At 37.5% G+C, this 65,258-nt stretch overlaps 1 pseudogene and 2 gene segments (V, D, J or C); all 3 read left to right on the top strand.

The window, feature by feature from the left end:
• Positions 1 to 14,498: 14,498 nt before the first annotated feature.
• Positions 14,499 to 19,749, top strand: LOC141542957 (T cell receptor beta constant 2-like). The segment is given in 5 exon segments: positions 14,499 to 15,375; positions 17,463 to 17,849; positions 18,630 to 18,647; positions 19,005 to 19,111; positions 19,489 to 19,749. Coding segments are annotated over 5 exon segments (729 nt in total).
• A 6,740-nt stretch (positions 19,750 to 26,489) lies between these two features.
• LOC141542960 (T cell receptor beta constant 2-like) lies at positions 26,490 to 33,169 on the top strand. The segment is given in 5 exon segments: positions 26,490 to 26,628; positions 31,044 to 31,430; positions 32,071 to 32,088; positions 32,420 to 32,526; positions 32,912 to 33,169. Coding segments are annotated over 5 exon segments (636 nt in total).
• Positions 33,170 to 40,524: 7,355 nt separating this feature from the next.
• LOC141543881 (T cell receptor beta constant 2-like) lies at positions 40,525 to 48,564 on the top strand (annotated as a pseudogene).
• The last annotated feature ends 16,694 nt before the right edge of the window (positions 48,565 to 65,258 follow it).

The raw sequence follows: 65,258 nt of genomic DNA, 5'->3' as shown, positions 1-65,258 counted from the left end.
AAAACAAAAAAACCCAGTCTTTTAGCCCAAGAAATTTGAAGGATTCCATCTCACTCAGGAAAAAGGAGAGCACAGCTCAAGAGAAAAAGCTTCCCAGAAAACAAAGAGCAATGTTTTCAAAGCCAGACAAAGCAAGAATCTATGGATCTATTTTCATCTATTTGCCAACTTATATTGTTTGTAGTTCTTTCCTCTCCATGAATTTTTGTCATGTTGAGGACTGCTGAGACTGCATGCTTTGGGGAAGAGGGAAGGGAGCAAGCGAGAGAGCATAAAGAAATGGCTGCATGCCTGGAATTAGTGACATGGTAGGGACTCTCAAGTCTTTTGCTAATGAGAGTTGAAATAGATTGCTCATTAGTAGCTTTTTCCCTATTTCTTGTACTCTCTTCTTACCTGCCCACAGTATCTATTGATTTCCATCCTTCTCTATGTGATTCTCAACAAAGCATTCATATTTTTGATGCTATAGGAAGCATAGTCAGAAACAATCCTGAATTAAATTTCATAACTTCACAGTAGGGTTCCTATGATGAACCCTGTCATCCACATACACAAGAAGAAATAAAACAGAAGAACACAGTTCTTTGAACTAGAATGACTTTTAGAAGGATGAAATGGGTCTCTATCTAAGACCCTCCAGTTAGATAATTTGAGTGCTATGTTCTTTAAGCCTAAGGGAATGTATGTCATGTTACTCTTTTAATTATGTAGCAAGGGAGTTTAATTAACAGTAAAATTGAATTACCCAGCAAATGACATTTTACTTGAACAACTTGCCCAGATTTTTGTCAATTCTCTAGTTTTAACAATGAAGATTTCCCACTATCTACAGGGAAAACAGAAAATCTGAATGGCTAATTCCCTGGAGCCACAAGGGCACAAAAATGTCTTTGACTTATCTCTCCCTGACAAAGTCCTAATTTAAACCAAGAGACAACATGGAAGCTTGTTCAAAATATTAAAATATGAAAAATGCTATTAGTTATATAGTTATATATAGTTAGCCATAAATCTAGGCCCTATAATGGATTATATTTTTTCATATCATTTTTCCAATGCATTCATAGATTCAGAGATTTTGCATAGTTTATTCATTGAATAAAATAAAAGGGAAGTCCAGTGTGACTGAAGTTGATTTTAATCATCTTCTTCCCTTGCCCTTTGCACATTTCTTTCCTAGATATTTTGGGTGAGGTTGGAGGAAAATCCATACCACACATGCCCACTATTTGTGTAAAAGAATGGATGGAATGATATGAATGACATATTTTAAAATCATGAACCAAAAAGGAGAAAGTTGTTTTTCTGTTCTTATCCATAGAACGGAATTCATAATACCCAGCATTCTCTGTTTCAAGATTAGAATATCTCTCAGTTGTGCTGGTTTCCCCATTTCTACCTTTTATCTCATTCCTGGTACTGCCTTTAAATACATGATAATAATGGTAACTGCCAAAATTTTTCTCTAGCTCTGGTAGCAGGTTCCATGCCTCTTTGTATTATCCACATTCACCCTATCCAACCCTAGATGTCCAAAAGCAAAAGGCATAAAAAGTACAAATTCATTCTTTTTGTTCTATTGACTAGGTTCCTCCCCAACATATAAAACTACTTCTGCTATCTTCTCTCCATCCTAGATACAATTGTGGTAGACTCCTTGCTAGTGATGTGTCTGATAAATGCCATTTCCTCTATTTTGTTATTTTGGGGAGTTTTGTGAAAGATGTCTGTGGCCTTAGTACCTTCACAGATTTTTAAAAGGTAGATCAAAATCACTAGGCTACAGAAGGAAGGCTTTTAAATAATCATCTATCTTTATATTTGTAGATAAAAATATACATTTTAGATACTTTTAGCCATTCAATCGATCGAATCCAATGCTTTGTGACTCTGTATGGAGCTTTCTTGGCAAAGATCCTGGAGTGGTTTCCCATTTTTTTCTCCAGTGAATTAAAGCAAACAAAGGGAAAGTGACTTGCAGGAAGTGGAATTTGAACTCAGGTCTTCCTAGTCCAGACCCACAGCAGTATCCACTGAGCCAACTATCTAACTCCTTTGTATACATAATATATACTTTGTATACATAATATAAACTGAGCCAACTATCTAACTCCTTTGTATACATAATATATACTTTGTATACATAATATAAACTTTTAATACTTAAACTAATTGATAACTATTCATTTGTGACGAATGGTACTTAGGATATAATTCATCTGTGTATATTTCTGAAATAATTCAGCTTAATTATAATTATGGGAATCTATGAAAATAGAACATTGGATTTGGAATCAAGAAGACTCATTTTTGTAGGTCAGACATTTAGTAGATCTATGATCCTGGGTAAGTTATTTAACCCTGTTTGCCTCATTTGTAAATGAATAGAAGGAAATGGAAAATTGCACTAGTATCTTTGTCAAACAATAACAACAACAAAATAAATGGTGTTCACAAAAGTTGGATACAATTGACATTTACAGTATTAGCAAGTTTAGAATCATTTTCCTATTATTTTCTTAAAACTCTACTGTCTAGTTTCAACACTTTATGGAACCAAAAGAGCACTGTTTATCATTCACGCCTTAGAAAGGGCAGGTGCTACTTTAGCAGGTACTATGGTAAATGGAATTTTTGGCATTGAATATCATGCTTTTCCTGGTGGAGTACATGCTATCAACAGGTTCATGGTGTTCTGAATCATTTCTATGGCTTGCTCTGATATTATCTTCAGTAACAATTCTTTCAAATGCCATCTGCAGGTATTCCCATAGCTCATTACTGCCCATTTCCCATGTCCTCCCCTAACCTTCACTGCACCCTTGATTTACGATCTTAAAAGTCTTGAGTTAACAATCCTACATTTGCTGCATCCTTTTTTAAAAAGAAGTCAAAGTCTTATTAAACATTAGTCTTCTGTTTTATAAAAAAAGTTATAATAACATTTGTCCTACTTGTCATATGGGATTTTTAAAGGTTCAAATGAAATAGCATTTGTAAAAAATGATTTGAAAAACTAAAACATTAAAGAAAAACATAGTTATATTCTTATCAATTTCACTAGTATTTTATGAGGATGATCCCTAAAATCAGACATAGAATCACACAATTATAAAATTTGAGATTTGGAAAGAATTCACTTTTATTTCTTATTCAGCATAAAGCTCATTCTTCTTTATGGAGAAAATATAAACAAAATATGGACTGAGAGGCTTTTTTTCCTTTGATCACTGTGATTATCTCATCTATCTCTTCTTTAATCTTTGCATTTAATTCAACATAAGATTAATAAACACAAAAATGCTTATGCATATGCATACATGCACATGTACACACATTCACACACACAGACACAACCTTTGCCTCAGTTCATTCTGGGCTTTAGTTCTCCTAGTTTATCTCTCTCACATTCACATTCAATTCTTCTCTCTTTATTTTCAGCAACTTATCTTTTCCTTCTCCTATGATTTATGCTCTTTTAAAATGTCAATTGGATAATGAATTCATATTATATCTGTTACTCCCCTTTGTCAGCTTCCTCTTTTCTTATTCATCAGAACTATGTTTTTATGTTTTCATAATTTTATTTTTGAGAGCTTTATATTTCTTTCTATGTTGCCTTTGTCAGTAGTCAGAACCATGAGACACATGGCTGTCTATAACTCAGCACCACTATTACTTTTACATCTTAAACTCTTTTGTCTAGGTCATGTCACTTAAAGCTCAGTCCCTACCTATTGGCCTCTGTCAAAATATAATTCTGATGATTTATAAAAGGCAAGGCTGCCTACAGAGACTAAGAGCTATAAAAGGAATTCACTATGCTACTTATATTTTTAAAATGACATATGCAAAAGAAGAAAGCATGGAAAGATCGTGAAGATAAAGAGAAAAGACTCACATATTCCTATATGTGTTGTCAGGAAAATTAAAGCCAAAAATAAACTGAAGCCAAGATAGGTGTAGACGTGTGCGTGTGCATGTATGTGTGTGTGTGCATGTGCATGTACAAATGGAGTTTAATCTGTGTTGCATTAAAAAGAAAAATCAAAGATGGAATAGATGGGATGATCATAGTGATCAAAGGAAAGAAGACAGAACTACCCAGTTCCTATTTTGTTTATATTTTCTCCACAAAGGAGAATAATCTTTTTTACCTTGAAAGAAAGTCAAGGTACGAAGGAAGTTAGCAAATGAACATGAAACAGTTCAAATGAATTTAAGTGACAAGACCTGGATACCAATTAGGTGTAGTTGAATACAAATGTGATACTGAATCACTGATAATGATTTTTAAAATACATGCAAAAATAGTGAAGAATAGGAAAGGTATCCCAGGGCTAGATATGGGCAAAAGCTACCTAATTTTTTAAAGGGTAGAAAATAGATTTCTCAATAATTTCAATTCCATTCTTGGCAAAATTCTAGAACACACAATTAAAAAATTTGTTTGCCTTAGTAACAAAAACAATGATGACTATAAATTGGGAAGAATCCATAAAGGTATGCTAGACAAACCTCATTTTCTTTTTTGAAATGGCTTATTAAATAGACAGCATACTTAAATTTCATTAATACATTGGAAAACAACTCCCATGATTTGTTAGTGGATAAGATGATGTTATGTGGCCTGGTGGTCAATATAGCTAGATATATTTAGAAAGTTTTTGATAAGCCACATTCACAAAGTAGTAAATAATGAATTGATGTCAAGATTCTTGGGAGCAGGGACTGTTTATTTTTCATGTTATTTTTATAGTGCTTTATATATCATACGCGCTTAATAAATTTTCATTGAATATAATGTGGGAAGGAAATTTTTAGTCAATGTTAGTCTCTCTCCTTCATGTATTGTTTATCATTTTCATTAATATTTTGAATAAAAGTATCAAATTGTGGAGATTTTAAAATTATGAGAGAATGGTAATGATTAAGAAGAATCAGGAGGTACAAACATATCTCAAGATGGAAAAACAATGGTCAAAAAACCAAATTTATAATATACACAAAGTCGTATCCTTGAATTAAGTAAACCAACTTTGCAACTGCAAGTTGGATTAAGCTTGTGTAAGAAAATTTTTTTGTGTGTTTGAAAAAGATTTGGGGTCAGGGGGTAGATGGTAAGTGAAATGCTAGTGAATATTGTGACATGACAACTACAAAACTTCTCAGAGTCAATTGACAGAATAAAAAACAACAGAAGGAAATAAAATGTTTATAATAGCATTACATTCTTCTTTGATCAAAGTAAACCTGGACTAGTGTGTATTGTATACTTTATATTACATATCATATTGCATATATTATTTGTATATTTAAGTTATGGTTTATATGCTATGTCATATTATATATAGATAGATATAAATACATACATACATGTATATGTAATTTCAATTCCCATGCTGAACTGTATAAGGATTTGCCTAACTTCTCAGTACCAATTTCATCCTTCCCCAAATGGAGATATTAGCATTTATACTATTTATCCCAGAATGTGATTGTAGGGAAACTAATGTATAAACTTCAAAATATTAGATATGTCTCAAAAGCTCCAAAGGGATGTCTTCAAAGTTTTAATGAAATTTTACTCTTAAATACTTAAAATTTGACTTTGAAATATATAAGAGTGACAAGAACAATGAAGATGATGCCTTATCAGTTGAAGGAAGTGAAAATGATCAGCATAAAGAAGACACTCACAAAGAACATTATAGCTATCTTGAAGTATTTCAACAATTATTGTGGAGAGATGGGATTAGACTTTTTTCTTCTTAGACTCAAAGGTAAGAATCAGGAACAATAGGTAGATGTTTCAAAGAGGAAAATTTAAGATATATATATCTCACCTAAAAGGTCTTCAGTAATATTATCTAGAGATTATCATATCTCTCATTACTCATCCCTTTAATTTTGCTTCTAACAATATTTATAGTCTCAGATTTGTGTGTTTGTATGGTCAGATCATGGCTCAGCCCCCATTAAATTCCAGGAAAATTTCTCCTCTTTTCCACCCCACAAAGGTACAATTATATATATTTTTAAAATAAGATTAGAAATGAACTATACATATACATATATATATATATATGTATATATGTATATATATATGTATATATGTACATATATATATATATATATGTTCTTCCCAGCTTATGCAATTCCCTAATTTCTTGATGGCTGTTACTCTTAACAAACAAGCCCCAAATTTAGAAGCTCAGTTCCATATCACTTATGGATTGTACTCCCATTGAGAGCTAGCAAAATGCCCAAAGGAAAATCAAGTCATTTTGTACTAATAGAAAAACCTCTTAGAAGCATCAACATTCAGTTTTAAATGTAAATTCATAACCTAGGATGCTTCTAAAGTTCTGCTTCTTGAGGAATTAGAGATGAGTGTATTCTGGAGCTCTAATCTCCACTCTTCAGTCCTCAGCCCCTTTCACTTGTACTCATTTGATAAAATATTTAAATTTAAATGTAATGTGGTCTCTTTATCCCTTCTTGTGTTCCTCTGTCTTCTGCAAATTACAAGCCTGAGCTTGTAAGTTAAACTTTAGAGTACGCTAGATCTTTTCCTCAAGCATAACAGACTGCTTGCCTGCCTCAAGTCTACCAGTGACATCAGAAGGAGAATGGTACCATCCTTCTCCAAGATACCACCGTACTACTCTCTCTCTTCATGTTTGAAAAATCTCTATGTTCAAGGGAGACTTCCTATACCACCTCTCCTGAATCCCCAGATCCCAATTCACTATTCTATCAGTTAGGAAAAGAAAGGGAAGACCATAGTCCCACACTCACTATTTATCTAACATTTACCATAAATTGTCCTGAGATCTCTGAGATCTCAGTTATATTATTTCATTTTTTGTTGCCTTAATGTATTTTGCATATGTGGCAGCTTAGTTTAGCATGCTGTTTTCTTCTGTTGAATATACCTTTAAAACATCTCTTTGATTATAAATACTTTTTTTATAAATCTTGTGGGGCCTGAATTAATGACTTAACCATGATAAAAACCTAATAAAATTTGTTGGTTGTTATTAAAGAGGATCTGAAAATGAGACTTATAGGTTCTTACTGTGCTGCCTGTTGCAAAAAGGAGACCTACACTATCTATATATTCATGGATTCCCCACTCCCTGTGTTTATCCTTGCCTTCTTTCTTGGGCAATGCTAAATTTCTATTTGAAATGATTCAAGAAATGGCAAGATCTTTCCTGTCTTCATCTGTTCAACCTTTGAGATCTACAATTTTACTTTTGCTTGACCATGGTCTAAAGTTCCCATATTGCCTCTAGATTCTGGTCACAGACTTCACTTCCTCATAGAATCATAAAAGCTGAGAGAAAGAATCTCGGAGATCACTTAGTTCATCCCTCATCTGAAGTATGAATCTCCTCTATAACTTTCCAAGAAGTAGTGATCCAACTTCTAGATCCAACCTCTCACTAGTAATAACCCTAGTAGGTCTTGTTTTTCTCATATTTTTTATTCACTCATAAGTCCACAAAGGAAGAGCACACTCCCACAGACATAAATGGGGAAATGTTTCCCCCTGCTGCATACATATGTGAATAAGGCCAGTTCTCAAGCTCTCTAAACATTTCCACCATCACCATCGCTATTCTTGTACAATCCTAGTATGAAGTCCATCACTTTGAGATAATCATAAAATTTAAGAATTGAGCAGGCTATCAGACCTCATCTTATCCATCCCTTCCCAGAATCATAAATACTGCCTCAACAGCTGGAAATTTTGGAATAAATTTCATCCTGAATTAAAAGAGGCAACACAACCAAATAATACCGTGCTTTGCAAAACCAAAGTCTTATAGGACATTTGGGCTAAAAGTCTATTTTTCTTGAAGTGAAAAAAAACCCACAAATTTATGACAACTTTTGTTTTATGAGCAAATTGTTGGTTTAATTGCAAATAATGCAAATCAATAACGATTGCAATTCAGTAATTTAGAATCATAGGACAAAGGGCTCTAATTCTGGCTTTGTCATTTATTATCTGTATATTTGGACTGGCCATTTAACTTCATTGGGTCTCAAGAGTCTTTCTCTGTAAAATATGGAAAGTATACTAAATGACTTAGAAAGTCCCTTCTAAATAAAAATCTCCAGTCTTATTAAAATCCATCCAACTGTGGATCATTCACTTAGTGAATAAACAAACAAACAAAATAGACAGCAATATATCATTAAATTAGATTATATGGGATTGACATTTGCAATTTTGATGAAAAAATGAAATTGTATCTGTTACTGTATGAGTTAATTTAGCAATGACAAGAGCTCTTTTTTTATTTCTTTGAAATAGTGTCATGTGCCTGCCATTTGCTTGAGTTGTCACTAGATGGCACTCCTCTTGCATATGTGGCAGCTTAGTTTAGCATGCTGTTTTCTTCTGTTGAATATACCTTTAAAACATCTCTTTGATTATAAACCATTGACTAAATAAAATGTGATAACTTATGCAATGAATTAAGTAGATAATAGAATTCTAAAAAACGTGGAATTCTATGTTTGGAACAAATACTTGATTTGGAGGAGGAGGGGAACAAGAAGGAAGAAGAGGAGAGGAGAAAGAAGAGAGGAGGAGGAGGAAGAAGAGTAAAAGGAGGAGGAAAAAGAGGAAGAGGAGGAAGAGGGGGAGGAGAAGAAGGAACAGAGGTGAGGAGAGGAAGGAAGAGAAAGATAAGGAAGAAGAGGGGGAAGAAGGGGAGGAGGAAAAGGAGAGAGGGGAGGAGGAAGGGAAGAGTAGGGGAAGAGGATGGAGGAGGAGGAAGGGGAGGAGTGTTTTGGACTAAAGTTTTAAAGTCGTTTCCAACTCTAACTCGTATTAATATTTTTCCTTAGATCAAATCAAGTACTAATAATAGCCAATAATATCAAGGATAGTCTTGAAGTAAAAATCTCACAAAAAATGAAATCTGAGGGATCATATGTAGAAATGACATTAGTCTATCCAACTTTTTTTTTGTCCTTAGTGATAATGATATGATTTGTGGGCTGATTGTAGATATGATTCTTCAATTTTATTTTTGTGTTACATTTATACTATCCTTACCTATAGAACTCCCAAAAGCTGTCCCATGTTCTAGGTATTTTGTGGGTCAAAATTCCCTCTAAAACATAGCTAACGATCCCCTACTTGTGCTTCTATCTTTATTAGTGAGTTGTAGGACACAATATAGCCCAAAACAAAGACACTTCATAAAACAGCATACTAAAACAATTAAATGTAACATTTCCCACATAAAACTTGAAGTGATACTCTCACAAACATGCATACATTCTGTAGGAAAAGGAGACAGATAGGAATGGGAATCACATGTAGTGGATACACATATCAGAGCATTATATAATTATAGTACAGATAGAAAGGGACAACCTATCCTTTAGCCTGGCAAAGCAGTCTATATTTTCTGATGATGTGTGTAATTCTGTTTCTTAGTCCTAGGTTACCCTGCATAAATAATTTCTGCCTTCCCCTATGGAGCATCACATATTTGCTCTCAATGATCTTCAGATATTTGCAAGATTGCTTGATGCTCTTATCACCCACTGAGGATGCTGTAATTAATAAGCCTCTCTCTTGGAAGGGAGGGCTACAACTTTTTCCAGTAATTTCTTTCCACTTCCTTCTGTACCTTCTTTATTGCTTTCAATTGAGAGGAAGATTTTAGAGCCACTTGCTATTCATTCTTCTCTCCATTGGGGGTTCTTTGGTTAGAAAGCCTCTTCTTTGCAAAGAAGGGCTATTGTTCTATTCCATCAGCTTTCTCAGTCAACTCTTTTAGCTAAGGACTAGGAAGGTGTTCTCTCTAGGCAAGGTTATCCATAATACTCAGGCTAAAAATCATATTTGCTCTTTCAGATTCCAAATTTGCTGTTTTATCTGTGGTACCTCTTATCTGAGAAGATGCCCAGGGAATATATCCACTTAGAAGCCCATGGTTTCTTCTGTACACATTATACTCTTAGTAATAGTTTATGCCTTTTATTTATAGATTCATATATCATCTCTGGTACCTAAATGTATGACTTATTTGTGTCATCAATGGAACACCTAGAATTCAATTATCTTGAATAAATATAATAACATATACTTTGGCTTGCTTGACTTCTTTTATTTTGGAATATGGGAGCTATGGACAAACCATACAGTAATGTTATGGCTCTATTATTTTTATTTATTCCACTATGTTCCACTAATTATATCTGGACACAGGAATATCATGATTCATCTTGCTATTTTTCCCCAGACAGAATAAAATTTGTTTCTGATTTTATCCATCAACTTAATGCTATTCACATGTTCCTATATCTCCTCTCAAAAACTCATCTTCAACACTCCATGGATAAATATGAAATCCTCTGTTTAATATTCAAAACCCTTCATTACCTGCCCTTCATCTCCATTTTCTATTCTTAAACCTTACACACACACACACACACACACACACACACACACACACATTCATACACACACACTCATACACAACTACCTTGTAATCTGCAAGAGAACTTGACTTCTTACCTGGAATGCTCCTTCCTCATTTCTACCTCCTGACTTTCCAGGTTTCATTCAAGCCCCAATTAAAATCTCACCTTCTACAATCATTCCTCTTAATTCTAGTGCCTTCTCTCTGTTGATTATCTCCAAATATATTCTGTATAAAGTTTTCTGTGGACATGGTTGTTTGCTTGTTTGGTTATGAATAGGAATAGTATTTTATCTTTCTTTGTATCCCCAATGCTCAACACAGTGTATTATATACTGGCTGCTTAATATATATTTATTGATTGACTCCACCAGCTCTACATACCTATGGCATATCCTATGCCTACCTCCCCCTTGTGGTAACTCTCGCCTCTTATCCTGTGACTGTATCCCCAATGCTCCACACAGTGTGTTACATACTAGTTGCTTAATATATATTTATTGATTGACTCCACCAGTTCTCCACATCTGTGGCATATGCTGCGTCTAGCTCCCCTTTGTGGTAATTCTCACCTCTTATCCTGTGACAGTAACCTGGAAAGTAAGACTACTGGAATACAAAGAGAAACTGGAAAGTTAGCATCTAAATACCCGGGTATCAACTTCTAGTACTTTATTGGCCTCCCATTCAAACCTCCTTGAGACACAATCAATATCATAGCTGATTAGATTCTTAGGCAGCCAAGACCATGCTTGAACTGGGACTGAGAAAACTAATGTCCTGTGAAATAGCTTAAAAGCAGTTGTCCAAGGACCTCCCCATTATTCTTCCTTGGGGCTCAAATATGAGGCATCGCTGTTTCCTGGAGAAAAAAAAGTCTAGGGATCAGAGAATATAGCCATAATGTTGTAATTTAACTCCCTTGTCTGGTAGAAATGAGGTGACCCGCCTAAAACAACTCATGTTAAGTAGTAGAGCTGACTTCTCTGACTCTGAATCCAATGGCTTTCCCACCTTGTACAGTCTATGTGTTTGAACATCTCTATCCTAAGTAAAATATACAAATTTTTTACATTTTTGTGTGTGAGAGAAAAAAGATAGAGCTGCCCCCAAAGCTCAGGGATCCAGGGAATCTGGAGGTGGAACAGGGATGGAGGAAGATATAAGGAGGAGCAAAACACTTAGAGAAAAGCCAATGCCCTCTGTAGGGAGTCCAACTGGGTGCTCAAAACTACTGAGAATATACCATGAATGACAGTAAGAGTGAGGAAGGAACTCCTTGGCCCAGCCCACATACCCCCATATATTTACATTCACTTGTAATACCACCCACCTCTCTACACACATAAGCCCAGAAGCAGCTGTTCCTGTGGTTTCTTTCTAGCTCAAAGGTGTGAGTCTGAGAAAGGAACTGTTTATGTATGAGACTGTAACATTGTGGGGACAGGGGGCCACGGTGATTCAACCCTATGGTGTGCCTTTACAAAATCCTCCCTAGGGAGAATAAATAAGTATTCGACTCAGCTATCACTATTCCTGACCTATGGCAGAAGTTTCCAACTTGAAAAGTATGTGGACCCAAGAGGTAGAGCAAGGGCCTTCTACCTGGGCATGTACAATTGGCAATGCTGAATCCAAAAAAAAACTTAACAGTGTCACAGAAGAATTTCCCAGGTCACAGGTGGAATTCCTTAGATAAGGCCTTCCTCAGAAGAGAGAATGGGAGCCTTAAGAAGATCTCACTCTATTATGTTACAAATGAAGAAGAGAAAATGACTATAGTTCATCCCAAATGAGATCTGGAGACTCTTATCAACTGAATTATTTGCCTTATATAACCAATCTTTCCTTAAACTCAAAGAGGAGGAAACGAATGATATCTTTGCTCTGGAAGGATCTAATTCCATTGCCTATGACACCTGCCTCCTGATTGTGTCCTTTTCATTAGAGAAGGAATATTTATACATAGCACAATAGGAAAGGACAAAAAGACTTTCTTCCCTGGAGATGGTCTCAAGAATGGATTCTCATGAAACATGATAAAAATTCTTAATATTATCATAGCCACTGATAGACCAAAGGAGGAAGAGAATTGGTGGGTTTGGGAGTCACCCTTGTGGAGTACAGCACAGAAAGAGATCTCCATCCTCACCATCTCTCGATAAGGAGGTTCCATCCTTCTGCCCAAGGATAAACAGCTCCAGAATCCTGGATTAACTTTCATCCTCACCCTATATCACTGTGACAAACACAGATCTTCAGTTCGGAAAAGGCACCAGACTCATTGTTTTGGGTAAGATAACCTTGTGATTTGTCTTCGGGGCATTCTGTGGTGGGGCCGATCCCAGATCCCCTTTTTGGAATTGTTGTGTCCTGGTGTGCCAACTATGAACTTTATTTTGGACCAGGCACCAAACTGATTGTCACAGGTAAGATTTTGAGGGTCCTTGGGTGAGCCTGGAGGGAGATGGAAAAGAGATCAGTAGGTGGACTTTGAAAACAGGACCCCCTATGATCTAATTCATTTAAGTCCTATAGACAGTGTCCTATGAAATGTCAAATGAAAACTTAATATCCTCAGAAATCTTCTTGTTTTACCTGAGACTTGAATAGTTTTATTAGGATGGGGAAAAGAAATGAGCTGATGTTGACCCTCTAAGGAATCAGAGGAACCTGAGGAAAGGAAAACTTCCTGACAATGAAAACTATCCTTAAGTGGAACAAGCTGTCTCAGGAAGTGATTGTTGTTCGGGTTTTCTCTCCTTACAAATCTTCCTGCAAAGGCTGGATGACCACTTGTTTTTTCTGGCATTAGTTAGATTAGAGAACATCTAAGATATCTTGCTACTCTGAATCCAGACAATTCTTTAAAGTATTTAAGACTAGGGCAATGTGAAGAGAAGGTCTTGAAATTTCTTCATTCATACTCACTATATATGATTTTCTATAGGGGAACTTTATGTATCTTTCCTAATTGAATTTTACAAAAGACAGATATGAGTATCCTGACCTAATCTTGGAAGTGAGTTGGGAGTGGGGGGAAAGGGTGTGTGTGTGTGTGTGTGTGTGTACATTCCAGGTAGGGAGACCAGAGATCCGTGGACATTAACTGCTAAGTCTTCTTTCTGAATCCCAGGTATGATTCAGTGCACATTGGAGATATCTGGGTAGGATATAGACAAGGGGAGATTTGAAATGAAGGTCAGAGACTGTGTACTGGAGATACGCAGTACTTTGGCATGGGAACCAAGCTTTTTGTTGTTGGTAAGTGTAAACCTGCATTAGGGAGGTTATAAAACTGGAAAAGGGAATGGACAGATGGGGGAACTTAGGCTAAACAGTTAGAGTGAGGTGTTGTTTATTTTTTCTGAGACAGATACAAATGCCTATTTATTCTGATTAAAGACCAAAGGAGTCCCTGTGGCTATAGGGATTTTAACCAATGACTGAATGCGGTGCTCCTTGTCTTAAAACAAACTCTTAGAATAGCAGAGGTCATCTTATTAATCTTCCTGTCATTACAATGGATTTCCCCTATTTTCTATTAGAAATGAGAATTCAAACAGAAGCAGTATGGTATGATGGAAGAGAGCTAGAACTGGAACAGAGGCACTGGCTTAAAATCCTATTATTTACTAACCTTTGGTAAATTACAAGAAGAGTCTGGAATAGATGGTTTCTGGAATCTTAAGTCTATGACTCTGAATTTGTTCTTATGAATGCTAAGGGGGAAAATATTTCATGGGCTCCCTTCTCAACAGTCTCAGGATCTCTATGACTAATAGGGCCAAAGTCTTAAGAGATAGAGAAGAGGATCATATTTTCATGGCCATATAGCCACCAACAGTGGAGAGTATTTTTACCTCCAAATTAAAAATACCTTTCAGGAATAGTAACAGTCCCTAAGAGGAGGCTTGAGTTAAGGAGGGAAGAGCAGGCAGGAGTAGTTTTTCTTCCAGTGTCTTTTGGTGTGTGAGCAATGAAAGACAGTACTTTGGAAGTGGCACCAGGCTGTTTGTTGTAGGTAAGCAAAGCAGTTTTTCCCATGCTATAAATCTGGTGGTCAGGATTCCCTCGGGGTGAGGTCCCAAGAGGGACAGGGATAGGACAAAAACTAAGGAACATCATCAAAGAAAAGGGGAAAAGGAAAATGCCTACTTGAGGGATGAATTGGGAGGTAGCCCCCTCTTCCTTATCTAGACAATCAAGATGGGACATAGTTTGACAGGAATTCCCTGCTCAAGATATGTTTGTTTTGCTATAATCTTGTTTTGATATATTAACATTTGGGAGGAGTACTTTGGAGAGGGGACTTAGCTAACAGTCTTGGGTAAGAAGTGGGGTCTAGGGTGGTAGGGAGTGGTACAGTACCTTAAGCCTTCTTATCCTCCCTTCCATGGACTCCACTATGGACTTTAACTCTTTCATTCTCCAGATCTTTTGTCACTGCTTCTGTAAAACTTTGGATGACACTCAACCAATGTAATTTTTCTTCCCTAGTCCAGGAGCTGCTGTTCACTTTCCCATGGACCTCTGAGTTTGTTCCTTTTTTTTTTTTTGCACTCCTCTTTCTGTTTCTCTTGAATGTCTGTCTAGTCCATTCCAGTCAGCAAATATTTGTTCAGGATCCCTCTTTATGTATAAGGCTCCCATGATATCTTTCCTCTCTCTTCCACTGATTTCTCCCTGTTGTACTTCAAAAACTTTTCTTCTTTCACCATGGTCTTCTTTTGGCCAGATGCCTTTGTTCACAATGAGCCCAGTAATTCACTTCCATTCCCATCAGAGCTCACCTGGGATGTCATTTCAGAGAGGGAAGAAAATGAAAGAGAGCACTGGTTTTATAGTAGCAGTTTAGGGCTGTGGAACAACTCACCCCTCACTTTTGGAGATGGAACCAAGCTTGTAGTGACAGGTATGGGAATCCCATATTAAATTGGGGGGCACATAACTTTGTTTCACATTGTCAATTCTTTGAATTAATGCTAAGAGAGAAAATGGGATCCGAACCAACTCTGAGCTTCTGGATCTGAAGTGATCCTCTCTGTCTTCTCGAGAGGCAACCCTGGCTCATTTTCCATGATCCTTGATCTGTCTTTCTCCATAAGGCTGAGCTCTTGAATCCACATACATATCTTAAACTTTAGATTGTTTTGTAGCTTCTTTTCCTCTCATCCTTGGTCCCAAATTAGCTTTGTTTTTATTTGTCTTTATCCATCTGTTTTTCTCATCTTTTTTTCATCTTTCCCATTCACTCCCTTAATTCTGCATTCATCCCTCCTTCTTTTTTCCATTTCCATCTTTATCTCATCTGCACTCCAAGTGAATTGTCTATTTCTTCATCTCCTGTCTCATCTCTCACAAGCTCTCTAAGTCTCCTTGAGCTAATTTTAAGAATTCAAAAATAATGTCTATTGAAATCAGCAAGGTCAAAGCAAGGATAGGGAGTGGCAGTTACAACTCAGAGAAAAGGGGAAATTTGCAGTTGCAATTGCCTGTGCTTGTGAACTTCAAATGACTAAAGACAGAATTTCATGTGGCTTCAGTGGGTACCAGGTTCCATCTTAGAAAATCAAGCCTACATGAGCATTTTAGCTTAGAAATGCTAACTACCTGAATAGAAAGCCCTAGGAAGGAGGAAAATGATCCTGCCTCTCCAAATCTGAACTAGGCTGTGATGAGACAAGATATCTGTTGGGTGTAAGTACAGAGAAATTCCCTAAAAAAGAATGGAGCAAATCGTTAAGCAATGTACTCAGAGAGAATGTAGAAAATCTGGTGGGGTTGGGATGAGGGAGAGGAGATGCAGAGCCAATTTTGAATATAGGTATTATGTTCCTTGGAAAAGTCTGGCCATAGAATCAAAGACCTAGGACTGAACGAACCTTAGAGGTTTTCCAACAAGATCATATTTTACATAAAAAGAAACTGGGGTTAGAGAGACTTGTCAGATCATAAAATTAAATTGTGCAAAATCCCAAGGATATTAAAAAAAATAATTAAAACATGGTGCCTACCTCCAGCAGTTCATACTCTTGTTGGGAAGATAACATTCAAACTATTATGTACATAGAAGAGATAGATAGAGTAATGAGAAAGTAATACTAGAGAGAAGGTGGGGGAAAGTTATTAAGTAAAGCTCTCTTGCAGGAGGATCTTTTCAAGCTAAGTCTGGAAGAAAGTCAAGGAAGCTAAAAGGCAGATGTGAAGAGAGAGAACTTTCCAAATAAAGATGACAGCCAGTAAAAACAAAGTAAAAAAAAAAAAAAAAAAAAAAAAGGACAGAGGAGAAATTGAGTATTGTGTCTGAGGCACAGCAAGATGATTGATGTCATTTAATTATAGTGTTGGTAGAGGGAAATCAAATTAAAAAGATTGGGAAAGTAGAAAGGTGCCAGGATTGAAGGGCTTTAAAAGCCAAATGTAATATTTTATATTTGATCCTGGAGATAATAAGGAGTCAATGGAGTGTGTTGAGAAGCAGAGTGGTATTGGGGCCAAGACCAGACCTTTGCCTTGGCAAGATGGCTTTGGCATCTGAATTAGGATGGTTTGGACTGGGGAGAGACTTGAGGCAAGAAAATCAAGACTAGTGAAATACTCCTTGTGTGAAGAACTAAGGAACTGCATCTATGTGAATGCAGAGAAGAGGAAGTATAAGAGATATTGCAAAGATAGAAATAAGATTTGCAAAATATATATTTGTAATGAGTGAGAATGAAAATACAGAATGACATTGAGGTTGAAAGCCTGAGCAATATGAAGTATGGTGGTGACTAAGAAAGTTTGGAAAAAGGGAAAGATGGGGAATGGGGCAGAATAGAAAAATAGATTTTGTTTTTTATTTGGAGAGGTCTAAGGGAAATCCAGTTTGACATGTGTAAGTTAGCAGATGATGCTAGACTGCATAAATGTTGTTAGACTGATACTCTTTCTCCTTTCACTGACTAAAAAGACATCTCTGTGACCAGTCCTGGATCCCAATCCCTTTTCATTTTTTAGATGACTTGACCAAGGTGACTCCCCCAAAGGTGACTGTGTTTCAGCCATCTGAAGAAGAAATTGAGAAGAAGGGAAAAGCCACTCTGGTCTGTCTGGCCACAGGCTTCTACCCTGACCTGGTGGAGCTGAGCTGGTGGGTGAATGGGCAGGAGACCCAGGTTGGGGTCAGCACAGACCCTCAGCCTTCCAAGGAGCAGCCCTATAAGAACGACTCGAGCTATTCACTGAGCAGCCGGCTCCGGGTTTCTGCTCCCTTCTGGCGCAATCCCAAGAACAGCTTCCGTTGCCAAGTACTGTTCCATGGGATCTCAGAGGATGAGGACTGGAAGGGTAATGGGAGCAAACCTGTCACCCAGAATGTCAGTGACCAGACCTGGGGAAAGGCAGGTGAGAACAACATAAGCTGGTCCAAGATAGAAATAGTGTGGGAAAAAATAGATTCAGAGAAGGAAACCAATGAGGTAGTATCCAGAGAGAGACAGAGACAGAGAGTCAGAGACAGAGGTTGGAGGATCATGGGGAGAAAGGGAAAGAGGGAGAGGAGAAAGAGGAAGAATATGAGGAGAAAGAGGAGGAGGAGGGGAAGAATGGAGGAAGAGGAGAAGAATGGAGAAGCAGAAAGAGGAGGAGGAGGAGGAGGAGGAGGAGGAGGAGGAGGAGGAGGAGGAGGAGGAGGAAGAGAGGGAAGACAGATAATCAAATAGAGAACCAAAATAAACTATCTCCAAGGATCTCCCTAGACCTTTCATTCAAAAAGGAGAAAATTCATTTCCCTGAAAGTAACCAAGGACATTTCTTTGGTGAAGATGATATCAATCCTAACACACTTTTCTTGCTCAGTCACAATTAGAATCTTATAGAGTACACCCCTAGCCTACCAACTTGTGTAGTTCAGGAATTCACATAGTGTTCTGTTGTTGCATCCTTCCATTTGTCCAAGATCACAGGGTTTCTTTTTTAATGATTGTGTTAAGGAGAGAAATATAGGACTGGGGTTACGTCTGAATAAATCCGAATTCATATTTTATTTGAATTATGAATATTTGCTTTGCAATTTATTTATGGTTTTAGCCTATAAGCTTATGTTAATCCCTGTATGCTGTCTAAAAGAGAACATCTTGGGGAAATTCTGGGCTTCTCACATATGTCCCCAATTTTCTCTTTCAGATTGTGGTGTTACTTCTGGTAAGTGAAACCTCTTCTTTTTCTGTATTAGTAGCGGCAACCTAGGTCAATTAGCCGTTAGTCAATAAATATTTATTAAGTAACTACTATATGCAGAGAGCTAATAGGTACTTGGGATACCAAAAAGAAAAAGAAAAAAAAAAAAAAAAAAAAAGGAAAAGTCAATCCATGCCCTTGAGGAATTTACAATCTAATGGGAGAGGTAATATGATAATAAACAAAGAGTTATGTACATATATAACAAATCTTGTACATTATATAGAAATATGCCCCTTCTCTGCTCTATCAAGTGGTAGGAATATGGGGTTGGGGAGGGTAAAAATGCTTTCTTATAGGTAAGAGTTTCTATCCCCACAGAGTCCTATCTACGAAGTATCCAGTCTGCCACCTTCTTCTATGAGATTCTCCTGGGAAAAGCTATGCTGTATGGTCTGCTGGTCAGTGTCCTGTTGTGGAGAACTGTGGTAAGGGCATGAAAAAAGGAGGAAGGCAAATAGGACATTGTCTATTATCTAAAATCAGCCCTTGGGAATTTTCTTGAAGGAAAAGGAGAGAGAAGGGGGAAAATCCCAAGAAGTCCAGAAAATAAACCCAAAATAATTTGAATGTTTTAAATTTACAAGTAGAATTGGGGAAAGTGGGAAATTCATATTGAAACCTATATACAGGGTGGGCTAGAGTCAAGGGACTCCAACAGGAGTCAGTTATTTATTGAGACAACACTTAAGTATTTGTAACTTTTGAGCTTCTCCTTCTGCAACATATCTCTTCCTTCAAATCCATTCCTCATTGCTATGTTACCTGGAAAACCTAGATAATGGTAATTTTATCTCTTCCTCAGGCCAAGAAAAAATATTCCTGATGCCAAGAGTGGAGATAACAATAGGGAGGAAAGACCAGAAGAATTCAGCATCCTATTTTGGCTAGTGCTTTTTTTTTTTTTGTTCCTAGCCTGTGTTCCAGAAGAACTATTACTTTCTCGGTTCCTATCTTCAACTGTCACAGGTCTCCTCAGAAAGAACTCTGAAGCTCACAGGGGACAAAGATAGTGACTTAATCCTGAAGAAATAAAAAAGGTCTTGCCTTGCTTAGCTGTTAGCAACTGTGTCTCTATCTTTTCTCTCCCCACCCTCCCTCGTCCATATCATCAACTTAAATCTGGGAATATTCTTCCAAATCACAAGACTTGGAAGAATGAGAGAAGTTCATTAAAAATATCTCAGCAAAGTTTCCTCACTATTAGAAGATAAACCCACTGTGACATTAACATCCCTCTTCTGGAGTGTCATAAAATATAGTTGATAATCTCACCTGTCCTTATACAGGCACTTCCGAGGTACATCCAGGCCAGTAGATGCTAATGAATACAGATATATTGGGAAAAATGCTGTACACAAGGTATTCACAATATTCAAACCAGTAAGGCAGTATCTGAAGAACGAAAATAAATAGAATTCTTATATGAAGAAAAGTTGAATGGCATTGTATTAAAGGGCTTGAGATAATACAGAAAATGAGTTAAATAGTGGAAAGTGAGGAAAAATAAAAGGGAGGGAAGGATAGTGAATTGATTAAGGTGGAAACAAGAAATTTGGACTACAAGGCAATCTGGACCTGTTATGAAAAAAATATAAGCTTTCACAAGGGACAATTCAGGGAGAGAAATATTTTACATATTCATAGCTATAGGTGATAATAAATTTTTATCTAGAGTTAATAATTGGGGATTGAAGCTAATGAGAGAGATTGGGACTGATATAGAGAGTCCAAAGTAATCTGCATAGAAGTTAATAAAAATCTGAAGAAAGTAAAAATGTAAACTAAGAAAAGAAATCATAGCAGAATCCAATCATTAACAATAAAAGAAATATAAATCAAATTTTATGTTTCAATTCACATCAATAACTTTGATTTTAAAAATGACAGATGGTAATACTCAATTTTAGAGAGACTATAGAAAGACAAAACATACTAATATACTATTGGTGGAGCTAGGAAGTTGGTTCAACTATTCTGGGGTACAATTATCATGATGATTTTTTTTTTAAATTAAGTGACTAAAATGTCCATATCCCTTACTTCAGAGATATCACTGCTAGACATATGCTTCATGTAAATTAAAGACAGAAAAATAAGTCTCATAAAATAATCACAACATCACTCTTTATAGCAGCAAAGAACTGAAAATCAAATAGATTCCTTTAGACAAATCAGGTTACATAAATGCAATGGAATATTATCGTAGCATAAGAAACTATGAATATGAAGAATTCTCAGAAGCATGAGAAGACATATGACCTGATATAGAATAAAATAAAAACAATGAGAAAAAAACCATGTCCAATGAATACAGAAGTGCAAATGGAAAGAATATAGAACCCCAAACTGTAAATATAATGACTAAGCTAAGTATATATAAAAATATAATAGAAAAATACACCTACCTCATTCTTTCTAAGTGGGAAATTCAAAGGATAGAAAGAACATTTTATAAACCATCATATCAACTTAATGCATTCTCTACTCTTGCTCTATTCCATTGTTTATTCTCTTTTGTTGTTGTGGTTCTTTACAAGTCATGACTTACTAGAGTTAAGGAAGAATGAAGTATATATTAAGAAATGAAGGTAAGATAATATTTTTAAATAAATTAATCATTTGTAACTGAGGAGAAAATGGTTTCAATTCAATGATTGTTGTTGTTTGTCCTTCATTCTAGAAGAGGATCAAGAAGGTGATGTCATGACATGCAAGTGAGTTAGATTTGAGTAAGGGCTGTGCATGGTCAACAGCCTCACCTTCTCCTCCAGAACCACCTGGGTTTGGTAGTAAGATATAGATCAAAACAATTAGAGAATTAGAGATGACTCAAGATGAATGGAAGGCCTTGGTCTTTTTAACCTACGGTCTTTAACAAGTCTCAATTTAGCTGAGGCAATGCCCACTCATTGTTTAAGTATATGTAAGAAAAGAGGCAAAAAATGGTTTCTTTTGCTGAGAGAGAGAGAGAGAGAGAGAGAGAGAGAGAGAGAGAGAGAGAGAGAGAGAGAGAGAGAGAGAAGGAAAGAAAGAAAGAAAGAAAGAAAGAAAGAAAGAAAGAAAGAAAGAAAGAAAGAAAGAAAGAAAGAAAGAAAGAAAGAAAGAAAGAAAGAAAGAAAGAAAGAAAGAAAGAAAGAAAGAAAGAAAGAGAGAGAGAGAGAGAGAGAGAGAGAGGGAGGGAGGGAGGGAGGGAGGGAGGGAGGGAGGGAGGGAGGGAGGGAGGGAGGGAGGAAGGAAGGAAGGAAGGAGGGAAGGAAGGAAAAGAGAGAAAAAGAGAGACAGAGACAGAGAAGGGGGGATCAAACTGAGAGGGGAAGACTCAAGGTTTCTCTTCCAAAAGGATCCAAAAAAATAAAAAAAAAACATTTATTAAACATCTACTGTGTGCCAGGCACAGGATTAAGGATTTTATAAATATTATTTCATTCGATTTTCACAACAACTCTAAGAGTTAGTTTTATTATTATCCTCACTTTATAGTTGAGGATACAGAGACAGAAGTTTAAGTGACTTGCTGAGAACTCAGGTTTTACTTGCTCCAAGCCCAGTGCTCTATCCATTGCACCATCTAGATGCCTCAAAAAGCAAGTTACAGAGGGAGTGGAAACATTTGTGTTAAAGGTACCCCACTCATGCAATCACTGAGTCAAATGGCTACTTTTTAAGCAAAAGGTTTTCAGCACACCTACATGACCCAAGAACTGGTTCTGTCTTCAAGTTCTATAAAATTGATTTCTGTTTTACTTAATTTATCACTTGACTAGAACAATCCTGTCTTTCTTTATATACTAATAGCTAGAAGGTAGAAGATAGAATCCTATCTTCTTTCCTCCTACCCCTACAAAGTGAAATCTCTTTGAAGTCTGGGACCAGGTCTATGTTTGTATGTCTTGAGCTTTCCTGCCTCTCTCTGTAGAAAGATCCTCTACATTATCTGGTAAATGGATCCCATTTGGCTTGCCCATCCTATTTCTGCTCAACATGTAACTTTTATCCTTGCTCACTCCATCCAGGGAATTTTGATTTACTAAATGCCATCAAATGTTCTTGCCACCAAGTATGTCTCCTGAGAGAACCAAAGAATGCAGGATGAGAGAAACTAAGGATTATTTCAGAAATTGGAATCCTGACACAACCCATGATTCATACCAGTCCGAGTAATTAGTTACATTATAAGATCATTAGACCCTTCTTGTTCTTCAGTTTTTGAAAGAAGTATTCTCCTGTAGATCAGACTGGGAATAGATGGGATAAAGAGACTAAGAGGAAATCAAAAAACTATTACCCAGATATAATAGACTGGGGGATTGCTCCAGGCCCAGGATTTTGAGGGGCTCTGCTTTCTGAGTCAGTGACTTAAAGTGGCCAAAAGAGTGAGAATTTAAAAAGAAAAGATACTCTAAAGTTCATATTCATACCATTAGGGCATTAACATTCACTAATGCCACATAAAAATCTAGGACTATATCTCTCTAGGACCATATCCCTTCACACAGAACCCTTACATAGATTCCTCTTATTTGACGTTTTTTCCTCTTTTTGGAATGCCTTGAAATTCATGTAAACCTTTTTTTTTTTTTTTTTTTAAATCAGAACATGGAATTGTTTTGGCAGAGAGAGCTCTCTTTGCTAAGAAATTTCCCCAAGACAAATCAGCAACTATTCTGCTATATATTGCCATAAAGATGTCCAGGAGCCCTTAGATGTTGTGATTTGCCCAGTGTCATACAACTAATGTCAGAGACAGGATCCAAATTATGTTTTTCTGACAGTCTCATAATCTCTATCATTTATCCATGCTGCCTCTCAAACTGACTCTATCTGGGTTTTTTCTTGATTTATTTTGATCTTTGGGGGGGAATAAATTCAGTGTGGTTGACTCTGGGGAAATATCTTATAGGGAAGACCTTATTGTCTTTGTATCCCCAAAGCTGAGTCCTTAGTAAGCTCTTTATAAATGCTATATGATTAACTTCAATTTTCTTTTCACTATAATCCTATCTCTAGATTAGAAACCTTAATCTTTTGTGTGTATTTTTAAATAAATAAATAAATTGTTCTTAAATAAAATAAAACATTTTGAAAACATTTAAAATGATTTTTAAATAAATAATTCAAAAAGACATAGGACTGTGAAGAAATTCATTCTATTGAAATACAATTATTGAAATATCTATGAAAAAAAGTCCTCAGGCCTAGATTGAGTCTCAACTCTATTATATTAATTTGTTTTCAGTGATAAGTGGGCTATTGTTTCCACAAGTGGCAAAAGTAGAAAAGTATTTCACCAATAACAGCCATTTGGATCCTAATCACATAGCCTTATAGCTACTCTGTGCCATATGGTTATCAAATCAGCCTTGAATACTGCAATGACAAGGAGCCATTGAGGAATTTCACTATTCTTTTTAGGAAGAGTTTAAAGTGTTAGAAAGTATTTCTATAACTCTTTTCTCTAAGGAAAAGCTTTCCTTTCACATAATTAATATATGACAAAATTGCAAGTACCCTCACAATTCTAGTTGTGGATTTGATTCAAATTGTTAAAGTCTTCCTGAAAAGTAGTACCTACAACTGAATACAATAGAACAAGTAGAGTATGAATAGGCCAAATTATGTAAAATTATTTCTTCTTTCATTTTACTTTCCCTGGAAGGGATACTATGAGATCTTGAGAAAGCAAACTCCATCTCTAAGGGGAAAAAAAAGTGAAACCCAAGAAGTAAAAGAGGGACACAAAAAAGTTTGGAGCACAAGGAACTTAGCTGCTTTGTAAGTGTTTTTGTTCCTTGATAAGTCAGTAGCCTACTTGTTATTGAAAGTTATTTCAGAGCCTAGAACACAGTTCTTAACTTAGAGACAAACTTAAAAATTGTTTTAAAATAACTTTAAGTCAATAAGATTGTATTTTGTACTTAACATCTTGTTTTATGCATTTAAAAAGATTTTTATGAGGATCACAAACTGTTAAAGGGGTGAACTGAGATATATATATATATACACACATATACATATACATATAAAAATTAGGAACTCCTTCTTCAATAAGAGTGTGGTAATAAATAGCATGCTGGATTTGGAATCAATCAACTTGTCTTTATTATGAACTTATCATGTGCCCAACTCTGGGGAAAGAAAGACAAAACGTATAACATCTCTAATACTTTGTATTCTAACAGAGTCAGAAGACCTAGGTTTGGATTGGATCAGCAACTCTGAAAAAACCCCTTTTATTCCATCCTACTATTTTTTTCATTAGAGGTTGAGATTCTCTGGAAGTTTTCTCCCTTTGCTAATTGAGATGTAGCTAACTATCTCAAGTGTCAATCCCTTAACTAAAGTGAAAAACCATCCTTGAACCTTAGCCCTGCCCACTCTGTTTCTCTATAAATAAGAGACTAAGCAGAAGGCGCACAGGTAGTAGTAGAGCCTGATACTCCTATACAGGTGGCATCTAGGGAGGGGTACATCTTACTCCCTGTCTGAGAGCCCTGAGTTTGTTTCTTTAGTTCCCTCACCACTTCCCACTTTACTCCTCCTGTTCCACCACAAGCACGTCCCCAAACTTCCTCTGGGTTGAGGGAAGGGGATTAGGAGGAGGGGTTATTCTTGTAGCAAGCTGTATCATTGTGGGACTGGGGGGGGTAGGCACAATGATTCAAATTTATGAAATGCCTTTACAAAAATCCCTTAATCTGGGCATGTCCATTGCTCTCCCTCTCTTCCTTTTTTGGAGTAACTAAAAGGACAGTTTTGTGGAGGGAGAAGGTGATCTGCAGAGGCAATAGCTGAGAGACTCTTTTCTTGATTCCTATCTAAGCTATAGATCCTTTTCTCCCTTCAACTGACAACCCGATTTCTATCTCTAATTCATGGCTTTAGGTCAAGATCTCCAGGTTTACATGATAGGCAATCTTTTGATTTGTATGAGCCAGGAGGCTGATTCAGAAGGGGTAGAGTTCTGTGGCATTATAGTCACAAAAGATCCCTCCTGGTGAGGAGGAATCAATGTTCAATAAGGTTAAATAAGGAGCAGTCTTCCACAATATTGAGAACCCGAAGAGTAATCGCCCATATTATCTTCATGTTGATTTGAATTTAAATGTGCCCCACTATATGCACTTAATTCAGTCTTGCTGAGGACCCTGGAGAGTGTCAGAAGAAGAGGGAATTAAAAGGCAAGGGAGGCCTCTAGGGGATGGGGAAGAATTCTTGGCCATGCCCTTCCTACTGTGTTACGACGAGCTTCACTTTGGACCTGGGACCAGGCTCAATGTTGTAGGTGAGATTGGGATCGGGGGTTTAAGGGGGGAGAGTTGGGGAAATGGCGGCTGCACTTTGACCTTTGTGGTATCCATACGAACATAATTTACCTTAGCCCCCTTACCCTTTGTTCTGGAACGGCCGGACTGGAGGGGGCGGGAGGGACGCAGAGGTTTCCGGGATCCCTTGATGGGAGCTGGAAGCCCTTCGGGAGCGATCTCCCGAGTTTGAGCTGTGGCCCTGGCTGCTGTGCTAACGCCGGCTCACAATTATACTTTGGAGACGGAACCAGGCTGACAGTTCTGGGTAAGACCATCCTCCGCTCCCATTTAATCCCCCTCAGTGATCAGGGAATAGGGCAGAGTCGGCAGCTGCTCCCAGCCTAGGAGACAGCCGGGGACTGCCACACGGACTCTCTGCACCTTCTCCCGGTCCATCCGTGTGCGGGACTGTGTGCTTGTGAGCCTCAGACGTCTTCTATTTTGGGACGGGCTCCAGGCTCTTCGTGCTCGGTAAGCCCGTAGAAAGGCCTGATGGAGGCAGCGAGAGTCCCCGATGTCACTAGCGTAGAGTGCAATGCACAGGGTGGTTGGGAGGCTGGTTTTTGTGAGGGCTTTGGGGGCTGTGACTGGTAATGCTGCCCAGACTTTTGGACCTGGAAGCCGGCTGGTCGTCATAGGTGAGTGTCCTTGGGCAGCTTATGCAGGGCATTGAAGGTCTGGAAAGACATCCCCCACAGCTTGGCGGATCCCTGGCTTAGGGGAGCCCCGCTAGCCAGGGTCTAAGAGTGCTGGGGAAAAGCTCTGCAGAGAGCGAGAAGCGGCGCCGTTTCCAACCCCCGCGCAACTTCTCTCCTGCCCCACAGAGGATTCTTTCCTGAACCTATCAGGTTTAGGGGGTATTGGGGGGAGTTGGGGAGGGGGCAGGCCCCGGCACTGCCCGGGCAGACATGGCGGACTAGTTGCTGGGGCTCGTCTCTGCCAATTTTTCTAGGAACCGGTTACAGGGCACAGGCGATTCACCCTCCAAGCCAGCCCTAGTCAGCGCTCCGTCTGCCGTCCCCCACCCCCCACGGTCGGGATTCCCCATAATTATTGCCCAACTAGTAGCATTTCTTGGTGGGAGGATTTGTCCCCGAAGATGGCTTTGGAAAAGCTTCATTCGCCCTCTCTCAGATACCACCCTGAGACTCCCCTTACACCCATTCCTCACCCCCACATTCCATTCCTCCCCTAACAATGGATTTTACTACAAGAAAACTGGGATATACGGGGATAAATTGAAGTGGAAGGGGGGATGGAGAAAGGTAGCCTTGAATATATGGGGCTAATTTGAGGAGGAAGGGGAACGAGTTTTACTTTTCCATTTCAAGGCAAAGGTAAGTTTTTGTCTCTAAAGGGGGTTGAGAAGAGTGTCCTTCCCAAGCCTTCTCCATTGGACAAAAAGAGTGAAAAGGAGATAAAGATGGAAGGAAGTGAATCCCTGCAGACAGAGGATTCTGGTTAACAGCCAGGCAGTGTGGAGTCATGAAAAAAAAAAGAAACTGAATTTGGATGGAGAGGCTGTATGTTCAGACAGATTCCCATCCTGCATGACTTTGGGCAAGGCACTTTATCTATGTCTCTGGGCTTCAAGTACATCCTCTATAAGATGAGACCATTGCGCTATAGGAGTTCTAAGGTCCTTTCCAGATCTAAATGCTGGAATCCTGCTCTAAAAGAAACTATTTATTCTATAGAGTAACTGAAGAAGGCAGAAAATATTAGCAGAAACAGACAGATTGAGAGAGACCAAGAGACAAAAGAGACAGAGAGATGTTGGTTTCTCCATCTTCATTTATAGAATGGCGCACTTAGAGTTTTAAGTGTAGTACAGTGTTCTATAATTACTTATTTAGTGGTGATGAAGAGGAAGGAAGGGAAAGATGACACTGATTGATGGTCAAAGTGGGAGGGAGTGTGGGAGCAACAGACCCAGGCAATAGGAGAAAACCAGCTCCAGGTTGGGTTTGACTTTGCAAAGTAGATTCCTGTATTGATTACAAAGCCTGCTTCTCCCCCTCCTCTGGTCCTTCATTATCTTACTCTGGGATTCTGAACTTATTCCTTGAAAATATCATAGGAGTTCGACCTGGAAAATGTTAGGAAATCATCTCTTTCAACCTTTATTTTTTGAAATGAAGGAGATGAGTCCCCAACAGAGATGAAATGTAGGGATCATATTCATACCAGCACCATCAGACCTTGCCCACCTCTCAGACTAGGAGATTATAAAAATTGGAAGAGTAAATTGTTGTCTCCATTGAGTAATTGACTCAAGTCCTGAAATATTTCCTTTTCCCTCAGACTAAGACTAAAATCCCCACCATTACAGTTACTCCTCTGGGTTTAATGAGAGATAAGAGAGGGAATATGGAAGGATAGAGACTTCATGCTTTTTAATGCATGGGTTTTACTTTAGAAGGGTGCAATGGGAACCTAATGGTTGATGTATTCTCTTGTGCAATAGGGATTTTATGTATCCCTCTTGGCACTAGAGGGAAGAACAAAGATTAATATAGAATTTTTAGGGAGGAATATTTCAGCTCAATCTTGGGAAGGATTTCTTATCAATTTGAGCTACCCAAAAATATGCTTTGACAGGTGGTGAGTTCCCTATCCTGGGGATAGCAAAGGCTGGATGGACACTTGTTGAGAATGTATACCTCCTTCATTTTTCAGTAAAGATCTTAGATCACTTCCAACTATGATTGTAGAAAGGAGAATTGGATTTCTATTAAATTTTTTTTCTTTCATTCATCATTAAGACCCTGACTAATTCATAAACAACCATTTTAGCTCTTAGTAATATAGAGATTATAAAGATAAATAAGAGAGGATCTCTATCCCCATAGAAATCTCTTTAATTTATGAGTTTGTGGTTAATTTAGTCTTATCTGACTCTTACTGACCCTATTTGGGATTTTTTTTGGGCAAAGATATTGGAGTGATTTGCACTTCCTTTTTCAGTTTATTTTACAGATGAGGAAACTGAGGCAATAATCCCATGGGTACATGATTAGTAAATTTCTGAGGGCTTTTGGGGAATTTGAGGTCAGATCTTGCTGAGTTTAGGCCTGTTATTCTATCTATTGCTCTGTATAGATAAGTTTATTAGAGTATAAAACTAATCACCTATAATAGCAAGACCTTAAGGAAATGGAAAAAAAATGTTCAAAGCCTAGAACAAAGTGCATGACTTCAAATGACTGATCATTCTGAGTTGTCACAGTAGGAAGATAGCTACAGATAAAGAAACTATGAGCCTGTTACTATAGCCAAATTAAAACCATAGAGCCCTGCCTTGGGTTAATTCTGACAAAAGCAAATACAAATTCTCAGACATTTGTCAGTCTAAAGTCATCATGACCAAAAAAACAAAAACCCAAATCCCCAAATCCATATATATATATATATGTATATATATATATATGTATATATATATATATTTATATATAATATGTATATATATATATATATATATATCTCAGACTATCGATTGAAGTAAACATGTAAAATCTACTGGGTTTTGAGTCAATTTAATAATTTTAAAGCATTTCTCCCCTTCCCCCTGTACTGTCCAAAGTATAGGAGACACAGAGAAAGAGATAGGAGACTCAAATAGCTTATTCTCCTAGGGAAATAACTGGTATACAAGTACATACAAAGTAATGAAGAGAACTTTAAAAATGGAAATACTGCCAATAAGTGGGGAAGAGGAAAGGAAGGGAAAGAAGGGAAGATTTGGCACAGAAGGTGAAACCTAATCCATTCTTGGAAGGAAACTGGGACTCTTGGGCATCAGAGGAAGAGAATTTATATAATGGCATGGAGGTGGTAGATGGAAAGTCATGGACAAGGACCAGCCAGTAGTCCAGTTTGACTGGACCAGGAAGTGCTTTAAGAAGAGTAATATGAAATAAAAGCAGAGGAGAGAGGCAGACTATAGAGGATTTTAAATATCCAGCTGAGTATGTTGTTTTTATTACAGAGTTAATAGAAAATCATTGAAGATTGTTTGAGAGGCTTGGGGGAAGAGGTATGATCATCTGTGATTTAGGAATTTGAATGTAGCAATTATACAGAAGAATTAGAGAAGGGACTGTGAGACCAATCGAAAAGGTAAAGAAACAGACCAGGTAAGTGATGTTAAGGACCTGAAATAAGGAAAAAATCAAATGAATGCAGAGAAGAGGACAGAAGTTGGAAAGGTTATAGAGGTAAGGTTGACAATCGTTATGTTAGATGTCCCCAAAATCTTAGTTCCAGACAATAAGATTTTTGGAATCCCACATAATAGGATTGAGGGAGAGAATAACTCCAGTGATGAATATCCAGAAGAATAGTTGTGCCTTTGAAATAAACATGGAGATATGAAAGAGAGATAGGCTTGAAGGCCCAGCTTAAAGAAGTCTACCACTAGAGAAAAGGAATTGGGAATTAAATGATAGAAGCATAGCTTTAAACATATGAAGTATACAAGGAAAAAAAGTCCTTCAAGGATTCTAGATTTAGAATCCTTGAAAAGGCTTTTCAATTTAATTACATCACCACTTATTAAGTATTTGCTATATTCAAAGTAATTTTCTATATGCACTAGAAGAAACATAAAGTAAACAAAATAATATATCTGAACTCAAGGAACTTGCATTCGAGTATAAAATATAATGTATTCAAAAAGTATATGTATGTATACAAAGCATGCATAAAAATTATTATGCCAAATATAACATTACAAGTACAAAAGAGAATTTTGGAATCCTGTGACTTTTATCTCTTAGATCAGGGAAGATTTTTTCAGGTTTCTTTTCTGCAAAATGAAGAGATTAGAAAAGATGATTCCTATGTTTTTTCAAGCTTTAAAAAGATAATCCTATAATTCCTAAGTAGCATTTTAATTAGACCTTGAAGAATAGATAGGATTTTGAGAAACACAGAGAATATCTTAATTTTCACAGGGTGCTACAAATAGACAAATAAAATATTCTTTTCTTCCTTTTTATAATAAGACAGCTCTGTTTCCAGTCATGTATACCAGCCTTTTTCCATTTTTCAGATGACCTGACCAGGGTGAGTCCCCCAAAGGTGACTGTGTTTCAGCCATCTGAGGAAGAGATTGAGAAGAAGGGAAAGGCCACTCTGGTCTGTCTGGCCACAGGCTTCTACCCTGACCTGGTAGAGCTGAGCTGGTGGGTGAATGGGCAGGAGACCCAGGTTGGGGTTAGCACAGACCCTCAGCCTTCCAAGGAGCAGCCCTATAAGAATGACTCAAGCTACTCACTGAGCAGCCGGCTCCGGGTTTCTGCTCCTTTCTGGCGCAATCCCAAGAACAGCTTCCGTTGCCAAGTACTGTTCCATGGGATCTCAGAGGATGAGGATTGGAAGGGTAATGGGAGCAAACCTGTCACCCAGAATGTCAGTGACCAGACCTGGGGAAAGGCAGGTGAGAAATATCATGAGTAAAGGAGGATGGGGATGATATAGAGGGCAAATAGATCAGAAAAGAACACAGAGACACAGAGAGGGTGAGACACAGAAAAAAATAAGAACAGATTGAAAGAAATTTTTGAAAGCAAAGCAAAGAGGGAAAACAGAATCAAAAGTACAGAAAACAAAAGAAAGAAAATAATCTGTCCCCAACAATCTCCCTTGGCAACATGGACCTAAAGAGACAAAGAATAAAGCTACATTCTTCTGAAAATAATCAAGGTCCTTTCTTTCATGAATTAGATATCAATCCAGGCTGACCTTTTTCCTTCAACCCCAATCAGAGTCTTGCAGATAGCAGCACCTGACTAGCAACTTGTACAATTTACAGAACATCTCTATGATCTTGCATCCTTCCATTTGCCCACAATTATAAACATAATGTATTTTTGTCAAAGTAGTAGCAAAAAGAGAAGTAAGGCAAAGGTTAAATCCAAAGGCATTAAGATTTTAAGATCACATGTAATTTTTTCTGCCTTATAATTTATTTTGTTCGCTAGATCTATAGTCATGATTTAACTATGTGTCTTACTTAAAAGACAGCATCTTTGGGAAAGCCAAGAATTATCAAGCATGTCTCCAATTTTCTCTTTCAGATTGTGGTCTTACCTCTGGTAAGTAAATCTCTTTTTCTCTTTTCTCCTTATTCCCTACTCTTTTGCTAGCAACTATAGCCGAGATATTCCTTGAGCATATATGTATTCCTTGAGCATACATGTAAATTTCTTGGGAACAGGATTTTCTTTTGCCTTTTTTTTTTTTTTTGTATTCCCAATGCTTACCACACTAGTGGTGCCTGGCACTAAATAAATATTTGATAATTGTTTATTGATAAATGGATTGATTGTTTGGTTATGTTCCTCCCTTGTCCCAATAAGTGATGGCAATATGGGACTAGAGGAAGCCAGAGTAATGTGTTTACAAGTGTGGATTCTTTACCCTTAGAGTCATATCAGCGCAGTATCCAGTCCGCCACATTCCTTTACGAGATCCTGCTGGGGAAAGCCATGCTGTATGGCCTGCTAGTCAGTGTCCTGGTGTGGAGAAGCATGGTAAGAAGAAAAAAGAGAGAAAAAATGGGACACAATTGTGAAGTAGAACCAACCCTAAAAATTATGATGTACCCATATGTACACAAAGGATAGGAAAAATGTGAAGGAGGAAATAAATTACCTCTCAAGTTCCCTAGAAGTAGCTCCAAGTAATTTTAATTTTTAATCTTACAAATGGTATTGGTAGAAATGGAGAAAATCAAGGTGAAATTAAAATGTATGATCAATGAATTCTAACATGAATCCAGTCTCTTACAAAGGCATCATCATAGATAGTCCCCAGTCCTTAGCTTTCCTTTCCTCAACATGTCTCTTTACTTAATTCCATTCCCCACTGTCAAGTTACCTGTGAGATTAATAAGAGATATTTGTGTGTCTTCTTTAGGTCAAGAAAAAATATTCCTGATACCACCTGTGGAGATGAAAATAGGGAAGAGAAAACAGAAGGATTCAGTACCCCACCTTGGTTTCTGCTTTCTCTATTCCTCTTCTGTGTTCCAGAAAAGCTATTGTTCCCTCAGTCTTTATGCCCATCTTTCATAAGTCTCTCCAAAGAGAACATTCTAATTCTAAGGAGAAAAGATGATGGTTTGATCTTGAAGAAATAATAATAATAAAAAAGCCTTCCCTGGCTTAGCAGTTACCATCTATGCCTCTATTTTTTTTTCTCATTGACTTAATAAGGAAACATTCCTCTAAGTCAGAACACAGAATTCAAGAAAGTATTAGAATAGTTAATGGAAAACCTGTTTGAGCAAAGGAAGAGGTTATATTACCATCCTCCTCCTTGAGTTTCAAAAAATAGTCATCAAACTCATTGTCTTTACATAGGTACTCCAGTTAAGCCAATGAGTGCTGGATGCTGTATTTGGGGGGAAAACCTGGGCAGTATCACAATATCCAAGTGATTAAGGGAATGTCTGAGAAGAGGTAGGATATAGAAATCTGGTATAAAGGAGAGCTGAGCCCTATTAGACTTAGGAGAATGAAACAAGAAAGATAAGAAAAGACTGAGAAAATGAGGAAAAGATAAACAATGGTTTGGAAATTGGAATAAGTGGTAAATGAGAAGTAGATTGCATGGAAGTCTGGGACTAATGTGAAAGTCTGCTCTGTTTTTTTTTTTTTTTTAATGTATTTTTTTGCTAAGGCAATTGGAGTTAAGTATTCAAGTATTGAATTTTTTTATGTTTTAAAGTATGGACATTTTCACTTGGAGTTAAAGGTTGAGATTGAAGATCAGGAGAGATATAAATAGGTTCAATGTTCTGCATAAAGATGGTAAATGAATTGATGGGATCTAATGATTCCAAAGTTAATAAAAATATAAACTGTCAGAGCCAAATCATTAATAATAAAATTGATGTGAATAAAGTCAATTTTGAGATTTTGTTCTATATTGAGAAAATTTGCAACATAAAAAAAGATGAAAATAATCAATGATGGAGGGGCTGGGAAAAGTCAGGCATATTAATACAAGGTTGGGAACTATGAACTGGTCTAACTATTATCTAAATGAGTTTGTGATTATGACTTTTAAAAGCAACTATAATGTCTGTATTGTTTGGCCCAGAGATTCAAGTTCCATGTCACAGTCAGGAAAAAATATCTCCTATGTGCTAAAATATTTATAACAGTGTTTGTATAGCAGCAGATATGACAGGAAATAAGGACTTAACTTGTGGTTTGACTGGTATAAAGATCTCCTAGATCAGAGAATCCCTTCTACCCATGCAAATAGAAACCTTCTGTTCAACTTATATTCCTATGAAGTGTCCTAGAGAATACTATGATCATATAGACAGCCTATGTCTAAGATGGGGCTTGAACCTGGGACTTCCTGACTCGGACTCAAGCTTCCATTCATGATTCCTTTTTTGATTAGTAAATAACTAAATAAATAATGGTATCTGCGAGGAAGAGAGCATGAAAACAATAAATTTGGGGGGAAGAAGCATAAATAATATAGAATTGATATGAAGCAAGGAAACTGAATCAGAGGTTTCTCCAGAATAACTACAGCAATGGAAATGAAAGAACAAAACTCCAAACGGAATACTGTGTAATTATAATGACCAAATGTGGGACCCTTTAGAAGACATAAGAAAAAAATATGGCTTCTTATCTTCTTGATAGAAATGGGAGACTATTCCTAAGGAAAAAAAAAATTGCTTATCTTGGCTGATATGCTGTTTGGTTTTACTGAAGTAATAATGCTTTTTTTTTCCCTTTTTTCTATTTTATTCTCTATTCAAAAGAATGTTTTACTGTATGGGGGAGGGACGAGGCATTTATTCAAGTATGAAAATGGCATAAAAGCAAAATAGCCTTTTGTAATAAAGAGGGCAGGGAGAATAAATATGTTGGAGGATAAATGGGACAGGATCCATCTGAAAGTAGGTCAAAGGTAGTCAGAATTAAACCTTAGCCAATCAAGGAAGATCATTTATAATCTAGGAAACTTTGGTCAGATCACCCAAATCTTATATCTTTCTTTCCTCATCTAGAAAATAAGAGACCTCCAATAGAGGATGGAGTTTCAATAGAGTAGTGAAGACAAATGCTAGATTACAAGAGGTTAACAAGGGAATAAGAAAATGGGTACTAAGAGGAGACCCAGTTATAGAGTAACAAGATCAAATGGCTACTTTTAAGTATGTGGTTCTCAAAACATCTGTTTTTCTTATTTGGTGAGGCAATTTGGTGCCCAGGGTCACACAGCTAGTAAGTGTTAAGTGTCTGAGACTAAATTTGAATTTAGGGTCCTCTTGACTCCAGGGCCAATGTTCTATCCATTTCACCATTTAGCTGCCTCATTCTCAATACATCTGAATGTATAGATGTATGTCCCTTTAATTTCTATGACCCATTTCTTTACCATACTTTTTTTTTCTTTACTAGTCCTATATTATCTTACTTTATACTCTAGCATTGGATGTTTTTGTTTGTTTGTTTATTTGTTTTCTTGGGGGGGAGAGAGTCACTAGGGGGAAAAGTGAAAGGAATTGGGACTTCTTCTCTCAAGCCTCAACAAATTGTAAGGAATCCCTTGTTATTCACAAAGTAATTAGGTCCTAGTTAATATAAGCCTTCCACCTTCTACTTAACATATAATAGTGCTCTCCAAGTAATTTAGATTTCTTTTTTCAAAGTGCATTTTTATTTTTTTTAAATACATGTAAAGATAGTTTTTCACAATTACCTTTGCAAAAACTTTGTATTTCAAAACTTTTTTCCCACTCCCCTCTTCCTTCCTCCCCAAGAGAGCAAGCAATTTGAAATAGGCTAAACATGAAACATTTTTTTTCTAAATATATGTCCATATTTATCATGCCGAACACACACACAAAACACACACACACACACACACAAATAAGATAAAAAATGGTGAAAAAAAAACATAAGAAATAAAAACAATAAAAAAAAGATGAAAAATATTATCCTTTGATCCATATTCAGACTCCACAGTTTTTCTTTCTGGATGTGAATGGCACTAATAAGTCTATTGGGAATTGCTTTGAATCACCTCATTATTGAAGAGTCAAGTTCATCACAGCAGATCATCACATAATCTTGTTGCTACTGTGTACAATGTTTCTCTTAGTCCCTGCTCACTTCACTTAGCATCAGTTCATGTAAGCTTTTCTGAAATCAGCCTACTCATCATTTCTTCTAGAACAATATTTTATTATATTTATTACTATAACTTGTTCAGCCATTCCCCAACAGATGGATATCCAGCCACTCAATTTTTCAGTTCCTTGCCACTACAAAAAAGGCTGCCACAAACAGTTTTGCAATGCATAATTTAAATATCTAAGGTGTTCATCAGATTTTGATGTTACTATCTTAACATACATATATGTATATATACATATATATTATATTAAGTATTCAGTATATATATAGTATAATATATATACATATATATTATATTAAGTATTCAGATGAGAAGTGCTGTGAGCCATCTCAAGGACTGGAACCTTATATAATTTCAGTCCCTAGAACTAAGATTCTGGGTCAATTCTTCAGATTATACAATCTTGGATTCAGAATTGGAAAGACTCTTTAGGATCATCTATCCTCTAAATAGGGTCAAGAATATCTTATTTTATAGATGAGGAAATACTCAGAATTTCCTCAGATTTGCACCTAATCACACATTGGCACAGCTGAGATTTAAACATAGGTTTGTCTGGCTCCAAACTTAGCATTTTATTTTATACAACCTTCTTGTTCCTTGTTCTCTCCTTTTATATCCTGGAATTGGTGGGAAGGGACTCTTCTTCCATAGGTTGCATAGAGAAAGATGGGTTAAAGTGGTAATTTGTTTCATAGACCCCTTTTGATGAAGTCTGTGGAACTTTTCTGAGAAAAAAGGTTTTTAAAAAACAAAAAATAAAGCACATAGGATTACAAAGGAAACCAAGCATAATCAAATAGTTATCAAAAATATTTTGAAGAAAAAACAACTTCATGAACCTTAAATTTAGAACCTGTACATTAAGGAATGGGAATTTGAATATCTTAGATTACTAATAGTATGGAACCTGAGATCATCTAGTCTAACATATTCCTTATTCCCCTAACAATATCATCCAGCTTCTTCTTGGACATTTCCAGTAATGGAAGTCATTCTTGTTATGTTATTGTTTTGAAGGAAATTGATATTAAGTGGCTTGTCCAAGGTTATACAGCTAGTGTCTGAGACTGGATTTGAACTCAAGTCCTCCTGACTCCATTGTGCAAAATAATTATTACAAACTCATTTATTTACTTATTTATTTTCTTTTTTTTAATTAAACATATATAAGTTAAACATAAATAAAACATATGCATGGGTAATTTTTCAACATTGACCCTTGCAAAACCTTATGTTACAAATTTTCCCCTCCTTTCCCCTACCCCCGTCCCTAGATGGCAAGTAATCCAATACATGTTAAATATGTTAAAATATATGTTAAATCCAATATATGTATACATATTTATACAATTATCTTGCTGCACACTAAAAATCATATCAAGAAAGAAAAAAAACTGAAGAAAAAAAAGCAAAATGCAAGCAAACAACAACAGAAAATAAAAATGCTATGTTATGATCCATACTCAGTTCCCACGGTTCTCTCTCTGGATGTAGATAACTCTCTTCATCACAAAATTATTGGAATTGGAATGAATCATCTCATTGCTGAAAAGAACTACGTCCAACAGAATTGATCATCCTATAACCTTGTACAATGATCTCCTGGTTCTGCTCACTTCATTTAGCATCAGTTCACGTAAGCCTCCCCAGGCTTCACTAATATCATCCGGCTGATCATTTCTTATAGAACAGTAATATCCCCTAACATTTATATGCCATATCTTATTCAGCCATTCTCCAACTGATGGGCATTCACTCAGTTTTCCAATTTCTTGCCACTACAAAAAGGGCTGCCACAAACATTTTGGTACATACAGGTCCCTTTCCCTTCTTTAAGATCTCTCTGGGATATAAGCCCAATAGAAACACTGCTGGATCAGAGGGTATTTACACTTTGATAACTTTTTGAGCATAGTTCCAAATTGCTTTCCAGAATGGCTGGATCTGTTTAGATGAATTCATTTTTTAAAAAGAATTTCATTATTCTTTGAGGGGATAGTTTGATGTATTAGGAAGTTCTTCTAGTTCCTAACCTCTGATGGCAAGAAAACTAGCCTAATTCCTCTTCAATAGATTTTTCCCCCATATGGTACACGTGTATATATATAGATATAGCTAAAGATAGATAGATAGATTTACATCACACATATATGCATATGTATATATACACATATGTGTGTATATATATATATATATATACAGAGAGAGTTTTCTAAGTTTTCAAAGTATCTTCACCATCATAGTAGTGATGATCAACAACTTTTTCTCCTTGTTGGTGTCCTGTCCTTCTAAATGTGATAAACATTGGCAAAGATGGAGTCTGAATAAGACATAGTTTGGGGAGATTGTTGTGTTAAGGCCCCAAGTATTCAGTGGGAAATCACAGGATCTAGAGAAGCAGAGAGCCAGGAATTATCAGAGCAAGAGACTCCTCAGAGGTTGGAGACTCAGAAATGGAGAGGGCATGATCACAAACTCTACTTGATTTGACATTTTGCCTAAGTCTGTCTTGAAGACAACATGTCATTTTCACTGAAAATTATCTCCTCTCATTAGAGTCGGTGTTGAAGTAGACAAGAGTTCTGAACTTGGACTCAGGAACTCTGAATCAGAATCCTGCCTTAGACACTTGCTATGTGTTCCAGGACAAAGTCACTTTATCTCAATGAGCCTCAGTTTCCTCATTTGTAAAATAATACCTACCTTAGAATTGTTGTGAAGATTAAATTAGATGTTATTTGTGAGAGAAAAAAAAAAACTTTTGCAAAGCCTTAAAATTCTGAGGTCAGTTTGAGAATCAGCTTGATCTATTGGCCAGAGAGCCATCCTAAAGACTGTGGAGATGAGGTTGAGGTCCAACTCTGACCCAGATTGACTTTGGAATCTTGGTCAAGTCTTAGTTTCTCAGGGCCCTAGGAAATACTTTTGAGACTATAAATTGCAATTACAAGCAATTGTGCCCTTATCTGAGAGCTCTGTGTACAATGAATTGATGTCTTTCCTTAAGGTGCTTTAGAAATGTGAGCAATATTACTTTTATCGCTACCACTGAGATTGGTTATACAGAAGAAAAATGGACCAGACAGTCTGAAAATTGATTTCCTTTCCATTATGCCCATCCCCCTTGGAGACTATAAAACTTGTAATTTGCTCAAGGATATTATCTCTGTTGAGATTCAACTACCTATTCTCTGTGATAACTTTTTAACTAAAGAGAAGCATCTTCCTTCTACCGTGGTCCTGTCTACTCTGTTTCACTAGAAATTCTAGTCTTAGAAGGGACATAAATGTTATTAATTAATTAATTAATTATTATTATATATAATATATCATATACATATAATATTACACATAATATATGTTAATACATTTTTATATAATATTATTATAATTATAATTATTTATCAATTAATCCTCTTCATTAGTTTTCTACCCAGAGTGGGTGTCATGTACGTAGAAATGCAAGTACATCCTGCCTTCCCTTGACTTTCTACTTTATGACTTCTTCCTTTACCCTTCTGACAAACCTTGTTCTGCCAGACTTCAGACACACTTGTTTTCCTCTGTATCTCCTCAGAATTGAAAAAAGGGAAATTGAGGGGAGTGGCCATTCTTGAAGTGGTTTTATCATGATAGCAAATAAGGGAGGTAGGGTGCAATGAGACTCTGAGATGTCTGCCAAAAATAAATAAATAAATAAAAATAAGACCAACTCTCCCCTTTTCCCCTCTTCTGAGTGGTCTGCCTGAGAAATGATGAAGGCCATATTTCTATTGGAAATGGACTAGGAAAAATACCTCTTTATTTTCAGTAATCTGAGTCAAATTTGGCTTTTTCTTCCAACATGATTTTAAAAATAAAAATCATTTTTCTGAGAAATAAATAACTTCCAGCACTTTGTCAAAGGTCCATCTCACACACATATCACAAACACTCCAATGAAGAATCGGTATTTAACAATGTAATTTGTAATTTAAAAAAAAATAGTACTTTGTGCCTTCTTCGAAATCGCTCCCTTTACCCTCATGCTAATTTGCCTTTAAGTATATCCAGCTTTGTTTAGCTGCTTTTTCTTGTGGACAATGGAGAGCGGTAGGAGTGGAGATAATTAAAGGGAGGAAGTAATCCCCAGGATAGAGGCAGATTGGTATTAACTTCTTCCCCGCAGGGTTGCCATGAGTTTCATTTTGGCCCCGGGACCAGGCTCCCTGGACTTGGTGGGGAGGGCCTGAGTTAAAGATTTGGAAGAGAGCACTTTCATTTTCAGATGGACTTTACCTCCTTCTCCCTCCCCCAACCCTTAACTCCCTCTGAAGATGGTGAGAGGGTCACTGCTGGGCGCGGGGAGAGCAGTGATGGGGAGGGGGTCTCCTCGGCAGAGCGAAGCCCATCAGAGCTTTCCGGAGTTTAAGCTGCAGCCCGAGTCGCTGTGCAAACACCGGACAGTTGAATTTTGGAGCCGGATCCAAGTTGATAGTGCTGGGTAAGTGGGTTCACACAGTACGGACACTGCCCTACTCCCAGTCAGGCTTTCCCAGTGAGCAGGGCAGAGCGCAGGGTTGGGACGGCAGCAGCCTGAGCGAGAACTGAGGGCTTGGGAATAGGAATCCATTATTCCTCGCTCATTTGTGTGCCAGACTGTGTTGCTGTGGGCACAGAGACTCAATATTTTGGGGCTGGCTCCCGACTCATCGTTCTAGGTAAGCCTAGAGGGAACCCAACTCGGGGGTCTAGAGGGTCTCCTGGGTGGGATTAGTGTTTTCGGGATAGACAGGCAGTGCAGAAGATGGTTGGGGTCCAGTTTTTGTGAGGGGCCTGGGGGCTGTGTTCTGCTAACGCTCAGGTTTTTGGATCTGGAAGTCGGCTGATTGTGCTAGGTAAGCGACTCTGGGCAGCTACTCTAGCACATGGAAAGTCCGGAAGGGTCCCAGGGCTGGGGTGCCTGATGCCTGACTCAGGGAGGTCCCCACGGCCGGGGACAAGAAGGGAGGTCCCAGACCTGGGAAGAGGCGGCTATGGTTAGGAGAGGCTCAGCGCACTTTCTCCCTAGACGCTCCTTCCTCTGCCTCACCGCGGATTCTTACTGCTTTGGGATAGGAGCGGGGATGGCAGGGTGCCGGACAGGTCAGAGCCAGGTGAAGGGATGGGTTGGACCGGGGACAAAACCGGTACAGACTTGGGGGACGGGCCGCCGAGGTTTGGTTGCAGCGTTCTATCTCTGTGTCCTATGAGCAGCAGTTCGGCCCAGGTACCCGCTTAGTGGTCACAGGTAAGTCATTCTCCCCGTTTCCCCGGCCCGCGCCCTGGGTATTCCGAAATCACTGTCCGGGGGACAGAAGGGCAGGGTAGGAAGGTTTGTCCAACTGAGAAAGCAGCAGGAAGCTCCAGTCAGTCGGGTCTTCCCAGCGGTGAACCAACCCCCCTCCTCATCCTTTATGCACATTGTGAGCTTGCCCTCATAGAAAAGGAGGTCAGGAGTGGGGGCCCCAGCCGGAGGACGGGAGAGGGGGGATTGTTTGGATTTTTCCAGACATGGATGTGTAAACTAGGTATGGGAAAGTGCTTTTTTGGTTTCTGAAGGGAGGGAACATATGGGAGAAGGGAGGGAGAGACCCACGTCTTCTCCATTGGACAAAAGAAGAGAGGTACAATTCTAAAGGGAAAAAAAAAGTCCAGGGGGGAACCGGTGGGGATCGATAATGAGACCTTGCCAAGCAGTGAAGAGGTTTGGAGTCAGAGGACTGGAAATGGTATAGATCTGGTACTCCCTGGGTTCCACCCATGCCCCAGAGCCTCAGCTCTTTGAGAGGAAGAATTCAACAGCTTATTATTTGTTAATCCTCCACAACACCCAATCTTGCAGCTCTGCATTTAGGAAACTTTTTAAAGTTATTGAATTATTGACACAAGACCCCACCTCCTGAATGGTGGATTCCATATCAGTAATCATCCAGGTATTTAGTACAGTGATTATGATTGTTGAACAAAGATAGAAAACAAAAATGGAGAGACAGCTAGAAACAGTGATGGGTCAGGAGAGAATTAGAACCAAGTTGAGGTGGCGTTTCAAAGTGGATTCGGATTTAGGTTACAAAATCCTGTCTTATTTCTTTATCTACTCATCCTGGATTTCTAGTGTCTGAGAAAGTAATAGGATTTAAGGTTATAGGGTACATGAGAAAGCATTTAAACCAATTCAGTTTAATAGTTTTGGATATGGGGCAACTGAATTTTAGAGAGGTGAGCTATACGCATTATTTATGATTGCACAAATTACTCTAGTCCTTGTATAAGCAAGAATCAGTCCTACTAATGGAAAAACTTTTAAGATGATTTAGAAGGCTCACCACTCACCAGATATTGCTGATTCTAATCAGCAATATTATCTAGCTTTTTTCTCAAAGAGAAGCGTGAATAATAATTGTATTGAATGGAGTGACAATGATGGATTCATAGATTTAGAAACAGAAGGGACCACAACCCCCTCATTTTATAGATGAGGAAATTGAAGTTTATTTTTTAAAATTCTTTATTTTTATCCCAAATATCAAATAAAACAGACATTTCCACATTCATGGTAGAACAGAAAAATAGGCCTGCACATCAAACTGCAGATCTTCATTATGTTCAGCTTTCCTTTTCTAAATACATAATAAATTCAACCTGTAGTTTTTAAAGTTGAACTTCCTGTCTAAGTGAAATTGAAGTTTGTAGAGATGAAATGAATTGGTCCAGATCATACAGTCTATTAGCAACCAAGCCAGGATTTGGACCCAAGTCTTTTTAATTTCAAGTCTACCTTATCTTCTATACACTAGATTTTTTTCATTTTCTGAAAAGAAAGGGAATGGGCCAAAGCTACTATAGGAGATCTTTCTATGAGTTGTTGGCTTTAGATCTTCTGGGTACAGAGTTCTTTATGTTGTGGACTTCTGGATGTTGAGATATATGAGATCTGGGTAACAAAGGAGCTTGAGGAATTCCTGAGATGCCGAAGAGAACTTAGTCTAATGGGACACTAGAAACATAATTGTTTCTGGAGGTCTGGGAGGATGAGACAAATTCAGAAAATGCATGCAAAGCAATTGTATCGACAGATGTTATATAAGTACACTTATATATTTTAAAATTAAATATACTAATAATAGAGATGTATGCATTCTCTTCGTACTATTGACTATACACAGCAAGGAACATTATGAGTGGATAGCAAAATGACATGACAGAAAATGCCCTGGACTTCAAAACAATTCTTGGATTCGAGTATCAGTTTTTCTACCAAAGTTGCCATGTAAACCTTAGTTTAAATAACAAAAAATTTTTGAGCACTATAAAATAAAGATAACACCTACTTTATGGGGATCATAGTAAAGGGAAATCGTAGGTTTAGATGTGGAAGGATTTAATCCAACCTCAAATTGGATTGTTTTATCCAATAGTTTATATTGGATAAAATATTTTATATTTGGGGAAATAGAGTCCCAGAGAGATTACATGCATAGCCTCTGGTCAAGGAGTTAGTAAGAGGTGCACACAAGATTTAAACTTAAATCCTATGATTCCAAATCCAGACTTTCTTCTCCACAATTCCTTTATAGTGCAAAGTAATAGATACATATAAGATTGTACAAGTGGCCAAAGTCTGAGTGCAGTTTAAACTACTAACGTTTAATAATGCGAACAATGGTAATACAAAGTGCCTCAAGGTCTTAGTGCTTAATGTTAATCTTAGCTGAGTGCTAAGACTTTGGGACATACTATATTAGCTAAAAGCAGCAGCAGCAGTAGTTGTAGTGATAGTGGAAGTAATAAGTGTTAGAAGTATTAGCAAGTAGTAGTAGCAGCAGCAATAGTAAATAGTAATAGCAGCACCAGCTGCAGTAGTAGTGACACTGAGTAGTCAAAGTAGTAGCAGCAGTAGTAATAAGTAGCAGTAGCAGTAACAGTAACAGTAGCACTAAGTAGCAGCAGTAGAAATAGTAGTAAATAACAGTAGCAGCAGCAATAGCATCAAGTAGCCAAGTAGTCACTTGTTTGGATTGAAGCATCAAAAGCCACTTTAAAAATACAAATATAGTGTTCAGTGAAAATAAACTGGAAGCAGTCTCAGAGGTCTCAAGTACATTTGTTTTATAGAAGAAGAAACTGGGGCTAGGAGAAATTACAGGACTTGGGAACTGTCAAAGATAGAGAGCTACTTAAGATTTTGGAAGGAGCAAAGATTGACATAGATTTATTATATTTTAAAGAATATCAATGTAGAAGTTCTGTGGAGGATGGATTGGAGAGGAGGTGGATACTGAGAGACCAATTAGTAGGCTATTGTAATAGACTAGATGGGAGACAATGAGGCCTAGAACAAAGAAGGAGATTTATCATTGGAGTGAAAAGACCACCAGATCTTCAAGAACCATTGTAGAAAGAGGATCCACAAGACATTGTGACTGACTAAATATTGGGATTATGGAATAAACTGACTCCACAATTGCAAACTTGGGTAACAAGGATAGTGGAACCATAGAAAGAAATGGGGAAGTTTGGAGGAAGGACAAATTTAGGAGTTGTTCAGGGCAATCTGTCTTGAGTAACAAGGACTGATGTGTGGAAAAGAAAAGTGATTTATATATAGAAAGAGAGATAATTCAGTGAAACCATAGCACTATTATGCTTCTACTATTGTTTTGTACTAAGAGATTTACAAGTGACACAATGTCTCTGATCTTGAGGATCTCACTCTAGCAAGAAATTAAAAATATGTATTTAAAAAAGACAATCTAGAATATAGGGTATTCCAAAAGTCTCAGTACTTAAAAAAAAAAAAAAAAAAAGTATTAAACAGGAGTGGCTAGGTGGTGCAGTGGATAGAGCACTAAGCCCTGAAGTCAGGAGGACCTGAGTTCAAATCTGACCTCAAACACTAGGACTCAAACACTTCCTAGCTGTGTGACTCTGGGCAAGTCACTTAACCCCAATTGCCTCAGGGGAAAAAAAAAAGTATTAAACTTCAGCACTATGAAGTCTGGGAGTCACCCACAAAGAATGATAGTTTTAATTATGCTATTATAACTTAAAATAGCACCAAGACTTTGGAAGTACCCTATATAACATATTACATCATGCTCATGACTGATCTCATACTAGAAAGATCACATCTACCTGGATAGATCAGGGAAGATTTTCTAGGTAGGTAAAAAGAAGGGGCTGGATGAGATCACTTCTGAGGACCTTTCTTACATTATGTTAGATTTGAATTAAATACTAGATGGAATTTTAACACATGTAGAAGATAGCTTGAAACAGGGTGGTTGTTATTGTTGTTGCTGCAGCTGCTGTTTATCCTTTGTTCTTAAAGAGGACCACGGTATTAGGGAGGTGATACCATGATTTTTGACAAAGAGATGACAGATTTAAGTGAGAGAGGGCTTCACCAGACTCACTTTCTTCTCAAATGTCATCTAAGTCCAGTAGCAAAATGTAGATCAGGATGACTAGAGATGGCCCTAGATGCAGGGAAGACCTTAGCCTTTTTGAGCTAATGTCTTTAATAGGCCTCAGTTTGACTGAAGTCATATCCATTCAGTGATTCAAGCTAAGTATGAACTGAGGCAAAAATCGGGGGCCTCTTTTATGTAGTGAAAAGCTTTTGGATTTCTAACCAAAACAGAAACTATAACTATTTAAATTCACTCTAAATCAATCAGGGGCCAAATAATGACAGTTAGGGTTTGACCTGGGACCTATTTTTGGCCAATAAGTGAGAGCTGGAATGATTTGGGTTTAAGAAATTTAAGATTTTTTTAATGAGAAATAAAACAAAATAAAAATTAGGAAACTTAAGAAAGAAATTTAGATTGCAAACTTCAAGATATCTCAGGATATCTTTTTCATGGAGATGCAACAGCAAAAAAAAAAAACACGCATTCATATGGAGAGAGAGAGAGAGAGAGAGAGAGAGAGAGAGAGAGAGAGAGAGAGAGAGAGAGAGAAAGAGAGAGAGAGAGAGAGAGAGAAATTAAAAGGGCACTAGGAAAAGATAAATACATAGATACACAGCATCCTTCTTCCTCCCTTTTATAGTAAGACAACTCTCTCTCCAGTCTAGGATACCAACTCCTTTCCATTTTTCAGATGACCTGACCAGGGTGACTCCCCAAAGGTGACTGTGTTTCAGCCATCTGAGGAAGAGATCGAGAAGAAGGGAAAGGCCACTCTGGTCTGTCTGGCCACAGGCTTCTACCCTGACCTGGTGGAACTGAGCTGGTGGGTGAATGGGCAGGAGACCCAGGTTGGGGTTAGCACAGACCCTCAGCCTTCCAAGGAGCAGCCCTATAAGAATGACTCAAGCTACTCACTGAGCAGCCGGCTCCGGGTTTCTGCTCCCTTCTGGCGCAATCCCAAGAACAGCTTCCGTTGCCAAGTACTGTTCCATGGGATCTCAGAGGATGAGGACTGGAAGGGTAATGGGAGCAAACCTGTCACCCAGAATGTCAGTGACCAGACCTGGGGAAAAGCAGGTGAGATATATCATGAATTGGGGCCTAGAGAAAGAATAGTTCCACAGAAGGAAGTTGACATAAAAGGAAGGGAAAGGAAAGAACTAATAAGATCAAGAAATAAAAGAGAGAATCAGAGTAGACAATGCTTAGATAATCAGAGAAACAAAGAGAAAACAATCCTTTCCCCTAGGAAATTTTCTTGATAGATGGGCAATGGAAGGCAAGAAGCTTTCCTCAGTTAATAAATAAAAGAATAATAATTAACATTGATATAACAGTTAATATGTGCCAGGTACTTAGGGCTTACAATTATTATCTCATTTGATTTTTATAACAACCCTGGGAAGTAACTGTTATTATTATCCCCCATTTACAAATGGAAATATTGAAGCAAACCCAGATGAGGTGAATAACCCAGAGACACATAGCTAGTAAATATCTGAGATCAGATTTGAATTCAAGTTTTTCCTATTCCGGATCTGTCATATTAATCATTGACCCAACTAGTTTCCTAATTTCCTACTAACATGAAGCTGGGTTACTTCCATTGCATATGAACATTTGCTTAAAGTTGCCCTACTTCCTAACTTCTACCAGAAGACCTTCACAGAGAGTTATCTACAGACTAAAAACCTATTTGGTTCAACAGTCTATGTAATGTCCCCTCAAATTTAACCTTTCCTAATACCTAAGATCATAGTGATGATGTATTTGCAAGGTGGTAGACAATCAAGCTAGCACAATTTAACAATTAAACTACAATTTTCCTAGCATTGTAGTAGTTATTGGAGATACAAATAGAAAACTGAGACAATCCATATCTTCAAGCAACATACATTCCACTAATCTTAGGAACAGGACTGAATTTGGAAATAACTGGGGGATTTAGATTTTTTTAGAACATAATAGTTATTTCTTTAAGAATATGGGTTTGTGCCAACTTGCATGGCCACCCTAAATAAAAGCCTCTTTGAGGAAAGTGGGATGAATTATATATCTTCTACAATTTTCTCTTTCAGATTGTGGGGTCACCTCTGGTAAGTGAGCATTTTTTTTCCATTTTTCCTCATTCGGTCACCCTATTCCTAGAAAAAAGGGATCTCGCTGGGTATATGCCTATCCCCTGATCTAGAAATAATGAGAACATAAAACTGGAAAGGTCAGCTTTGGAGGGGGGTCTTTGTCCCTACAGAGTCCTATCAACGTAGTGTCCAGTCTGCCACCTTCTTCTATGAGATTCTGCTGGGGAAAGCTATGCTGTATGGCCTACTGGTCAGTGTTCTGGTGTGGAGAACTGTGGTAAGTGAGGCAAAGGAAAAGGTCAGATGGGACAAAGGGAAAATCTTGAACAAATAAAACTAAGGGAGTATGAGGTTTACTGTGGGATGGGGAAGCCACAGGTTTGGGGACATTGTCCAGAAGTTTCACCTATTTTTTGTAAGCTTAGTTATAGTATTATTCAGAGTGGAGAGGTAAAGGGAAAATTTGAAAGAAAGATGTGAGCTGATGGATCCTAATAAAAATCCTTGAGTTTTCCTTTCAGAGGCAGTTTAGAGACAGTCCTGATTCTGAGCTTCCTGTCTGTAAAATGGAATCTCTTTCAGTCTAACCCTCTTCAACTCCTAAGTTCTTTAAAAGCCCTATTGTGTCTCTTCCTTAGGCCAAGAAAAAGTATTCTTGAGACTACCTGTGGACTTGACAACAGGGAACCAAAAGCAAGGCACATGACCCTGACTTGGCTTTTTCATCTATTTCCAGTCTGTCTTCCAGAAGAGGTGCTTTTCTTTCCCTCCTCATCTTCATCTCTTATAGATTTCCTCAAAGAGAACTATATAAGCCAGAAAGAACAAAAGTGGTGGATTAATCATAAAACAATAAAAATGTCCTGGTGTGGTCTCACTCTGAGTGTCTGTTGCTTATTCTATTCTTGGCATATGTATTGTAAATGTAGTCACAATAGATGTTTCTAAGAGGTAATCCTAGTAACTTATGGAAAATATTCTTCAGGAGATGAAGAGAATCACCCTAACATTTACATGTTCCACCCTTTACATTTCTGGGAACATCCATATCTGGCCAGTGTGAAGTACTAGACAGAGAAGCACCGCAAACCCTTAGTGATAAAAGGGGCCATAGTTGGAGAATATGAAAGTAGACATTTAGAATGAAAGAGAGATGATCTAGGACAGGGCTTTTTAGACTTCTTCCACTCATGATCCCATTTCACCTGAGAAATTTTTACATCACCTAGATATATAGATGTGTAAAATAGGCATACAAATTAAACATTTACTGATAATAAATCATAATTTCACAACTTTCATATTCACTTATGAGACTCCATATGAAGATGTGACCCTATATTAATTTTTTCTACCATACCATATTAATTGATATAATGGGACTATTTCAAGATCATCCAATTTTCTTTGTTATGATATAAGGAAAAACAAAAACAAAAACAAAACCTTGTGATTTAATTAGTTTCTCAAAGAAGCTTCTCTCCCTGGAAGAGACTGATATGCAGATATAAACATTCATGTTTGCTTAGCAAGCACTTATCTCAAAGCAGGAATTCATCTCTTGTGTTTCTGGTTATTGCTACTCAGTCTCCAAGTACCTAGTCATTTCTGGGTAATAGAAGAAAAGCAGGTTTCTGAATTCAGAAAGCTGAGGGTGATCTCCTCAAGACACCTTCTCCTCTTGTACCCCAGTCCAACATATACTTTGAATTTCTAAACTTAATCATATATGCATAATATATCATACTATATAATTTATTATATATACAATTATTATAATGTTAGATCAATCCTATAGATATAGGACAATAAAGAATTGGAGAAGTCAGTGAATCTTAGTGGGAGTAAAAATGGGTTTGGGGAATAGTACATTTAGATGGGGTCAGAGAAAAGTCAATGTACCTCTGCCAGCCTTCCTGTTGGTTCATTGGGCTGCAGTTATATGGTTAAGATATAACTCCATCAACAGTAAGTTGAAGAGGTTCTGTCATGAATCACTCCTACTGTTTGGACTCAACTCTTGGTATAAGAGAGATTTTATGTGCAATTATGCCTAGGCAATTACCTGACCATTCATCATTCAGTCAATGTTTATGGAGCACCTATTATGTCCAAGGTACCTTATTATATAATTATGGTCGTAAGCAAAAGGTCTAATTGAGAAATGTATAAGCAAGGAAGCTCTCCAAATTTCCCTAAAAGGGAATGAGCTGTGAAAAAGTAGCAATACCTGAGAAACCTGGCCTTAGGAGTACCATAAACAATGCTGGCCAATCTATTGATCTGTAAACTGTAAAACTCAAGGATGAGAACTCAGTGGCACCACTCCTTTCACCCCTCAGTTGTACCTCTTAGCCATCATATTAGCATCTCAATTTAATCTTTCTTTCTTTTATAAAATTATCTCCTTGATTTTGACTCTGCTAAATTCCCTCAGAATTAGCTGACTGTCAAGCAGAATAGTAGATCTTTGCCCCTTAACTTGGAGACAAACTGGGTACACAAATTTTTTCACCAAACCCACCACACAGACCAATGGGGACCCTAATCTTATTGGGGGGTTTTCAACCTCAACATTTTTGGCACCCAAACATGGGTCCCCAAAATTTTATGTCCTTCCTTTTCACCAATTCTATAACCGAAGGATACCCCCCAGCTCCTAGGAAAGCTTGTCTGGATGATCAGAAATGCATTCTCTGCAAATTTTCCTTGCCATACTTGACATTTCTCTTGACAGTTCTCACAAAGTTCCTTTTTGACTAAGAAACCTTTGCAACATTTTCACCCTCCTGGAATGCCAGGGGAGGTGAGGTGCTATGGGTGTCCTTCACTTCAATCTACTAAATCTACTGAAGGACAATTGAAAGCAGAAGCTCAAGAGTCCCTTCCAGGATCACTCCTTATCAAGATTTGGTGCCTCTGGCAGCAATATTTCTTCAATATTTCAGTGTCCTTCTCCTGGACCTTCACCTCTTAACCAGAGTTTGAAACCTACCAGTCCCCAGTCCTCAATAACTCCCAAACTAGGAGTGGAATCCCTTTCCTCTCTCAGGATCCTGATTCAGCTATTGCTTCTAAACTCTGCCCATTGGGAAAACTACCTTTTTGGTTGTTATTGTTGTTGTTAGCATGCTCTCAAGGTGACTAGTTAGGGTATATGTGCCTTTTTCAATGTCAGATCTTTCCAAATTAACAAAAAACCTGGTCCTTACTCTGAGGAGCCCACTAGATATATGGAGTACTTTAAAGCCATTTCCTTCCAATTTGATCTTAGCTGGGGAGATGTTAACATCATTATCTCTTCTTGTGGCACTATAGAGGAAAAAAAGAGAATCTGGGACCTAGTCCAGAAGTTTGGGGATGATATAGCTAAATCCTCCTCCTTCAAAAGATAACCCTCAGGGTTAATGCTGTCTCAATTGATGATCCTGGATGGGATTATTAGAAAGGAAGCAGAGACACAGAGAATGAATCATTTTCTAATTTCACCATTGGGGAATTAAGAAGCAGTAATTAATTATGAAAAACTTAAGAAAGTTACCCAAGGAGCTGAGAAAAATTCTGCCTTCTTTCAGAGGCATCTTGTGAGGTTCTAAAGAAATGCACTAACTTGGATCCCATTTCTCTAGAGGGGACCACTATCTACAGAATGCATTTTATTAGTCACTCTGGCCCAGACTGAACTGTCAGAGTTTCTCAGAGGAAGCTGCAGAAGTTAGCCATGAGTCCTCAAACTCACTAGACACAGCTGTTGGAAAAACCTTTTGGAGTTTTCAATAATAGGGTACAAACTAAGGCAGAGGAGAACAAATGCATCAAAGAATAGGCTCAAATTTTAGCTGCTATCCAGGAACCATGTGGTTCATGTTTCAGAAGCCATGACCAGGATCATTGCTCTTGTGATTGTGCTTAGAAAAAACTCCTAGATTCAATCCCTAAGTGCAACCAGGAGGGGCACAGAAAAAGAGACAACAGTGGGGTTGAGCTGCTTCTTTCTAATGCCCTGTCCTCTTGTCCCTTCTGGACCAGGGGCAACAGTACTTTGGATTTGGCTAGGCTCCTCCTTGCTCCACCATGATGACCAAATCCCAGGTAACTTTGGAAGTGGCAGGTAAATTCATTGAATTTCTCTTTGATTTTGTGGGAGGCTCATTTTCAGTTCTCCTCTGGTACTCTCACTCTATCCACTCCAGCCCTGTTAGGGTGATGGAAATTGAAGGAAATTATTTTGAGGCCTTCTCTCTATCTTGTCAATTTGTCATTTCCTCCTCTCCTATTTTCTTGTTGGGAAGTGACTTAATGGTGATTTTGGGGACCCAACTTTCTCCTCTCAGACCTCTGAGTACACTTTTTGTGCTTCTCTCAAAGCCCTCCCAAATTCCATCTGAAATCCAACAGGAAACACATTCCTCTGCCTGAGACCCAGAAATCTCTAGGTATGCTACTCATCCCACCCCAGCTTTAATGCATCTTCAGGATCCCAGTTTGTACCCTCATAGGGGTCAGTATCAATGAAACCAGAGGCCAGAAAGGAATTGCAATCTCTGATTGAAAATTTTCTGAAGCACAAGCTTTTAGTTTCTTGTTAATATTCCTGTACTTTAGATCTTAAAGATGCTTTCTTTTGTATACCACTGTTTAACTTTCTAGGTTCCTGAGGATTTAAAGTTTCTTTGTCTAAGGCTCACATTGCTTCTCAGACTGTTAAGTATTTGGACCATGAACTAAGTCCCACCTCTGGTTCACTCTTGAAGGAGAGGAAACAAGTGATCTTGTCACTCCTGGAACCTGCCTCAAAAAAAGCTAAACTGACTTCTGCCTCAGTTAACTCTACCTGATTTAAATGGGGAAAGGAAAGCAGGATATTCTGTGGTGAGCCTCAATAGCACCTTGGAGACTAAGCCACTTCCTCTAGGGACCTTTGCTCAGAAAGCTGAACTTATTACCCTAACCAGAAATTTAGAATTGGTCAGTCTATACTGACTCCAAATATTCCATTCATGTCTTGCATGCTCATGGGGCTATAGGGAAAGAAAGGGAACTTTTGACAACCAAACATTCCTCCATTAAGTATCCAGGGGAAATTCTACAATTACTGCAAGCTGTTCATGGACCTAGAGAGGTTTCTATTCTGTTTTGTAAAAGACACCAGAAGCCAGATTCACTTCAGGCTAAGGGAAACAGGTTTGCAGATTCAGCCAACCATGCTGCTGCCAGGGTGCCCCTGATGGCACTTTTGATTACCCAACTCCCTGACTTCTATGCTTCTTCATAGAGCTCCCAGGAACAGGCCTTTGCTAAAGAAAGGGGGTACACCCTTTCTCCTTCTGCATGGTTTCAAACACCCTCAAGCTAACTTCTAATCCCAGAGGCTAGCCAGTGGAAATTTCTTTTTTGCTTATACTAAGATACTCAGTTGGGGGAAAAAACTGTCCTCCAATCCCTTGGGAAACCTATTTTCACTGGTCAAACAATTAGACAGAGCTGCCTCATCATAGCTTTCTTTTTTGTTGCTAGTGTTATCCTCCACTTTCTTCAAGATAATTGTTTCCTCCCCTATTACTCATGAGCTCTATATCTTCCAGACTCCAGTCCATGAACTCCCTAATCCTAAAACTCAACACCTCCTGGAAGCTGATGCTTCCATCTTCAAGTCTCCTCTACTCAGGCTGGACTCAACTAGGCAGGGCCAGTTGTACACCCCTTGTCAGCCTGAAGCAACTCCAGAACATGAGCCCTTCTCCCTTTGCCCCCAAAGAATTTGGGTTTCAATTGCTTGAGAGGGGAATGATGAGGTGTGAGAAAGTAGAAAAGCCCAAGAAACTCTAAGGCTACCTGTCCTTGGGAGTGTCACAAACAATGCTGGCAAGTCTTTTGGTTAAATTGTAGAACTCAGTGATGGGAACTACCCATCCCTACCACCCTTCAATTGTACTTGTAAGCCATCATGTTGTCATATCAATCTAATTTTTAATTATCTTTCCTATAAAGTTACCTCCTTGATTCTGATTCTTTGCTAAATTCCCTCAGAATTAGCCTGCCATCGAGCAGTACAATAAATCTTTTCCCTTTAACTTGAAGACAAACTGTGTGTGCCTGAATTCTGTCATCAAATCCATAACATTAACAATGGGGGATTCTAATCTTGTTGTTTCTTAACAATACTGATAACTTTCTTGGGAAAAGAAAAAAAAAAACAGATTCAAGATTGGAACAATTCAAGATCAAAGGGAAAAAAGTTTGGTTGAAAGGAGAATTATAACTAGGAAGAAGAGAAACCTCTTAGGCAACAAGAAGAAGGAAATAAACTCAATTAAGGCCCAGGAAGGAAGAATGAAAATTTCTTGGATTATTCAGTAAATGAAACCTGAATCGAGAGGAGACTGAACTAAAAGTTTGCTTTAGTGTATCCAGCTTGAAGGAAATAAAAGACCTGACTTCCAAGATAGACAAAATTGAAAATTATCACTATATTTGTAAAAAAAAATGTATGTCTGACTTATTCTTTTAACAGTATCTATCATTCTGTCCCCTTCCATCCACCCATACAGTCATCATCTTAATTCAGGGCCTCATCATTCCTACCAGCTGACTTTTCAATGAAATGGGCCTCTTGTTTCAAGTCTCACTTACACTAATCTATTCACACAGCTGCCAAGTTCAAGTCTAACCCATATTATTTCTGTTTTCAATAAACTTCAGTGGCTCCATAATACCTTCAGGATCAAACATAAATGTCTTCACTTGGAATTTAAAGTTCTTCACAACCTACCACAATCTATCTTGCCAGGCTTGTTATGTATTACTTTCAATTTTCCATTCCTTGGGTTAGTCAAACTGACCTCTTTCATGTTCTTCATGCTCTTCTCTATTTCCTTATGTATCCTATCCCACAAACTTGGAATGAATTTCCTTCACAGATCCAACTCAAATTTCTAATTCTTTTTTTAAGACTTAGTTCAAGTCGACTTGAACTTCTACTTGAAATGTTTTCTAATTATTTTATTAGGAACTTCCCTGCCCAGATTTTAATATATACTCACCTATATGCAGCTAAGTGATACAGTGGCTAGAGTGCCAGGTTCGGAGTCAAGAAGGTTGGAAAAAGAAATACAGATCACTATAGTCTTTTTGCTAAGAAAAACCTCAAATGGGGTTAGACATGACTAAAAAACAACTAAACAACAATATGCATATAAGTAGTCTTCCTGATAGACTATAAATTCCTTAAGCGATGGGACCGTTTAAGGTTTATCTTTGTCTCTCCAGTGTCTAGATCAGTGTCCAAGATATAGTAGGTATAAATGCTTATGGATGGGCTCATTATCTCTGTATTTAAATATTTTTGTTTTAATGACTGGCCTAAGAGGATATTGTTGATTTTACAAATTACAATAAAAAAAAAGAAAACCTAAGAAAATGGAATCCACAAAATTTAATCCTAAATCTTTGAGTAAAACTAAAATAGGTCGAAATAGGTGAAAATAATAATGTTCCAGGAATTAATTAGGAGTCAAAAAACACTATTCTCAAATGTCAATGATAATCAACTAGAACATAAAATCTGAGCTTTAAACTTTTACCAAAGACATTATTTTTTTTTTGACTCTTATCCCTCGCCTTGCCTCAGTTTCTCCATAGTTCTATGTTTCTTAGTTGGTATCTGAAGCTGCATAGGCTTGGTATAATTAAGCAAAACACAAATCATCATGAATGACAGAAAATGCAACATTATATACTGGCAGTTCACCACCTCACTATGAAGATGTGAGAAGTACATTAAATCATCACTCCTCTGATATGTTTTAATTTGCATTTATCGGAATATTAATATTTGTTGGAGGGAGCCAGTGTGTGGTGAAGTGGATAGAAAGCTGGCCTTAGAGCAAAGAAGATCTGAATTCAAGTCCTAGTTTTGACCCTTTCAGTCTGTATGTACCCAGTCAAGTCACTTATGACCTTAGCTTTTTAAGGAACTTTTTAGGATTTTGAACTATAAAGATCACCTCCTTTGGGAGAGGAAATTTCCTCTTGCCAGAGTTCCCTTTACCAGGAAAGTCACACCTCCCATTCCTATCTAAAGGGCCTCTGATATCTCTTCTAACTCTAAATCTATGACTTCATGGCCTTGTTGCTAGTATTCTTTCTTTTTAAAATCATTTGTTATTATCCCTTGACTAACTTTTGGGAAAAATTTTTTTGTTTCATATACCGATGACAATCTCTTACATATTATGTTTTTCCCCCAATTTAGTTTTTCTTCTTATTCTAGCTATATCAATTCTGTGTACAATTAAAAAAAATCCTCTAATCAACAATGCCTATTTTTTTTTTAATGATCATCTCTTTCTCGTGTTTAGTTCTATACCTAGCTATACCTCTTGGGTCTTTTCCAGTATGATGCAGTAGAATATAATGCATTTGAAATTGGAGGACTGATTTAAAATCCTAACTCTACTTTTTATGTGCTAGCTAACTAATACTGTCTTTTTGAACATCTAACCTTTTTGAACTTGTTTCCATGCATAGAAAAAATAGAATTTCATTTTTAAAAATCTGCCAAGTGCCTACAATGTACAAAGCACTGTATTAGACACTAGAGGAAAAAAGACCAAAAATTAAAATTTAAAAAGAGAGAGTTCCTGCTCTCATGGAACCTACTGCTGTGATGAAAAGCTGTTTTTTGTTTGTTTTTGTTACCTAAAGGATTAAGAGGGCCAAATGAGATCATGAGTGTGAAGCAGCTTGTAAGCTTTAATGAGATATAGGAATAGCAGCTAGTATTATTTTCAGAATTTTGAAACTGAGATCAGCTCAAGAGCTGTTTAATGGGCCCTGTGCTGGGCAAGAGTGAAACTGACTCAATGATTGAACAGAACTCACCCCAGAGACCCAGCATAAGGATATGGTTTTAAGTGGTCTGACTTCTATTCTCAGGTTCTTCCCAGAAGACCCTGCTTCCCATAAAATAGAGGAGTATGAATGAGAAAAGTAATGAAACAGTATGTCAAGGGAAGTGGTGCTGGGGTAGAAGAAGAGGAAATGAAGAGATGGGGGCTGAGGACAAAAGGAGGCAGGGCAAAGGGAGTGGGCGCAGGAATGTCTGTAAAACAACTCTGCAGGCTTCTGAGCTGCTTATCTGTGAGTTCCATCAGGTGCTGAGTGAGATCTGAGACCTGCCCCTACTTCTGTCTTAGAGACACAACAGGATGTGGTTTGACATTTGCTAGGTATTAACATCTGGGGTGCGTGTGAAAATCCCTCCCTCTACCCACCTACTGAGTAATGAGGGAACCACAATCACCACTTCCTGCTCCCTGTCCCCTTCCGAGGGTAGCGAACACCTTGGTAGTGGAAAAAGAACCACAATGAGGAGAGGAGAGGGGCCCAGCCAGGGAAGTGGGTACCTCATGGCCACGTGCATGCACAGATGGCAAGGTCAAAGTTATAGTGGGTACTGGAGAGATGGATATGAATTTAAAACAGCTGCAATAACTGTTCTGACCCATTTAGAATGTCCCCTCAAAAAAAACTTTTCCGCTCCACCCCACCATGGCCCACATCCAAAAGTAGAAGGAGGTGCCTTGGGTGGAGGGGAGGTGCTAGAAGAAAGGTTCTCCTCATTCAAATTCTCCAGCCAGAGGCTACAGATAACCACTTGTTGGGTACATTATATTAAGGATCCCTTCCCCATTATAGCTTGGAAAAAAATAGTTTTTGATGTTCCTTCCAACTTCAAAATTATGTGATACCGGAAACCTAAGAAATCAAGAGCACATCCTTCAATCCTTTGTCTGACTCTTGAGATTTGTAATTAGAAAAGTCTTTTTTTTTTTTTCTAGTTCCTGAGCTATCTTTATACTCTTCTTTCCCAATATATGTTCCAAAGGCAGCCATTCAGTCATAACTCAGCTTTCATGTGGCTCTAATGATAATAAACTAATCCTTACATGTATATAGAATCTCCTGGTTGTAAATAGCTTTGTGCCTGTTATCTAATTTAATACTCACAGCTCTATGAGGTAAGTAGTATGGCAATATTATCCTCATTTTATAGATGAAGAAATGAGGAACAGGGAGAATGGGTAATTTGATGAAATTCACCAACCTGGTAAATGGCAGGATTTGAAGCCAAAGCCAACACTCAAGCCTCAGTGACCTTAGCCCAGATACACACCTGTCAGGTGAAACAGAGCAGCCTTTTTGGGATACCTCAACTTACCCTTACCTTACCCTCTTGTGTAAAGGGAATAGTCATAATCCTAACAACTCACGTTAATTTAAAGCTTTGTGCTTTACAAAGGCCTACTTACTGTCTGTCTTTTAGGAGAGTCCATCACTAAAACCTTTCATACTCAAACCTGAAAGTAAAGTTGTAAGGATGGATGGAAAGAAGATGGGATGGTAAAAGGCACTCCGTATCCAGAGTCAGAAACACTTGATTTTAAGTCCTTTCTTATATGCTTTTAAACTGTATGTCTGGTGTTGACATGTTTTCTTTCCTTTTAGAATGTGACCTCCTTGAGGGCAGAGTTTGCCTTTTATTGTGTTCCCAGCAATAAGCACTTAATAAATGCTTATCTTGACCGTCAAGACTGCACTAGTGCAGAGATATTTTGGAATAGGAAAGAATATACATACATATATATATACACACACGCACACGTATATGTATATGTTTGTTGTTATTCAGTCCTGTCCTATTCTTTGTGACTCCATTTGACTTTTGTGTATGTGTGTGTGTTTTTTATAAAGATATTGGAGCTATTTGCTATTTCTTTTTCCGCTCATTTTACAGATGGAAATCGAACATACATATATACATACATATTCATATACACATGAATACGTGCATAAACATATATAAGCATGCAAATAATGCATATACATAAATATGTATAAATATATTTAAACACACATTCACATGCATGTATATTACACATACATCCAGACATATAACACATGTACATGCATTGCATTATGGGTGTACATATTTGTATATACACTCCACATGTGCATGTAATCTAAATGTACATCTATATAGAACAGGAACTCATTAGAAAATAAAGAAATCAATACCTGGTATTGATTTCTTAGCATCCTAGATGGGATCTTTTTTATTGCTGTCTTTAGAGCCTTTAAGCTGCAATAACTGTTAAAGAATCACAGAATTTTAAAGCTACAAGGAAGCTTAGAAATATTCTTTTTGAAATCTTTGATTTTATAAATTAGGGAATTAGCCCCAGAGAGGTCAAATGATCTGCTCAAGCTCACCCAACTAATTAGTGTCAGTCTTGGCATTAGAACCAAGATCTTTTAAACCCAGTATTTTACTACATTACTACTTAATGTGTACTTGTCTGAACCTTGGAGTCCCAGAATTATTAGGAGGAGAGGGAGAACATTTTTTAGGAGGGGCAGTAAGGGGCATAAAGGAAGTTTTGCTAGTTTTGGATGACCTTCAGACCTCTTCATACTCCAGCCTGATTTTGCCTGTTCCACATTATCTCCCAACATTTTCCAAAGGCAAATACCAAAATTCTATATTATTAGAATAATTCTAATCAGTATTCAAGTTAGCATTAGTATCATTCACCTTCACTTAATTTCAACGTGATTAATTCTATATTTTTCCTCTTGCTGAATTGCTGACCTTGGCCTGACATGTATGATGTCTAACTCTTCTCCTCTTCCAGACTCAGTTCAAGTTCCCTGGTAAACCTTTAAGGATTTTTCTCATGGGCTTTGATTTTTCCCTCGGCTTGTTTTCTGTAGCATTCATAGCCATACCAAGCAATTTTGTACTGAATCTATCTTTTATGTTTGTAGGATATGAGGATCATTGGAGTTTGAAGGAACTTAGAAATGATCATTCCAACTTCTTTATTTTAGAGATGAGTAAATTGAGACTCATGAGGTGATTTGCTACAAGTCAAAGAGCTATGAAACTGGGATTTGAATGTATGTCTTCAGACTCCAAATCCAGTACTCTTGTATCTCAGTGAAAATTGGTTCATTTATTTTCCTCTTGACCATAACTAACCTTCCTGAGAAGACCACATGCTCAGTGTAGTTTTCTACATATCTCCTATTCCTTTTACAATACCCACAAGGTCCTGAAACAATCTAGACACAAAAGAGTGCTTTATTAATATCTTTCTACAAAAATTATTTTATTTTCAGACCTAATATGGAAATATTTTAGATAGTGCACATATATAACCTAAGTCTAATTGCTCACTATTTCAGGGAATGGAAGGAGAAAGTGTTGTGCCACAGTTCTCTTTAATTGTCCTGACTCAGTTTCCTTAAATTGTTCTCAGTTTCCCTAATTATTTTGCCTCACTTTCCCTAATTGGTCCTGCCTCAGTTTCCTTAACTGTTCTGCCTCAACTCCTTTAATTGCAACCCTCCCCTCCCCTTCATGAAGACTGATATAATTCAGGGCTATTTGCTCTAAGGTTATACATTGTCAATATGTAAACTCAGAAAGGGGCACTCCAGACACTGTGTCTGGAATCTGACACTTTCTTAACTCCCAGTTTGTTAGAATTTATGGTCCTACTCCCCAATCTGTCAGAGCTGAGCTGATGGCTCCTGCCTAGAGATTCCCACTCATCAGAGTTTAGACTCCACCCCCCTGCCTTTGTTTAGCTATTGTGTATATATATGTCATGGAGAACTCACATTGGCTGCTGGATGCTGGATTCTTGGAGATGATAGTCTCATTCAGCCCTGGGCCCAAACTATGGATCCATTTGATCCCAGTATGTCTCTCCTATTTAATACATTATTTAAAAAACTCTCTAATCTCTATCTTGCCTCAATTTCTTCAGCATTACAAAAGGAATAGAATTTGAAATTCAAAACTTTAGATAAAAGTGTTTAAAAATTAGAAATACATTTATTTTATTTTCAGACTAATATGGAAATGTTTTACATAATTATTCATGTATAATCTATATCTGGTTACTTACTGTCTCAGGGAAAGAGGAAGGAAAGGAAGAGAGAAAAGATAGAATTTGGAACTCAAAACTTTAAATTAAAAAATGTTTAAAAATTAGAAAAATATTTATTTTGTTTTCAATTCCAAAATCTTTCCCTCTTGTCTCTATAAATATCTAAATAATAGAAGAATAAAAGGTGTGTTTTCATTGTTACTTTCCCCTATCTTTAAGAGTTTTCCTAAAAGTCTTAAATTCTGTGGAAGAAAAGATTATTTAATATAAAATTGTACTTTGGGTAAATGACATGACTTAAAAAGAGAATATATTTTAAGCAGTTTCATGTCCTGTTTGGAGAGGAAGGGCATTGTGTGATAGTCAGCTAGGTTCTAATAAAGAGAGATTGAGGACCAGGAGGGATTGGATGATAGCATAATGTTCAGCTGCAAAGGTTAGCCAGAATTAAATATTCATTGTTCATGTATGCTCTTCTTCCTGCAGAGCCAACTCTTTCATTTTTATTCTCTCCTAATGCAATTTAAATATATATATATATATATATATATATATATATATATATATATATATATATATATATATATTTTAGGAAACCTTTTCTTCATAGACGGAAGATTCTTTTCTATCCTTATCCTATGCCATTTCCCTCTTGGCACTAGTTGTTTCTCTAGTCCCTTTCTTTTGTTTTTAATCCCTTTTCTCATTCTCTTCCTTTTCTATTCCCCTTTTAAATTAGTTGGAAGGAGAACTAGATCTTTGTCCCAGGTTTCTGCTTGATCTTCACTGATCTCCTGTGTAAGGACATCATTCTTACTTTCTCCCACGAGTTCAAGCCTCCCATATAGGACTGCCTAAGAGACCATCTCTATTAGAATTAGATGAATATTTGTTGATCTGGAAAATCAATTGCCCTTTTCCAGAAGCTTAAACCTGAGGATTAAGACACTACTTATCCATTTAGCTAGAAATCCCATTTTTGGTTTGAGATTTAGGTACTATCTTGTGAAAAAAAAAAAAAAAACAAGGAAAGAAAGGAAATGTATGCATATATATTACTATAAAAGGAAAGATTATATGCAAACTAGAGGAAAATCAGATAAAAAAGGAGTGTGTAGAACATGTTTATTGGTGGGTTAGGATCTTCTCAGGGGTGATGATACACAATGACAACAAAATGATCATACACTCAGGTTCAACATGGGTAAAACAACATTTCTTTTTATGTGCTCACTGGCCTACTCTACTTCCTCTAAGTTTCCTCCCCTTTCTTCCTTGATGCTTTCTTCCTGGATTTTTTCATGTCAACCTTTTCTATCTACAAACATTATTTCTGAGTTTATTATACTATTTGTTCCCTGGAGAGTTAGGAACAGAGAAAAGTGCATCTTACTTTTTAGTTAATTCCAGTCCCCATGGGAAAAAGAAATGAATATCACTATGGGGTCTTGGAAAGATCTTATAGTGGATCTGAAAGTGTTGTCAGCACCTAAAAGAAAGGAAGGGTTTTTGCACAGCTATATACCTCACTCCATTCAGTGTGAGGCTCCATGCACAGAAAAAGAAGCCTGAGTCATTGACAAGGAGCTTCTGGGAGCTGAGCTGGAAAGGAGTATTCCCAGTTCTTAAGCTTGAGAAACGATGGGGCATCTCATTTTCCACATGGTTTGTGTTTATAGAATAGGACAGCAAATGCAGAACCCCACCTAGAGGCTGATGATACCAGTAGAGATTGGGTTCTGATATCCCTTCTGTGGAGCACTCCAGGAGAAGCTGGCTCCCTGCAACCTGTAGTTTGGTGGCCGGCCATTGATGGATTTTCTGAGCCCCAACACCAGCTTCTGTGGAAAATGTGAAAGACTGAGCATAAATGAGACAATTTAGTCAGCAAGCAGGAGGGTCCTTAAAGTGTGGGGATTAGCAGAAAAGGGAAGTTGAGATATGGAGGTAAATTCTGCAGAAAATGAAAGAGTGAAGAGAATGATGGAGGGATTTAGTGGGAGAAGATCTATACTTTCTTGGGGGAAGACAGAAAACCTGGGCTTTAGGCAAACCCATGACCTAAACTTCTTCTAGAAAATTCACAAACATCTGGAAGGATTGGAATAGAAAAGGTACCGTTAAGGAGTCTGTGAGTGAGGGGATGCATAGGGGAAGGATTCTCAGTGCCAGGGGAGGGATGTTCACAATAAGAAAACAAAATGGGACTCTTACCCAAGAGAGTGGCCAGAAGAAGGTGCAAAAGAGAGTACATCCTGCAGCTCAATCTTCAACTGAGCTTGTGAACTAGAAATCTCCTCCCTCCTTTACTGGGATGAGGGCAAGCTCCTTTCTAAGATTCTGGCCAAAAAACTAAATTAGAAAGTGTCAATCTTTAAGGGGAGAGGGGATTTTCTCCTTGTAAGAATATCTGACTTAATCATTCCTCCTTACATAGAATATCCTGAGTATATTATACCTTCAAGTAACAAATGGTTTCTTGTTAATGGATAAACATTAATAAGATTTTAATTGTGAGACCATAGATTTTAGGATAGGAATCATATTTAGGCCTTAAGGGGGAAGAGATGGAATTTGTTGATTGCAGGAGATTAAATGGGAAGTGAGACCTCTTCAGGGCCAGTGTTTGAATTGAATGAAAAGCTAAAAATCACATTTTTTTGATTCCTTAGTGAGCAAAATTCCTGGACCAGGAAAAATGACTTCCAAGAGAGGGAGGCAAGGTGGATCTTTCAACATTCTAGTTTAGGGCTTTTTAAACTTTATCCACTCACAACCACTTTTCTCTTGAGAAATTTTCACATGACTCTAAGTATATAGGCATATGAAATAGATATACAAATCAAACATTAACTGATAATAAATCATTATTTCATAGCATTCAGTTATGTGACCCCACATGGGGTCACAAACCACAGTTTAAGAAGCTGGGGGCCTAGTTTTATCCTTCCACCTATCCCTGCCTTAGGTATCTATACTTAGGGCATTGGCAGAATAAATTTCCTTGGGATATAGGTAAAATTTTGCTGTCTGAATGAGGAATTTAGACTTTATAGGCTCTTGAGACATCTACTTTGCCATGCTTTTATTAAACACATTAAGTTATTTGTTAATCTTTCTATATATGCATAAAGTTTTGAACAATTAATAAATAATATAGAGATGAAAATGAAAAGAGATCTCCTAAATTGAATGGCACCTGCTAGCTCTTAATCTCATGGAATAATCCAGATCAAACTATAAACTCACAAGAGAAAGTGATAGCCTGAAGCTGGTTCCTTTAGAGACATGCAGGAACCTGCAATTTATCCCTGAGTGCCCTCTGGTGTCAGGAGATATATTTGATGAGATTGAGTATATATTAATAGAATTTATTGGATCTGACTGCTAAATAAGAATGAACACTCCCTTATTATGCATGTCATAATGGAAAATAGGAAAAAGTAAAAAATAAAGGAGAAAGACAAAGAGCCTGCTGCACAGAACATATGCAACATAGTAGAAGGGGATTCAAATTCAACAGAAAATTTGTACCTCACCTTTAGTGTCAGATATATATAATAGAGCTGATAGACCAAAAAGGAGGCTAATGTAAGAGTGAGGAGAGAGAGAACTGAGGTGATATTCAGGAATCTATAAATTATATTGCCCAGTGAATCATAGAGTAAATGAAGACATTCATAGAGAGGATGGAAAGGGCAATTGATGAATAGTCATACAGATCTAACATGCTTGTACAAATACTCTCATTGACCATCAGACTAGACCTCTGAAAGCCAAATATTTGGAATATTTCCAATAAATCATCCTGATAGCTAAACATTCTCAGGCCATTGTTTTTGAGAATGATTGTTCTTGAATCCTTTGGCAAATAATGTAAATGTAGAGAAAATACTTCTTTTATCTCTTTTAAAGGCTGTTAGGTGACTCAGTGGATAGAACAATTGGCTTGAAGTCAGGGAGATTCATCTTCCTGAGTTTAAGGCTGACCTCAGTCACTTACAACTTATGTAACCCTGGAGAAACCAGTTACTCTTCTTTGCCTCAGTTTCCTTATCTGTAAAATGAGCTGGAGAAGGAAATGGCAAACCACTGCAGTATCTTTGCCAAGAAAACCTCAAATGAGGTCATGAAGAGTCTGAAATAATGACATTCTAGATTGTTTCAATGTGTTTAAAATCTTTTTTCTAGAAAAATTGAAATGTAAAAACTCCCTAATTAAACTTAAGTGAGAAACAAATTATAAAAGTTGAAGTGAGACTGCTAAGAGAAGTCTTTAATAGGCAAAATTAAGCCACATGTGTAGATTACAAGGATATGCCAGATGGAGACAAGCAGGAGAAAATTATCCCTAAGGAAAAGAAAAAAAATAAGCAAAGCTGGAGACATGATTCAATGGAGAGAAATGAATCAGCATGTCAGGACTGGAAGGGATCGGGGAGACTATCTTCTCCAATCCAAATCTGAACAAAATGTTCTTCGATTCCTCTGTACTAAGATAACTAGCAAATGGTTTTCCAGCCTTTGTTGAAAGATCTTAAATAAGAAGAAATTGAGATAGTACACTCCCTGCCTTGGGATAGTTTTAAATGTTAAAAAAGATTGTTTTGCT

This window comes from Sminthopsis crassicaudata, chromosome 5, assembly GCF_048593235.1.
Source record: "Sminthopsis crassicaudata isolate SCR6 chromosome 5, ASM4859323v1, whole genome shotgun sequence".
Taxonomy (NCBI): Eukaryota; Metazoa; Chordata; class Mammalia; order Dasyuromorphia; family Dasyuridae; genus Sminthopsis; species Sminthopsis crassicaudata.
This window is presented reverse-complemented; position numbering and strand designations above follow the sequence as displayed.